The 72,089-nt window shown below is 41.5% G+C and overlaps 3 protein-coding genes across 7 annotated transcripts in view; all 3 read right to left on the reverse strand.

Annotated features, from left to right (window-relative positions):
- Positions 1-14,678: 14,678 nt before the first annotated feature.
- On the reverse strand, positions 14,679-25,715 carry LOC140135289 (uncharacterized). Its single transcript, XM_072156579.1, has 8 exons — positions 25,095-25,715; positions 24,201-24,235; positions 23,093-23,219; positions 21,402-21,553; positions 19,753-19,915; positions 18,265-18,348; positions 17,576-17,680; positions 14,679-15,532 (listed from the first exon to the last, which is right to left on the reverse strand). Exons 1-8 carry the CDS (start codon positions 25,458-25,460, stop codon positions 15,398-15,400), a joined length of 1,167 nt encoding a protein of 388 aa, XP_072012680.1. The 5' UTR covers positions 25,461-25,715; the 3' UTR covers positions 14,679-15,397.
- A 7,625-nt stretch (positions 25,716-33,340) lies between these two features.
- Positions 33,341-47,943, reverse strand: CHEK1 (checkpoint kinase 1). Of its 4 annotated transcripts, none has more exons than XM_072156577.1 (13): positions 47,743-47,943; positions 47,185-47,259; positions 46,045-46,268; positions 43,702-43,766; positions 42,813-42,882; positions 41,839-42,027; positions 39,546-39,650; positions 39,357-39,452; positions 39,142-39,238; positions 36,290-36,473; positions 36,084-36,215; positions 35,891-35,992; positions 33,341-34,105 (listed from the first exon to the last, which is right to left on the reverse strand). In XM_072156577.1, the coding sequence occupies exons 2-13, from the start codon at positions 47,247-47,249 to the stop codon at positions 34,010-34,012; spliced, it is 1,425 nt and encodes a 474-aa protein (XP_072012678.1). In that variant the 5' UTR covers positions 47,250-47,259; positions 47,743-47,943; the 3' UTR covers positions 33,341-34,009. The 4 variants fall into 4 exon arrangements, with proteins under 4 accessions (XP_072012678.1, XP_072012677.1, XP_072012676.1 ...); XM_072156576.1 differs by having other exon boundaries at positions 47,723-47,943; XM_072156575.1 differs by having other exon boundaries at positions 47,719-47,943.
- A 5,792-nt stretch (positions 47,944-53,735) lies between these two features.
- Positions 53,736-72,089, reverse strand: part of STT3A (STT3 oligosaccharyltransferase complex catalytic subunit A) — a 21,750-nt gene continuing 3,396 nt past the window's right edge. For both annotated transcript variants that reach the window (XM_072156581.1, XM_072156580.1), the window contains exons 4-18: positions 70,218-70,339; positions 69,804-69,949; positions 69,136-69,226; positions 68,947-69,053; positions 63,732-63,896; positions 63,456-63,636; positions 62,109-62,264; positions 60,655-60,746; positions 60,083-60,238; positions 59,794-59,982; positions 59,161-59,277; positions 58,458-58,560; positions 58,193-58,381; positions 56,258-56,373; positions 53,736-54,002 (exon numbers count right to left, since the gene is read on the reverse strand). In XM_072156581.1, the coding sequence (XP_072012682.1) occupies positions 53,964-54,002; positions 56,258-56,373; positions 58,193-58,381; positions 58,458-58,560; positions 59,161-59,277; positions 59,794-59,982; positions 60,083-60,238; positions 60,655-60,746; positions 62,109-62,264; positions 63,456-63,636; positions 63,732-63,896; positions 68,947-69,053; positions 69,136-69,226; positions 69,804-69,949; positions 70,218-70,339 (1,969 nt within the window). In that variant the 3' untranslated portion in view covers positions 53,736-53,963. The remainder of the gene's footprint in view (positions 54,003-56,257; positions 56,374-58,192; positions 58,382-58,457; positions 58,561-59,160; positions 59,278-59,793; positions 59,983-60,082; positions 60,239-60,654; positions 60,747-62,108; positions 62,265-63,455; positions 63,637-63,731; positions 63,897-68,946; positions 69,054-69,135; positions 69,227-69,803; positions 69,950-70,217; positions 70,340-72,089) is intronic.

Genomic DNA, 72,089 nt, shown 5'->3' on the forward strand with positions numbered 1-72,089 from the left:
AGATGGTACTAGCCGACACCTGGAACTTGGTCTTCACCAGAGCCCGCCACAAAGCGGGATGGACTTGCTGCGGCGGGGTCCTACCAGGTTGTTCCACAGGTGCGACTAGCCCGCGGTGGCAGCCAAGGTAGCAATACAGGAGACAGTGGGGTGACAGCGGGAGAACAGCACAGGATTGCACACTAATTGCGCGTACACACGTTGCGTTTTGACCTGTGTTTTCATTGCGTTTGAAATGCATTTACAACAGCTGAGGAGGGGTGATTTGCCTAATTACATCCCTGTTAACATTTCCGTTTACAAAACACATTGTAAACATGGCGTTAACGCATGCGTTTTGTTAACACATGTGTTAACATTGAGTTTACAAACGTAAACGGTAATGTAATTAGGCAAATCACCTCTCATCAGCTGTTGTATATGCGTTTCAAACGCAATGAAAACGCGACCAAAACGCAACGTGTGAACGCGCCCTAAGACTCACGTCAGGAACACAGGAGCTGGCACACGGATCAGGAACACAGGAACAGACTGCCACACAAATCAGGAACGCAGGAGCAGGACCACGGGAACACAGGAGGAGGAACTGGAACACACAGGAACGCTGGGACACTTGGATACACAGGAGGGCTTTCTCTTCAGAGAAATGGCTTGAAGATCCAGCTGGGAATGATGGAGGCCACCAGAATAAATACAGACCTGGACGTGGCCAGCGCCAGTCACCTGTGCGCCGGCCCTTTAAATCTCTGAGCACCGCTGCGTGCACAACCTAGGGAGCGGGGAAACGTGCAGGGCCTAGTCGGGACAGGAGCATGGAGAGGTAAGTCCATTGCCGGGGAGGCAGGGCTAGAACTGGTGCACCCGCGATCCGTGACATGGATCACGGGTGTGCCCGTGACAGCAGGAGCAGTGCGGGAGGCACGGGTGCACCTGCGATCCGTGCCATGGATCGCGGGGGTGCCCGTGACACTATTCATAGGTTGAGGCAATACATCACAGATGGCTTAATAAAGGAATAGGACTATTGCTATTTTGGTTTAGGGGGTTGTTCAATTTCAGCAAATTCCAGCAAAAAAATTTATATCATTTGTGTAATGAAACAATATAAAATTTCTGCAATACACTTTGTTTCAATTCTTTATAGTTTTCAAGACCTTTGCTTGCAGTCTGTTTGCTGTAATTCAACAGGAAGCTTTACTGTTTACTTCCTGTGGGTCAATACTGGGCCCTGGTCATGTGATCTCACAAAGATGCATGGCTTGTTAGTTTCAGACTTTGTTCATATGTTACATTGAATTTTGAAACACAATTTAACAACTGTTGAGAGGAGGCTTGCCTATTTGCTTTATGTTGACATTGCATTTATGCAAACATTGCGTTTATGTACTGTGTTTATGCAAATGCCATGTTAAAGTGTCATTATCGCATAGCTTTTAGGCATTGTTTATATACTATCAACGCAATGTTAATGCAGTACAATTTGATCCACCCTTGTCGGATTAAAACACAATCAGAGCTGTATGTTGACTGTACAGCAATCAGAGGACAAGGAATTGATACAAAAGTATATTGGAAAATTGTATACCTTTTCTGTACAAAAACAGTATCAATTATTTGGATAACCCCTTCAAGTTTTTCTTTGAGAATCTGTGAGTAAACCTTTTGCTGCAATGTAAAAAGATGCCTACAATGCTTTAAAAGGTTCCCCATCACAGATGAATTAACAATGGGATTATGTATGAAGAGCTGCAGCACAAGAAAGCTCCAAGATATAACAGTGCCACAGGTTACATGTGATATTCATTCTCTGCAAAGGTATTTTCTCCTATATAATTCAATTACTATAGAACAGTCGGCACTGAAATTGTTTCAAGCAGACACTGAGTACATTTGGTTCTGATTAGCGTCTGACGCCGTGGAGAAATGTTGGGAAGACTGGCAAGAAGGAGAACAGTGACCACGTCAAGAGCACAAGCTAGAAGTATGAGCACATAAGAATACTGCATTGTCTACATTGTGTCATTCCAGTTCATACATTCTCATGAATATGATCTATTACTGTAGCATTCAAAGTCTGGCATTTCACAAGCCTCAAATCTATATTTGAAAAGCTCAAAAGTACAACAAAAGAATAACCAGAAAAAAGTACATAGAAATGTCTATTTACTGAATTTTATTCATTTTTTGGGCGGCTTAACCTGGTGTGGTGCTGAGGTCCAAAACGTAGACAATAGCCCTATTATTGCTTCTCTGGGTCCTGTAAAAAAACATTTTTTGTTCCATTATGGTAAATGGACCATGCTGGTATGTCCACACACAACATATAAGCAACTGGTTTAGCGGCTAGAAGGATGCTGGCAGCTAAACAGCTTCATTGTAAAGAACCAACAAAGTGGATTATGTTTTATTAGATCTCATCCAAATGCTGCAACTAAAACCTGCAGCATAAACTGTGACAAATAAAGCCCTGACAGATACTGTGGTGTGAGTATAAGAGACCTGCTGTTAGCTGCAGCTCATTGTGGAAAACTTAAATTACTGTTATGAAATCATTTATTCATCAAAAGCAGTGTCAGACTGGGGGTCCTAGTGCCCACCAGTGGAAATATTACCTGTACATTCTTTGGTCACACTGCGTTTTGAAATGCACTTCAAATGTATCAGGCAAAACACATCATAAAACACATCAGTATTAATAATAGTAAAAATGCATCTCATCTTCCCGTCATATTGTAGCCCCCCTCATTTCCTATCATATTGTTGCCACTCTCATCTCCCCCTAATATTGTAGCCTACCTCATCTCTCTCTCCTATTGTGGCCCCGTCTCATCTACAAATTATTTTGTAGGCCAACTCATCTTCTCATGTTGTGGCCCGCTATAATTTCCCCCTCATGTTGTGGCCCGTTATAATTTCCCCCTCATATTATGCCACCCTCACCCTCTTCCCCCCATACTGTGGCACCCTTATCATGTGGGCAACCATTAGCTCCACTTTATATTGTGCCCCCCTCCTCTTAATCTTTGCCCACCCCATCTTGTGGACCCGCTCTCATCTCCCGCTCATCCTGTGGGCCCCTCTCATCTCTCCCTCCCCCACATTGTGGTCCCTGTCATCTACCACTCATCTTGTAGGTCCCTCTCATCTCCCCCTTATCCTGTGGGCCCCCATCATCTCTCCTTCACATTGTGGGCCCCCTCCTCCTTTCCTCATTTCGTCTTAATTAAACACTCACTTCTTCCCGTTCCCAACCAGCTCTCATCTTCTCTTCTTCCTCTGCTGCTGCTGTGTGCAGTGATGCTGGCAGACATGTTGACATCATCACATTGTACCTGCCGTCCTCCACACACACCAACAGCAGGGACCAGTGATAATGCAGAGAGCTCTCTGCACCATCATCTAATTCAACTCCATGTCTGGAGGTGTCCCGCCACAAAGTGCAGTGGGGCAGAGTCAGCTGCAGTGGTTGGAGTCATCGGCGGCGAGGAGAGGAGACAAAAGACCTTCACTGGTACACTGTTGGGCCACTCCAACACTGATCAAAGAATTGAAATTGAACTGGAAATTCTATACATTGTGTAAGAATTGGTAGAAATAAAGCGTTTAAAAAAATTGGTAATAAAATAATCAACAAACCTGACATAAAACATAGCATAAATCAATATTACAATTGAACAAATTATTCTTTAAAATTCATCTTATCAGAGAAGGTTGCTTTTTTCTCCTCTTACTGTGGCCCTTTTCATTCTCCCTCTTTTCTTGCTTATCTGCTTCTCTGAAATCTCTGCAAAATTCTGCCCTATTAGCAAGAGGGACAGAATCTCACTTAGCAGATTACATAAAGATGGAAGAGGTTCAGCGAGTCACAGTAGTTAGGTCACCCAGACATCTATGAAAAGAAATATACATAGTATATATAATGGCCAGGAACTGTGTTATTCCTGTTGATTTCTGGAGTGTTTGTTAAAGGTTAGGTAAGCGTTAAAGACCCATCATGGTTTGAAAAAGGAATGGTACAATGTGTTATAAAGTATGATACATGTTTTGGCTTACAATGATTGATACATGAAGCCCCATGGGCCCTCAATAGTTTATTCTCCTGCATTTAGACTGTGCTGTTCTTTGTCACAATATGAGCATCCATCCAAACATCATGAAATATTATCTTTCCAGTATTTTCATCAGAATAAGATGTTTCTATTGGGAACAACAATGTAAATTTTGGATGAATGTAGAAGAATTAACTTTATCCAGACGCCTCTGCGCCGTGAAATGGGCGGAGCTTTATATGAAGGCTCATTTAAAACATGAAGTAGACAGGAAGTCTGGCCAAGAGCAGATATACCAAATATCCATCACCTGTATGATGTCACCACCCTGGCAGTAACCAGATGCTTCCCACCCTTTGGTGACAGTAAGAGACTTACTGACATGGGACCCAAAATTGCAAAAACATTGCTGCATAATGAGCGCATTCTCATGTATACACTGCACACTGACATTTATGTTATTCATGTCATTGCTGGGGAACTCTGCCAGAAACATCTAACATTAATGCAAAGTAATAAGAAATTCATTAGAATTAGCCAAAAACAACCCTTTCATAGACTTTTACTAAAATAATTACAAATATGTTAAAATATGCCTGCAGTTATTTATGATCCCACAACTTTTTCATAGAATTCAGAGACACTGGTGATGGGCGTGAGACACTGTGACGCTGTGAAAAGGGCAGAGTTCACAGCACAACTCTTCTGCTTCAGCCAAGGACCTGCCGACTGCTAGCAGCACTCAGATAGCAGTATGTGCCTCTGCAGTTAAAAACATTTGGTTGGGGGCCTACTCACATGTGTTGGCCCCCCCTTTGCTGAAACCCTAGCTACATTTGTAAGCCCTAATTGTAAACCATTCCATTATAGTTGGCTTATTTCTTTCTTATGATTTTTAATGGGGGGAGGACAGCATTTTATTTTTCTCCTCAGGATTGGTCCTGATTCTGCTTAGTTTTTGCTGTGATTTTGCAGTGTGTGTGTGTTGGGGAGGAGGATGGGTGCAATTTTGCTTGCCTCTATAGGACAAGAATAAGCCTTGTCCCAGATCTGCCGAAAAATGCCAAAACTGCATATTTTAGGTTGCTCTTTACCACAGTGTAAGGAGCCTAGACAAAAACTAACCCAGGAGATGTGATCTCTTATCTAAGGCTGCATGCACATGGATGTATATATTTTGGACGTGTGCTAGTCATTGTTTCACTTGTGGATGTTACAATGGTTACAAATAATTATCCATGGGACCTTTGTTTGCGGCCCATGAAAAGTGATATAGCACAGATCCCCCTCCACTAGAGAGATAACCCAGGACCCCCCCATCCTTAGTCATATAGCACAGCTCCCTACCCCGTAGTCAGATAGCACAGGAACCCTCTTAGTCATATAACAAAGGGCCCCACCTTAGTCAAATAGCACAGAGTACTTACCTTAGTCAGATAGCACAGCCCCTCTTAATCAGATAAAAAAAGGGCCCATCTTTAGTAAGTTAGCACAGGGCCCCTCTTTGTCAGATATCAAAGGGCCCCACCTTAGTCAGATAGCACAGAGTTCTTACCTTAGTCAATTAGCATAGGGCCCTCACCTTAGTCAGTTCAGCCCCCTTTAATCAGATAGCAAAGGGCTCCCCCTTAGTCAGATAGCACTGGCCCCGAACCTTAGTCAGAAAGCATATGGCCCTCACTTAAGTCAGATAAAACAGGGCCCGTCCTTAGTCAGATAGCACAACCCTTACCACAGCCCCCCCTAAGTAAGATAAAACAGGGGCCTTCCTTAGCACAATCCCATCCTTAATCAGATAGCACAAGGGGTCCCTTAGCACAGGGACCTCCCTAAGATAGGACAGGGTCCCCCCTGTCAGATAGCGCAGGACCCACTTAGATAGCACAAAGACTCACATAAAGATGATCACTATTGAGGACCAGGATGTTGCCCCCCCATGTTGGGAGGTGAGGGTGGTGCCCTGGGTGATCACCTACCCTCACCTATCCCTCGCCACAGCTATGCTTTAAATAAACATTAACAATATTCTGCAATCACTACCCAGTTTACAGCGGCCTGAGGGAGCCTGATTGGAATAATTTACTATAGACACAACTGATAACCAGGAAAAAAAGTTTTTAGTTATACATGAGATGAATGTGAGAAAATCTGGCAATTTTAGTGGGATGATAAGAATAGGGCCAGTTCATGTTTCCATTATCTCATCATTTCTTTGTATCAGTTATAGTGAGCCAAAACCATGAGACTAGTGTCAGCAGGTTTAGGAATGCTGGATTTCCGCATATACAATGCTAATTTCTTTGACGAGGTATATCAAGCCTTTAAAGTTGGAGAAAAGAAGCAGCTATTTGTCAGGTTTATTTCAGTAGCTTAAAAATCAACTAAGGTCTGAAAAACTATTCTATCACTGTTTTATGTTAACACCATTCAGTTTTTATAGCATGGTGCTACCTGCAATACTTCACATGTGATCTGCTTTGGCTCTCCTTAGACATATACGGTCATGGCCAAAAGTTTTGAGAATGATACAAATGTTAAAGGGGTATTCCGGGAATATGAACGTCTGACACAAAAACCCTTGATGATATAAATAAATGAATACAACAATACTCAATGTCATTAGTCACAAAACAGAGCTAAAATAATATGATTTTATGATTTACAAAATTTATGGCCTCTCTAAAGTAGGTGGAGTTATCACTAAGATGGCTGCCACCGGAAACTACAAGTCCCATGATCCTTTAGTTCTCAGTAACTCCTCCTCCCTCTTATGCTCTGCTAACAGTGATGATGTAACAGGTTTTCTTGCTCTGTTACCATAGTAATGATGTGTAACTGCCATTACCACAACACTGACCATACTGGATGCACTGCAACCAACCGACTACAGACAAACAAACATAGTGGTGATCACATGACCTGCCCAGGCAGGTGCAGGACATGTGATGTGGACATGTGACCAGCAGCCATCTTCTGCTGGTCACCGGACCACGCGGAGGAAATTAACGGACTGATTAAAGGGCCGGTAGCATTTTAATTCTTCATTACAGGGTATGTCATCCGCATTTTCTGCTAAGGGGAGCAAAATTTTAAATAACAACTAATTACACATTAGCTTATATTTTGAGTGCCCACTTGTATATGAATTATGCTGATTCCTGGAATACCCCTTTAATTTTTACAAAGTCTACTGCATCAGGTTTTATAATGGTATCACAGCTAGAAAGATTGCATCTCAGTCAACAATCTATCACATCATCAATGAATTCAAGGAGAGAGCTTCCATTGTTGCCAAAAAGGCTCCAGGGCGCCCAAGAAGGACCAGCAAGCACCAGGACCGTCTCATAAAAGTGTTTCAGCTTCGGGATTGGGCTACCAGCAGTGCAGAGCTTGCTCAGGAATGGCAGCAGGCAGGTGTGAGTGCATCTGCACGCACTGTGAGGCGGAGACTCTTGTTGCAAGGACTACTGTCAAGGAAGGCAGAAAAGAAGCCACTTCTCTCCAGAAAAAACATCAGGGACAGACTGATATTCTGCAAAAGGTACAGGGAGTGGACTGCTGAGGACTGGGGTAAAGTCATTTTCTCTGATGAATCCCCTTTCCAATTGTTTGGAACATCTGGAAAACAGCTTGTTCGGAGAAGACAAGGTGAGCGATACCACCAGTCTTGTCTCATGCCAACTGTAAAGCATCCTGCAACCATTCATGTGTGGGGTTGCTTCTCAGCCAAGGGAATCGGCTCTCTCACAGTCTTGCCTAAAAACACATCCATGAATAAAGAATGTCACCAGAATGTCCTCCAAGAGCAACTTCTCCCAACCGTCCAAGAGCAGTTTGGTGATCAACAATGCCTTTTCCAGCATGATGGAGCACCTTGCCATAAGACAAAGGTGATAACTAAATGGCTCAGGGAACAGAGATTTTGGTCCATGGCCTGGAAAATCCCCAGATCTTAATCCCATTGAGAACTTGTGGTAAATCATCAAGAGATGGGTGCACAAATAATGCAAGCATTGATTGTGCAAGAATGGACAGTCAGGATTTGGTCCAGAAGTTGATTGAGAGCTGCCAGGGAGAATTGCAGAGGTCCTGAAGAAGAAGGGCCAACACAGCAAATATTGACTTGCTGCATTAACTCATTCTAACTGTCAATAAAAGCTTTTCTTACCCATAATATGATTGCACTTGTATTTCTGTATGTGATAAAAACATCTGACAAACACACATAAAAACCAGAGGGCAACAGATCATGTAAAAATATAATATTTGTGTCTTTCACAAAACCTATGGCCATGACTGTAAGCATACACCTCTACGGAATCATACACCATTCTGCTTATGTATCTAAAGAAAGTTGTGCAAAAATCTTTTTTTACTCCCAAACAGGTACAGCTCTTGTGCTCCTACGTTTCAGTAATCATAAGGACTACACAGATCAAATGAAACGTTAGTTGCTATTTAAATTGTATGCAGGAGATTTATTACTGCTTCTTTGTGAGTTTTGATTAAAATAGCGAATACGCTACCTTCACGTCATGTGGGCGTCTTGGAGGGAGCATAGAGGAGCGGTGGAGGAGGCTGTGCCTGTGTTCACCACGGATAGTACAATGAGAATTCTAGATAATACAGTAAACAATACCTACAGTCTAATGTAAAACCATATATAAATTTGTTCAAACATTTTAGTAGGTGGAAACAGCTGATACTGGGGCAGTTTCATTAATCTACAGTGCCAGATTTATGGTGGATTATGAAGGCTTTTAGACCACTTTTGGCACTTTTCTGACAAGAAAGGGGACGTTTCCAGAACTGAAATAGTTTGAGCGCCAAAAAAACAAGGAGGGTTTGGCACATTGTACTGCACAATTTAGACTAAAAGCAGGTCTAAAAGTAGATCTCAAAAGAATTAAAGGGAACCTGTCACCAGGGACCGTATTTTCACTAAAGACAGGTTGCAGAAGCCCATCACACCTGCAGTGCAACCCTGCCTTTCTATTTTCTCTAAGCATTTGCATTACAATATAATTGTGTGTTATAACTTGCCTTGTACCCTGACAGAATTCTCTGTGTAGTCACATGGGTTGGGCTTTGGTTTGGATGCATTTCATAAATAAACATGTGACTTGTCTGTACTGCAGACTGCTCATCTCTCAGCCCCCACCTTTATGCTCCAGTATAGCTCCTCCCTTCTGCTCCTTCCCAGAGGTTACAGCCTGGTGAGCTGATATCAGTGGAGTAGGGAGTAGTGAAGGGAATTGCGGCCCTTCTTAGTGAGCTGGCTCATTAGGCTCAGCTCACTAAGAAGAGTTGGCTCTTCTGTTTCCTGAAAGGCTCCCTATTAAACATATAATAGGGAGCCGTAAGCCAATCAGTCACGAACAACACATCACTAGTAGGGAGGAGTTATACAGGAGCACAAAAGTGGGGGCTGAGAGCTGAGGAGTGAGTAGCACAGACAAGTCACATGTCTGTTCTTCTGATCACCAGTTCTCTCTCTTGATCATCAGCTCCATCCGTTTTCCTCACGATATTTACTCCTCTTCACCAGCTCCCTTAGTTCTCCTGTTCACCAGATCCCTCCATTCTCCTGCTCACCAGCCATGAGTGATCCGTGAAGAACTGCTCTGACTAGAACATGATCTAATTTTTCAGTCACACAGTCTGTTAGAGTAACTGTAGTAGGCATGTATCCATTAAGAATATATTATTTTGTACAGCTTTTAATAAATGAATGGCATAGAGGTGATTTTTACTGATGATTGCGGTTGCAGAACTGGTTTCTACTAGCCCAGATCTATGATAATGACCCCCAGAAAGTGAAGCTGCCAGGGAATTTGAATGTCATCTGAATGAGAGGAAGAGCAGTGGATTAGCTGTAATTCTGTATTTTGCTGATGATGGATTAATGGCTTAAATTTTTTCTTTTTGTTGGTTTTAAAAAATTCCGACCAGAGTTTCATCAGGACTGAGATGTCTCCGGGTAATAATTAAAGACAGAACAGGACCTGGACACCAGCAAAGTCACCAATTTCTGATAACCCAGGTTGTCTAAATGGGAAAGCTGAATGAAAATCTGTATATAAACCAGTTAAGCAGTTAGGATCAGTGGATCCTCTGGACCACCGCGGGAGATGGAACTAGCCAACACCTGGGACCGGAGCCCAGCGGCACCTGTATTCACCAGAGCCCGCCGCAAAGCGGGTTGGGCTTGCTGCGGCAGGATACCACTAGGTCGTTCCCAGGTGTGACTAGCCCGTGGTGGCATCCGAGGTCGAGGTACCTTAGCGGATGACAATCTAGTAGTCAGGTCCAGGCACAGGGTCAGGGCAGGCGGCAGAGATGCAACGTCAAGTCCAAGTCCGGGGTCAGCAACAGGAGGTCCAGGCAGGTGGGAACGGGAACACAGGCACACGGAACACAGCAACACGGAGGAACTTAGGTAACACAGGAACACAGGACTCAGGAGCGGGGACACACAGGAACGCAGGAATACACAGGAACGCAGGAATACACAGGAACGCAGGAATACACAGGAACGCAGGAATAAACAGGAATGCAGGAATACTCGCTTGGAAGCTTTCTCTAAGGCAATGAGGCACAAAGATCTGGCAGGGGACACAGGAAGAGGCAGGATTCTTAATGGTGAGGTGTTCAGCCAGTGCACCAATTAGCAGTACGCTGGCCCTTTAAATTTTCCGGTAGGAGGCGAGGACGCGCGCGGTTCCTGGGAAGTCCGGGGAAGAGCAGGAGCCGGGAGAGGTGAGTGAGGAGACCGGGCTGCAGCGGGGGCAGACGTGGGAACACCGGAGCACCCATGACATGAGCTACGTGTTGGAGTGAGTGGTAGTTGTTGTTTTGCAACTGCTTAAGACAATTATTTATGATACATAAAAATGTTTTAAGATAAGTAAAATTATGAAGAATCAGACATAAAAGGGGTTTACCCATAAAAGAAAATTCTGCAATGAAGTTTACACAATAAAAATAATTTTTAACACTTCCTAAGAAGACACATTGGGGCACATTTACTTACCCGGTCCTGCGGAGTTCACGAATGTGCATTGTCCGACAATCATGCACTGTGCCGCGATTCACTACGATCTTGCACGTGTCCTGCATGTGTCGCTTACCTGCTCAGGTCCGTTGGAGTTCACCTTCTTCTTCCTGGTGCATGAAAGTGCTTGATCTTGCGACACAATTTGAAAGTTAAAATCCCACACTCAGTCCGAATCAGTCGGATCGTCCGACAACACGCACCCCGATGTCTGTTGCATGGAAGCCAGCGCAGCCACGCCACAATCCAATCACGTGCGACACAATCCCCAGTTAAATACCTGTCCCAGCCGCGTGAGAGAAACCGACAAAAGTGCCGCCAAGGATCCATAGTAAATAAGCCCCGTTATGATCCCTCTAGTGCTGTGAGATGCTTTGTTCTGACAATATGGTTGTATTACTAGGGTACAGTTTTATATACATTTTAATTTAGCTTCTGAACATTCACTAGTATCTAATGAGATGATGAGATCCATATAACATACAATGACATTCTCATCTCTTCTATATCTCACCTACAACACACACTGTCAGCTCTTCTGTGCCTCCCTCCCCTGGATAAAGACCTTATCCATTTGTAGCTTGTAGAGTTACTCTCCTCACACTGTTTGCTGGCAGGATGTCTCTATATGAGTGTGTGAGGTTGTCTTGGAATGCAGAATAGAGGGGCTGGAGGCTGAGAGGAGCTCACTACAGCAACAGACAGGAGATGAAATCTGTCCTGCCCGACCCTAGGCTTCTGATTTACGGTTGGATCCCGGGGCAACCGAAATTGGATACATCGGGGATGATAAGGACAGGTGGAATTTATATCTGTGAAATGCTGTATGTTTGTTAGTAACAGTGAATTCGAGAATGTGTTATTTTGTTATGCTGAGTATATTTAAGAATCTTGTCTTTGAGGGATGTCCTGGATGGCGGATCATCAGAATGCTTCCGTGTTTGCTCTTTATCCTATCAAAGCAAATTCTCTCTGAGAGTTCTGAGCCTGGGAAGCTCTGTACTCCCCGGGGATTTACGTGAAGAAAATTATTTCAAAACTGGAAGTGATCTGTGCCAGATGTAATCATTGCCATGTGACATGTTTCCTTTGTCTCAGAGATAATGTAAGCAATGCGGGGCTAATAGATGGATGAGAATGGGAACTTTTTTCCTTTTTGGACTGAAAGCAGAAATATTTAAATCAAATGACTTATCAGTGTAATATTTTCTAATAAAAGTCCATCTCCCTACGTTTACAATCAAAGTGTAGGCATGTTGGTTATCTGACGCAGATAAACCACTTCACCTTCTGAGATGAGAAATCGAAATCTATATTGCTGAAAATGACACAAATTTGGAAATGCTGGTGTTAATGTTCATACCTATTCACATTAGTAAAAGTGGCTATGCATACCATTATCCGGTCCGAAAAGGTGTGGACTGGCCTTTTAATTGGAGAAAAACTACAGTGATATGTAGTGTGGTTATTATTCATGATGTTGATGTTTTTCTGTTTAATACAAAGCTTGTACCAATCTGATCCGGACTGTTATTCATTCGCCAACTATACAGTGCCAAGTCCCTAATGACAGGAGGACTTTACAGACGTTCTGGAGAATGGAGCCGAAGCTCAGACATGTAATTGTTCCATGCAGAATTAAGGGGAAAGTGCTTGCGGGGCAGTTCTCATTATTAAGTTGTTTCTGCTTGTTTGCTTAATCACAAACACAGCTCAGAAATGAGGCCAAATACAATGTGCATCCAAGCAGCCGGTTATTAATGGTCACAGGCACATCCCAGGAAGCCGGGCTGAAAAAACAATGTTGTAGGATTCTAATGCAAATCACTGGAATCATTAATAACTTATCCCACATTGAATCCACTAATTTACAATACAATAAATTATCAATAGTCCTCCTAAAATTCTCCAGCATATACTTCTATCAAGTTGTTGAAATTGTACTTTACTCTTTCTTAGTTAAATATATTTCAGGGAAATTTGGGCTTCTTACAACCAATACTTACAGTGTGTCATTATAGGTAGGCCACTGAACTTCTCAAAACGATTATAACAAAAAGCAAACAACACTTTTTCTGTAGCTATAAGAGGTCAGGGGGTATATTACTGCATAGCTAATAGCTTTATCATTTCAGATTCAATAACAGATGGGCCGGGGGAGGGCAATAGTAATAAGCATCCCACTTATAACAACTGCTCAAAAAGCATTGGCTGCATCCCCCTACTGTGTGCGCCTTGATCCCTTCTGGCCTAAGAAATAACTTAGTCCGCCTGGGTAAATACATCCCTGCAGATAGGTAACAAATGCAGAAATTCTATAATTTTTTATTAGACTGTAGCTTGTAAATCAGAAAGGTCCACTCAAAAGTATAGGATATAGAGTGGGAAAGAACTCTACCCAATCACCTCTTGGTACAGCGGCATCACGGTAAGCAAGATGCTCAGCCAATATAGCAGCTGTATGTGTGAAGGCATCAGTGACCATAACTAATCCACCTACACAAGCTTCAGCCTGCATTCACACACTGCGATTGAATCAGTTTAGAAACACAATGCAAGTGCAGCCTGTGAGCACAGTCAGGCTATGGGATCACTTCACCTGTGATGAATGCAGAATTGAGGCTTATGAGTTTCTGGACCCTTAGGCACAGCCCAGATTCCAACCACAGTTATAGTCCTTAGCATCTATGGTTATATAATAATATATTATTATAATAATATAATATATATTTACCTTTTTAAGAAAGAAAAAGATCGAAGATTAACGGAAACCCACCATCAGAAAACTACCTATTAAGCTAAATATGATGGTAGGTCGCTAGTAACATGCTAAGTCTTAATCTATTTTTACCTAATACTGAAAAGCTTACTTAACGTAACTACAATTTATCTAGCTAATTATCGGCAGAGGCTACTGGGGATTTGCCACTGCTCCTGCTACCTGAAGAGGGTACTCCATGCCCCAATAGTCTCTGCTGATAATTTGCATAAAAAGCTAGATAAGGGTTAGGGCACATGTGGAGTTTTAAACCCATTTTTAGGCAGTTTTTAAGCAGTCCGTTAAAAACGCATGCATTTTTTTGAAAATGCATCTGTTTTTTAATGTTTTCCCAATTATCTTAATTAAGATAATTAGAAAACGTTCAAAAACGGCCAAAAAAACGGGTGCGTTTTAAAAAAGTAACGGACTGCTTAAAAACGACCTAAAAACGGATTCAAAACGCCATGTGTGCCACCACCCTGAAGTGTAGTTTAGTTTAGGAAGTATTTTAGGTTTAGGTAAAAATAGATTGGGTTTAGCATGTTACTAGCCACCTACCATCAGATCTAGCTTAATTTCTAGCTTAGATTTCTGATGGTAGGGTATCAGAAGGTTATGAATGCAATAGGTTGGTATGTTTCCACAGCCTTGTACTACCGCCAGCCTTAGGCACAGGTCTGCTGAACTGAACACTGAACAATCTCTCAATTAGAATCACAGAGCAATCATCCTGAAGAGAGGTGGAGGTGCATTATTCCTGTCCAGCCAACCTCACTGAATCTCCGGCCAACATTTCACCCACTAAATATAGTCTGCTGAAAGCCTCATACAAAATAACACACTGTATAGAGAAGAAAGAGGTCATTTTAATGGTGAAAGAGAGGATAGAGTGTAATTATCCATCATTAGTTCCAGGTAATTACAGAGAGGAGTCTTCAGACTGAGCTCTGTGTCCAGCACACTGTAATGTAATACATTTCAGCTATTTTATATCCTGGATTTAAGTCTGCAATGGATTTATTAATACATCAATGTGTTCAGTGTAGTTATTGGATGTCAAAATTTTGGTTAATTCAAGTGCAATGTGTGAAGTAGAGAGGCTAGTTTTAGAGGATTCTGCTTCCACCTAGTGTCCATAGTGAAAAATGCATCATATAAGAACATGGGGTGATTAGGTTGGCATTGACAGGTGTCCTGTATGAACATGGCATGAGAGAGTTCTTATAAAACAATGGTAGCACAATACAACATCCTCCTTTTTTTGTTTTGACAGTAATGTCAGTTACTTCCGTTGTGGAAATAATGCAAAACCTCTGATGATAAAAGTGGTGGGAGGGAGTTCAATAAATATTAATTGACATTCCATTCCATTTTATGGGAGTCCATTTTCACAGGTCTTCTAGTAGGAATCACTACCTATGATCATGATCCACATTACTATTAAAAATCTTTACAAAACACATGTAAAAAGTTCCAGTAGAATTCAAAACTTGGAATACAATTTTAGAAAAGGTATAGAAAATTATTTGGACGTCAATTCTCCAAGACACCAGACAGGGGTACACACGCGAATTGCTGAAGCGCCGTGCTGTGGAGCCCATCAAGGTGCGCCTGATAGCACTCATTTAACTTCATAATTGTAGAGAATCGTTGGGCCACTTGTTGTACCTACCAGGTAAAAAATAGGTGACTGTTATTTCCTTTGAAAATAATAATTTATTGATAAACCGTTTAATGATTAAGTTTGGCACTTCTTATCGACTTATGTTGGTTTAATAACACTTAAAAAGGATATATTAACATTTTTTTAAAACAATTTTTTCATTGTCATCCATAGGAACCCTAATTACAGATTAAATTAGTGCCCTGCAGTGATAACCATCACTGGGAGAGTTCTGCCAAGACCCTGTCATATGAGGGCCAGGTCCAACAAGGGCAGCAGTTGCACAATCATTACATTCCCAAGCATTCAGTGAGCAGAAAGGCAAAGCAATAAATAGAAATCTGCTTCTGTCTTGTATTCTTGATTCTCAGCTGACAGACATGCACCCAACCCTTTCCTGCTAGACTGCAGTAGTTTAAAAAAGTTTTCTTGTGTAAGGTATATATAACATATTTTACAGGGTTCATACTAATTCCGAGAATAGAGGTCTCCTTTCCTCCATCTCAAATGGACACACATGGCTTTCCTCTAAAGTCAATGGGAATGAAGACATAAAAGACATGTATAGCTGTGATCAGCAATGGCTATCTCTCCCTTTGGGACAGCAGCCATTTAAGTCTGCAATGTAAATATGCAATGGTCTAAAGACCCAGACCAAGCTGTAAGGTTATGGCCTTGGTCCTTATCCATGGCCGGATTAAGGTAGGTGATGGCTCCTGGGTGCAAAATATTGTCAAGCCAGTAGTACACATTGCGTTTCTAAATTATCATTTACATTATAAACTTTATCCTACTTACATGTTAGCCTTGCTGCTGGTCCAGGTAGCACAGTGGCAGTGGTTTTAGCTAGCTGATGGTCTAGCTGGCACAGTGGTAATGGTGTTAGCTAGCTGATGCTCCAGCTGGCACAGTTGCATTAGCAGTAGTACTAACTACTGGTCCTAGTCACCATTCCAGTTCAGCCAACCAGTGTTAGGTACTTAAGGGGGGATCAGGTGTCATTTTGCATGCAGCACAGCTGCTAAAAAGCATGCTGCATGCCCCTGGTGCCCTCCCTGTAATCCGGCACTGTCCTTTTCTGGGATAGGATTATTGGCTTTGCCAAGACTGAGGCAAGAGTTTTGGCACTACTCTACTACAGCACTGTACATTGTATAGTGGCTCTGCTTGTCAGTACAACTCCACCATGAATGGAATAATTGTAAGCTCTTGTGAGCAGAGCCTTCACTATTGTTTCTTCTGTCAATGTTATTACTCTGTAGTTTTATATGTATATGTACCCCATGATTCTTATTATATCTACAAACATGCCATGTAACTGATAGACATGGCCGACATCACTGATCACCGACCAGTGACACTGAAGCAGCAAATGATCTTCTGCTATTTCTGTCATTGCTCACAATAATAATCAAAAAAAAAAAAAAAAACCTTATATGGACCTTGGTCCAGAGGTCTTGGTGCCTGCATTCAGTATAGTACATAGCTATTAGTAAGGTCCAAAAACACCTATGCTTATCTGCTTCATATAACCTACTACTATGTACTATTTTTAATGGAGATACAATAAAGAGGATGATTTTAATCATCATTTCCCTCATGTAATGGACTTTGTTTCTTGCTTATGCTGGTCAGTAGCTGCAAGTGCACTCCTAATTTTCTGCACTTGTGGATTCACAATTCAAGTTCTGCTAGCCAGTATAGTGCTGTATACCTACCTTATTCCAGGGAAAGATAGGACATGTCTTATCTTTTCCCGGAGTACGGAACGGTATGGTGCTGCATTTTTGCTGCACTGTACCGCTCCCGTACAGCGCCATTCGCCCATTGCCGTCTATGGGGGACGTATATCCGAAGTATATACACTGGCCGTATATACGTCCACCATAGGGCTGTGTGAATGCAGCCTTATATAGAGCTATTTGGTATATTAAACCACAGGACATGTATTTGGCTTAGTGTCTCAAATAACACTGACATATTCCCTGTAAGTGACAAAGCTCTTTTAGAAGATTAGCAACAGAAGACTCTGGATGTAGTACACTCACCTCCTCATTTATGGAAACAGTCAGTACGTCGTGCCATTTTCTTGCCTTATTCTGACTTCTTTCATCTAAGGCTTTGTGAAAGATACTAGAATATGTGCTCATCTCCTAGAAAAATAAGATGAATAATAAACTTGTGCTTCAAAATCAGCACATTGTAATTGAAGTTTCAATGTTGATTTTTAGGGTAAATAATGAATTCCTCCACCTCCACCCAATTTGTCACAAAGTCAATGTAAAAGGTTTGAGAAAGTGCAGGTAAATCACAGTTATGACGAAAGCATTTTAAAATGGACTCTGTCACCAGATTTTACCTACCCCATTAAACTAACAGCCCCCTCAGGCAGGGTATGAAATCTCCTTTTTTAGAATTCCCTCTTATATGTGAAATCTCGCCTGCTTACCCATTAAAAATCTCCTCCGAACTTATTTGAAAATGAGCAGAGAACAGTAATATTTTGCTAGTGATGAGTCGTTTTTAGAGGTTGGAAGGGGAGTGTCTTTGGTTCTACAGGACCTAGAAACATGTTTATGTTGTCTCACAGTTTTTATATCAGCGAATCTGCAAAATTTAAAGTTCACTTCACTGTAAGTTTCCAATTTAATGCTATGGAGTTGAGACAGCATGCAGAATTTGTGTAAATTGATCTGGTTGGGATCTCAAAACTGAAATTCCAGACTAAAAATGATACCTGCAGTGTTGCTGTCAGACTTTGTGCCGAGTGCTCATATTTTGCAAGCTTCTCTTGAATCACTTCCCCATCATTCCTGATGCCCTGAAAAAAACAACACTACTGCATGCAGAGCAATCGCAATTGTATACATTTTTATGATAATTTTCTGCAGACATTACATTTGCAATTATAAGAGTCTGAAAAATCTGCTTCAGGGAGAGCTCTCACTTTGCTTTGCCTGAAGCAGATATCACAGAATATGGTTTAACCTGATGCTTGACGTAATAGTACTGCATGGGCGGCAGTGACTAGCTGATCAGTGCCGTACTGTTATGTCATGCTTCTGCCACCGGCTCACAAGCAGAGCCAGTACCAGAAGCAGTGGGTGTCAGCTTTATATTACAGCAGACACCCGGCTATAATACCCACGATGCACGGCGTGGCCAATGCACAGCTCGGTCAAGCATGATTGCGGCATATAAGGGGCTTCCCATCGGGAACAGAACCTCCTGCACTGTTTACCGGGGGATGTGATCCAGTCCGTGTGCTGCATGCTCAATAAGTTACATTATAATGCACTTCAATACATTAGTATTGCAGTGCAGTGATTTGGATTTAAAGATGCAATCAGAGCATCACTTGTGCAAGTCAGATTAGAAAATCGGTTGTGTCAGGAAGGTGCAAAATAGCCAAGTCATTAAGAGGTTAACAGACTTTTCTAAAAAATGATCCATTGGTTGAACACAATGAAAAATAGAGGATATGCACATTGTACAGCATTAGGCCCCATTCACATGAATGTCGTGGGGACGTATATTGAGCCACATATTTGCACCATACATGGGGAAAAGTTAAAGCATTCTCTATCTATTCCCGTCAATACGGCCATGTGGCACTGCTTTCTATGGAGAGGTGCTGCTCACCCCTCCTCCACACCAATGTTAGAGTGAAAGCAGCCTAATACACTCTTGAAGCAGAATGTTATGAGCAGCTACTGGAACCCTACTGGTCAGTGAGTATATACATATGTGTGTATGAGTGTATAAATGTATGGATATGTATTTGTGATGAGTATATGCTCCGTATGTGTGTATAAATGCTGCATGTGTGTATATGGTGTATATACTGTATGTGTGTTGTGTATATAAGCTATATGCCTGTATATGGTATGGTATATATAATTGGTACATACTGTATATAAATGTATATGTTGTGTTTATACATAATATGATGCAGATATGCTATTTGTAATGAGTATGTGTAAATAAGATGTGTATATACTGTATTTGTGTATAATATGTGTATATATTGTATGTATAAATGTATTAACTGCATGTGTGTAAGTATATAAATTTGTGTTTGAGTGTATATTATACACACTATAATATATGTATATTTCTTTTAGGGGAAGTGAGCCACATACAGACGTCCGCTATGGGACCCTGTCTCTCTTAGTTACGCCCCTGGATGGACACATTGATGACTAAACTAGTCTTACAACATTACCAGTAGCAAGAATGAAAGCGCTTGGATATCACTTGGGCTGTTACAGGTTGTACTGTGGAGTTTTTCCTGAAATTCTAGTGCTTCAGACAACCAGATCTTCAGTGCCATCCCCTTTACTGTGAATGTTGAGAATTTCTTTTGCGCTATGTTCAGCATGTGCCTCCTGGAGACAGAAACAGGACTTTTAACAAACCATTGAAACTTAAAAAATGTATCTTCCGGGGGGGCTCCCCACTAACCAATTTGCTACTTGTTGTTTTATTGATCCCTTTTAGGGATAAGTTTATGTTGAGGCGAAACTGCTCGCCCATATGTGTTTGTATTGTACCGTGTTTCTTATTACTTGTACTTTCATCTGTTAGAACCAAAAGCAAACTCGAATATGAAAAGAAGAAACATTGAAAATGTGAACATTGAATTGTGTTTGCATAAATATCTTAAAAAGGAAAACATACTATTGGAATAAGTACAGGCAGTCCCTGGGTTACGTACAAAATAGGTTCCATAGGTTTGTTCTTAAGTTGAATTTGTATGTAACTTGAAACTGTATATTTTATAATCCAGACACAATTTTTTTTTCCTGTAATGGGACCAAGGATTATTAATAAAGCTTCCTTACAGACAACTTACAGCTGCTCATTGCAGCCTGGGACTAAAGTAAAGCATCCAGAGAGCTTCACCAGATGTCACAGTGGGCAGAGGGGTCTGTTTGTAACTAGGAGTCGTCTGTAAGTCGGGTGTCCTTAAGTAGAGGACTGCCTGTAATGGAAGCTGCACAGGGATTGTGGTGACGGCAGAGTGCAACAAAGGTCTGTATCAGCTTTAGCACTTAACATCATTGGACACTAATAAGAAAATTTAGTATGGTAATTATATGACCCTAATTGGGGCTGCCACGTGATCCACTGGCAGAAAAACTCATGACTTCCTGTGAGGTCCTGTGTTCTGTTGGCTTCTGGTGGATGAAGGGGGCCATACAGTCACACAACCTCCATGATAAGCACTCCCATTTAAGTAGATGGAGGGGTGTACCAACGACATCCACAGTAATGACACACTACCGCAGCTCCCATGGCTTGCCTTGTTTCTTATTAGTGGCCAATCTCTTTTTATACACCCCTGAAGAAGCCACAGGGCTAGGTGGTGCAACGCGTGAGGAGCCAGCCCCCCCTCCTGTCATCCCGGTGATATCTTTTCATGTATTTAGCCATTTCACAGCATATAGAGCTTTGATTGTATTTATTTATGCTTTATATTATACTAGGAAATTGATTGCCTCGTGCGGGCATAACAGGGGAGAGGGTTTTACAGCAACCACTTCTTTTATCTTTGCACATATCTACGTGGCTGCTATTGTAATTCTTGCATCATTTTGCACATATTTGACTGATTACATAGGACATGAATTTGCACATGTTGGTGCTTTTAAATGTTTTTAACTTGTCTGTGGTATGAATTTAAATAAAGATATTTCATATTTTTCCAAAAACTATATATTGAGTCGGTACCTTTAACATGTCACTCTGTTTGCACTGAAAAACTTGTTTTTGACATGTGGTACCAACATTGGCCATTAACTGGTTTCATGACAATCTCTTTTTAAGGTGACACAATGAAATAAACATTTATCAGTCTGCAACTGCACTCACCGTAGCTCCATGTAGACCTTTGTGTGCTCATACTTGTTTATCAGATCCTGGATTCTCTTGGACTCATTCGCAGGAGACTTAAATTGGTAGAAAATCTGGAACTTCAGAGAGTCTATGATAATCTGAACCTTTCTCAGTTGCTTAAAAGCAAACTGCAAAAAAAGATTAATGATGCGATTAACTCTATTTAGGAAGTAATAGACTGGCCTTTATAATAATAAAAGTAGTATCTGGAAGTTGATCAAGAATCATTTTATCTTTGCATGTACAAGTCTGCAGTGTAATTCTGTTGTGTGCAGTTCACAGGATTGAAAAAAACAGTCTTCTGCAGTAGGCCCTGGTGGGGGGCAGCTGGGAAACCCGTCAGGGTGGTAAAGCCCTCCGTCTACCTCTCCTTAGAACTTTCTTGCTTGTAAGTAGTGTCGGACTGGGTTTTCTTAGGCCCACCAGAGAAAATCAATTTGGGGGCCCACAAATTGTGGTGTTTTCTGACGGACCTCTGGGGTTTAGTATTGGGTTGAGCCAGGGCCCACAGGAGATCCTCTGGTACTCTGGTGGGCCAGTCCGACACTGCTTGTAAGGGATCTGTCAATGTGGAAAATGTGGAATCTGTCAGCAGTTTTGACCATACTGAGCTGCAGCCATAGCTAGGTAGCAGTCCTGGACGTGTGCAGTCAACCTGTGTGTATGATTAGTAGCAGCAGGACTGTGAAAAATTAATTTATATTCTGGGATTGTATCTGTATTTGAGGCAGTCTGGTGCACTGGTGTGTGAGATCGCTCCAATGTACTACTGTACAGCAACCCCTACCACCACCCAGCCACCTTCTCCAAATATCTGCTGTGCAATTCCAACAAAAACCTGCTACAGTAGTTAATGATAGCAGAGGGCATCTCGCACATTAGAGCACCGGAATTCTCCAAATAATGCTACAATCTGCTACAAACCTGGACTATAAATACATTTTTTTACAACACACACAAAGGCAGGGTTGTCACGGGTGATTCCTGTTACCCTTGCCGGATCTTTGTGCCTTGCGCCTTTGAGAAAGCTGTTTCTGATGACTAGTGCTGTTCTTGAGATTTCCAGTTGTGACCCTGGTTCCGTTTCTGACTACGCTCCTTTGCCGCCTGTCCTGACCTGTTGCTACAACTCTGACTCCAATCCTGTGCTGCCTGTCCTGACCTTCTGCCTGTCCCCAACTACGAGTTTGCCTGCCGATTCTGTACCCCAACCTTGGCTGCCACTGCGGACAAGTCACGCCTGTGGAACGACTTGGTGGTACCACGCCGCAGCAAGTCCAACCCGCTTTGCGGCGGGCTCTGGTGAAAACCGGGTGCCACTTAGACTCCGGTCCCAGGTAGTGGCTTGTGCCATCATCCGCAGTGGTTCAGAGGATCCACAACCTCTAAGCCTGACAAGGGTTACACACATCTCATCTGCCAAACACTGTCTGCAGCTTCATATGGTCAGAACTGGAAAAATTCCATTTAAAATAGCATCCCTAAGTACATTAAAAAAGTAGTGAATCATCAACACATTATTTCCTGTCATATTGCAGTCCTGATCAATATAAACCACTGTATTATAAGGTATTTTCTTTGGTTGTATATGGAGGGCCCAATGTAAACTTTAGGAAGCTACAAGTCAACAATAGGATTTATAATATTTGCATTTCACAGGGAGTTACCGTGAGTTTGTACATTTTCACTTCTATTGATTCAGATTCGGTTCCCAATATTTCCTCTTCATACAGCAAGGACTGAAATAATTTAATAAACTTCTCTCCATTCAGAAGGCTGGTCATGGTGGATGTGCTAAAAAATATTTTTTTTTAGAAAGAAGACAGCATAACATACTAGCATAAAGTGGTATAACCATCTATTTAGCTTTACTAAATGTGAGAGATTTGTAGGGTGGAGATGTAGCATGTGCACAAGAATAAACTCCCTTCCATAGTGCATGACATATAAGTCATTACAGTCATTAACCACAACCACGTCTCATGTATTTAAAGACTTTATTGAGATGATTTCTATCTCATTTCCGTGCATGATCCTAATTGATCTTGTATATAAACACTGCATGTTATAAGAGATTACAGAGATAATCCTAAAATATTTTCGGTAGGAAATGCGCATTTAACATGAAGAATGAGGATACAGGAAGTCTTGGCTGGGAAATAATCCCATTAAATTACATTAAATGTTCTAGTTAATCTTCAGTAACATTAAAAATCTTGAAAATATAATAGTGGACCTACCAGGATCCACTAAGAAAAATATAATAATGTATTGAGTACATTAATTTATGCTATATCAAAGAAAAATGTGGATAACTTGATAAATACTTGATAATCGGGCTCAGTGATGCTGGATTGTGAAATACTCTGGATATTGGAACAGACAGAAAACTATATTTGAAAAATGTATAGGCTTTGGGAAGGCAAGCCAAAATCAAAACATTATCCATTATTTGTTGTTATAAATTTTAATCAAAAGATTTCTAGCTGGTACTTTATGCTCATGGTCCATTACATCCCTAATAAATGGCTGTTTATTTACTGTATAACATAAAGGACATTTCCACCTTAACATGTTGTTGACTTATTAAGTATATTCAATTGGGGGATTTATCATGGGTGGTACTTCTTCCTTCCCCCAACTCCAAGCCAAGTGGGCAGGGAGGAGACTTCTTGTTACATTTTCCCCATTATCTATAGGATATGTATGAATGTATGGTGGAGATTTGGCACTCCAATACACAGAGAAAGCACAAAATATATATCACACACTTACGATCTTTTGACTGCAAGCCCTGAATGTTCTTCCACCTGCAATACAGGGATACAATGAATAAATCTTAATATCACATTTTACATTTCATAAAAAATTCTGCAGATATCATCCACTGCATGTAAACATAGAAGTTGCATTCACAGGCGTTATAGTTCCCAACATTCTCTACTTGTTCAGTGTCTGGACTGGACTTGTTCTGCATTCCAGGAATATCTGAAATTTCTTTCCAGAAGGTTGCTGTTTCCAAAAATAAAGTACCAGAATTGCACATTGTAAAGGGAACCTAGTTGTGGTGGGGTCCATTGAAGTAAGTTTGTATGAGGCAAAGCATGCACCTCACTACCCTGTGAATGCGTTGGTTATTTTGTGTCTATGCAATGAAATGGTTTATAGACCTCAGATGGCCTCAAATGGACCCCCAACATCTGTCCACTTGATTTTCTCCAAAATGGGCAATGGGTAAATAAATATGATTTGAAACCTAAACCCCAAAACATATAAAGCCATGCTGGCGGTTTAGTGGTCCAAAAAAGACCCCCATAGATTGGAAGGAATGTTCACTAAAAGTATGATGCTGCCATGATTGTGATTATGTGTATCAATATGTTTATACTTATAAAGCTTCAACAGAAGAAAGAAGATTGCTGGAAATTCCCTTCATCACAGTGACTGAATTTTTACATTATTATCATTGACTGTATATAAAAGGGTACCCTCAACATTTTTGAGATATGTGGACACAATGACATTTCTCAGATTTTGCTTATCCCATATTGTGGACAATTAGAAACATGTTCCTTGAACTTCTGAAGTTACCAACACCAAATACATTCTCACTTAGATGACACATTTACAGTGTGTTCTTGCCCCATCACACACAATCTACTAACTTACTTTTACACTCTTCTCTTCAGTTTCCTCAGGTCTGGTAACACAAAATATACTGAGTACCCACAGCAGCAGGAGGGAGGAATAACTACAGAAGAAACTGTTGATGAACATGCAGATTATGACTGTATAACCGATGGAAGCAACAATAAAGGAAACACATTCTCTATAATTGATCAGTCCCTTCACGTGAGTCCAGCACATGAATATAAGAGCGCACAGAATGCCAAATCGAACCCTGGAATCTCCCGGCCAACTTTTGGTAATGGCTGGCATTCTGCCATGGAGCTTTAGGTTGAACGCTGGTCTAACAAATGTTGTACAGACGCTCATGTCTAAAAGCAGGTCTCTATGGACAACTCCTGCAGACATGTAGATTGGTTACATAAACGTTCTATAATTTTTATGTAATTCCATAAGAGTTAGTAGAATATCCTGCTGCAAGTAAATTCACTGTAGATTCAAGTCCACCATAGAGGAGAGCTCAACTCTGGATGGTGCAGAGGTTCCATTGATCTGTGTGGTTTCCAATCAGTTTACATCAGAAATCCATCTTCCAGTATTTTCTAGATTCTTTTGGATATTCAATATATGTGTGCACAGGTAAGCTCTGCATGCACTTTCTTCATCTACGCACATACTAAACCTTATGGACTGAAATCTACACAGATGCTTCCCCAGCACATCTATTCCACCAATGTGGTTGGTCCAGAAAATCAAGATTTTTGGCAAAAGGTCACACAGTGCTATGATGGCGTGAAAGTACAAAACTGGGTGGGTTCTGCTGAAAGGCATCTTGCTCATGGACAAGAAAAGGAAGTACCTGAGTTCATGACAGCGTATTCCACCTTTTAGAGACTTTTATTAAATCAATAATTGAGGAGTTACCCTGATTATTATTTGTCTTGTTTTCTTAATTAAGAAGAAGCTTTCCCCTCAGCTAGTCTCCTCCTTCCCTTAGAAGGCAGCTTCTATATCATCAAACAACTCAGACAGCTTCTTTCTTGCTAGAACTAAGCAGAAATCTAGGAGAAAAACTGTTCATTAGAAAGGACCATGGAGAAGGATTTCACTCTGATAAAGATATATAGCAAAGTCTTGTAATAGCTAATCTACTATCCCAGAGTAGTTGATAATAGAAGAGACCCCAGAGCAGACCACTATTTGTAATGATGACACCAGAAGAGACAAATAATAATAATTGGGAGCCCTGGGAAGACTCCTTGCGTCACGCTTTCTTCTCTGATTTGTGCAATGCTCCGGCTCCTACTGCTGGTTGTATGCCCCAGTGTCTGGAGCCACAGTAGAATAGTGCCAGTGCCAGATGTACTCATTGCTACTTAGGCTCCTGTCCCACTGAGCACTCATTGGTTTCCCATGCTGTCTGGAAGGAGGGTGCAGTTCACAACATTGTGCACAGGTTGTACCAGGCATTGATAAAACCAATAAAATCAATAAACAAAAATAGTTGGTAGTCAACAGAGAAGAAAAAAAGGACACAGAGAAAAAGTGCTACCATGATGGTAGAAGAGTATTTCCAAATTGTAGGTAATTCTACTGACCTCTTATGGTTGTGCTGCTCATCAGGCACAACTTTGATCTGGGCATATGGAATCCAATGTTTCCATTGTAGCAATGCTGCCTTGTCCTATTCCTGGGGTGTCAACTTTACATCCTGGGCAGTAGAAATTTTAATCGGGCAGTCACACGAAACACCCCTACCTTAAAACTGATATAAAAAAAAATGAATCATATAGTTCTGGTAACCCTACATCAGAAAATGGAGTTGCGCATTTGGATCAAAAAATGCAGTAAAAAGGCTGTCACATCAACCTTCAGGTAGCACAATACTGTGAACACACATGCATGCATACCCATTTAGTGGCCATCATATATAGATGGTACATACCAGCATACAGCTACAGGGATGTGGCTACACAACATTCATTGGTGCACAAATGGATACATGTACAGGCAGTCCCCGGGTTACATACAAGATAGGGTCTGTAGGTTTGTTCTTAAGTTGAGTTTGTATGTAAGTCGGAACTGTATATTTTATCATTGTAATCCCAGCCAGAACTTTTTTGGTCTCTGTGACAATTGGATTTTAAAAATGTTGGGTTGTCATAAGAACCAATATTAACACTAAAGCTTCATTACAGACACATTTGATAACTGTTTCAGCTGTTTATTGTAGCCTAGGACTAAAGTACAATAAATTACCAATATTCAGAGGTCCGTTTGTAACTAGGGGTCGTATGTAAGTCGAGTGTTCTTAAGTAGGGGACCGCCTGTATAGGGCATTTATTCTTTTGTGTTTAAAATGACATTGATCGTGATTTAGATAATGATGCAGTCTAATCCATCACACACTGGGCACATGATTACCTATTTTGTTGACTGAAAGTATTGCAGGGTATGCACATGCATAGGCTGACACTGTGCCTTTAAAGGGGTATTCCAGGAATAAGCATAATTCATATACAAATGGGTCCTTAAAATAGAAGCTAATATGTAATTAGTTGTTATTTAAAATTTTACTCCCCTTAGCAGATAATGCTGTTGACATACACTATGGATGAGAATTAAAATGCTACTGGCCCTTTAATCAGATTTCCTCCACGTGGAGCAGACACAGGACAGAAGATGGCAGCTGTCACATGTCCACATCACATGTCCTGCATCTGCCTGGGCAGGTCATGTGTTTATCTCTGCGTTTGGCTGTAGTGTGTTGGTTGCAGTGCATCCAGTATGGCCAGTGTTGTGGCGAGACGTCATCTCAGTGAGGTAATGTGCAGTGATAGACATAGAATTAGGTAACTTGATATAAAAAAAACTGAACCATGCTGAACCATGATATATAGAATAAAATACTTAATAAGTAAGAACAGGATGTACAATATGAAACAAAGTATATAAAATAATATATAGTATAAATAATGTAAAATAATATGGCATGAAACACAGTACAGATATTGGAAAACATATGCCACGTTGCCTTAGACAGAAATAAAACAAATGGGTATGTGATTTGACTAAATAAATAAATACAGTTGCATCGATACAGTATAGGTCATTTAGTGACTGCTTATGTTGGAGAGGAGGTTCGGTTCTTACCTGCAGCTAAGGTGGTTTTGGTGCCGTCCCAGAGCTGTCAGGAGTTATTAGGCTCTGTAGCTTTAAAGTGAGCGGAGATGAAACTGGCACAAATCGTTCCAGGGGTCCGCGCATGCGCACTGCATAATTCAAACCACAGCGATGTCTGCCGAGAGTATGGCAACAGGAGAGAGTCGAGCAAGCAGTGTGGTGCATGGCTCGGATGTTGGTTTGGGAAATTACATGGGGAAAGGTTGTTGGTTGATCTATATCAGTGGTGGCGAACCTATGGCACTGGTGCCAGAGGCGGCACTCGGAGCCCTCTCTGTGGGCACCCTGGCCTTCACCCCAGAATGAAGTTCATCAGACAGGACTCAAAGAATCTTCCTACAATGATAGGCGGATTTGCCCTCCTCCTTTCAACTGCGTTGGTGTCTTTAGAAGGCTGAACAATTTAAAGTTGTCAAAGAAAAAGGAGAAATAAATTACTGCTTGAATTGCTGCGCTGGCACTTTGCAATAAATAAGTGGCTTTTGGTTGAAGTTTGGGCACTCAGGCTCTAAAAGGTTCGCCATCACTGATCTATATGATTGAATTAGTCTCAAACAGGGGAACAGTTTTGAAAGTGTTTTTTTGTAATGAAAATATTTATGTATTTTGTTTCATACTGATGAAACTTAATGGATTTACATAAAAAAGGAATAAATAATATTTTTTTTTAATAAAAATGTATTTACTGATGAAGGTATAAGAGGACATGGATTTGTGACTGGACCGTATATATGCGTTTTTTAAATGCAAAATGGAAGAGTGATATAATGATGAAATAAAGGATATTTATGCGATGGGACAGGGATGTGTGAGATCATGTGTATGGGGTGTGAGGGATCAGCGAGAATGGGGGTGTGCATAATGTTTAAGTGTATGGTGTGTATTCCATAATACAAGGGCAGCTGAATACATGACAGAATTTAAAAGAGGGGAAGAATTAAAAATTGCTTTCCAGGGACTTGTAAAGATCAAAACATCTCCCCTTTGTCAGAGTTTATTGTAGTGTTCATTACCCTCAGGAATTTCTACTATAGAGGCTATGGAGAAGGCCAAGAAGTCTTTCTGATGGTGGGTGAGGGCATGTCTTGAGACAGTATTTAGTGTATCAGTTGGAGGTATTACACGCAGAGGTCGCACTAACATTTTTCCAGAAGGGTAATAATACTCCTCTCACAATTTTTGAGGAGTATTTTTAACCCAGAAGGAGTACGAAATTTTCACTACTAAATATATAACTCCCAGGCGTATATATATAGTGTTAAGAGACATCTATTAATACAAGGAAAAAGTTACCGCTCCTGTTTTCTGTGCTTAAAAGGGTTTTCCCACAAATTCAAGTTAGGCCTTATCCACGGGATAGGGTCTAATTTGAATTCTCAGGAAAACCCCTTTAGGGAGCATGCACACGTTTTTTATGCGTTTTTGACGCATCCAAAGGCTTCGCTTGTTGAAGTAACACTGCGTTTTAGCAAATGCAATGGAAACGCAATGTTACTTCAACATGTGATCAAGGCTGAAGCCTTTGGAATGCTTCACAACATTTTTATGGTGTGTTCACACATGAGCTGAGAAGAGATTTGCCTAATTACATTGCTGTCAACATTATGTTAACAAAACACAGGAATCAACGCAACGTGGACAGCAATATAATTAGGCAAATCTCTTCTCAGCTGTTGTAATGCGTTTGAAAACGTATGTACCTCACCCTTAGGGCTCTGTCCCACGTTGCGTTTGCAAACGCAGACAAAACCGCGCCCACCGGGGCGGTCCGATCGCATCGGCATTTCTATGGAAACGCCTGCGATCGGGTACGAGCCGCCTGTGTTTTGCGTTAAATTAATGCAATACACCGGCGGCTCGTTCCCGATCGCAGGCGTTTCCATAAAAATGCCGATGCGGACTGCGGACCGCCCTGGTGGGCGCGGTTTTGTCTGTGTTTGCAAACGCAACGTGGGACAGCGCCCTCAGGCTACATTCACACTACCATATGGGGGCGTATGTAAAACCACAAGCTTGTGGCTGTACATATTTCCCCAATAGATGGCCACACAGAGTGATACCGCTCTGTACACGGGAAAATGACATGTCTTTCCCCGTGTTACGGCCAGTACCCAATGCATTTCAATTGAGAGGGTCGGGGTCACCTCCTCATCCTCTCCATGGTGCAGAACGTACGCCTTGTGTGAATGCAGCCTTATTGTCTACCCAGCGGACTATGGCGGCCGGCGGCCCCCAGACCAGTCCGGGGCTGATGCTGCTGAAATTTTATTTAATTAGGTTTCTGCGGTTTTGGGACATAACCGTTTTTTTTTTTTTTTAATACAGGGGCACATTTAGGGAGGAACACATAATATATGTGTTCCCTGCTTTTCTTTTATATAGATCACAGATAACAGTGAACTAATGGTAAGAGCCCATTGGATCAGTGTCATCAGTGATCTGTATACAGAGACATGCAGAGAGGATGCACAGCACCTTCCCTGCAGCCTCTCACTGTATACAGGGGCTGCTGTGTCAGGGACCGATTATTATCAGTCCCATGTCACAGTACACGATCGGGCTGTCACATAGACAGCACGATCCTGTTACTGGCTGTGTGCACGATCGCACACCGATCAGGAGCACAGCCCCGGCAACAGATATCCCTCCCCCACCCCTCGCTTGGCTCCTCCATCTCTCACCTATCGTTCGGCTCCGCCCCCACCACCCGCTCGGCTCCGCCCCCACCACCCGCTCGGCTCCGCCCCCACCACCCGCTCGGCTCCGCCCCCACCACCCGCTCGGCTCCTCCATCTCTCGCCTATCTCTCAGCGCGGACTGTGAGCTGGAAGTCCCTCCCTGTCCTGCCTCCAGCGCTGCGATCCTGCAGAGAATATCTTGCAGGATCGCAGCCGGCAGCGTCACCGCTTGGAAGCGGCAGCTCACAGGAAAATCACCAAGCGTATTAATACGCTTGGTGATTTTTTGGGGGAGTAAATCAGCCTCTAAACGCGTCTATGACGCGTGTAGAGGCGTTATCGCGACCTCTGATTACACCAATGATAGTTCATACAGGTTTTAAGATGTTGGGTTGTGCGGCCTATGTATTGGAGGCCACACATGCATTCCATAAGGTGGATCATATATTCGCAACAACAATTCATAAGAGACTTGATTTTTAAAACTACTAAGGTGACAGAGCAAGAAAGTCTGTTAGATCATCACTGGGAATAGAGCATGAGGAAAAGTTACTAAACTAAAGGATCATGGGATTTGTAGTTTCTATTGGCGCCCATCTTGGTAATAACTCCACATACTTTAGAAAGCCCATAACATTTTGTGAATCATAAAATTAAACTATTTAAGCTCCATTTGTGACTAATGACATTGTGTTTAGTTCTATCCATTTATCTATAGCGTCATGGGTTTTTGTATCAGACGCTCATATTCCTGGAATACCCCTTTAAAATCCTGTCACAGATGGCATCGCATAGATCGGACCTCAGGACTGCCATTACAGCGATCAGGGCCTACAAAGCCAGTGAGGTGGGTGGTGGAGCATCATGGGGGAAGAGACCCCTAAAAGGCTTTTAAAATGCCACAGTTGCGCCAACTGCTGCATTTAACAGGTTAAATTCTCTCCGACCGCGGCTGTTAGACTGGGGTGTGAGCTGTTAGTTACAGCTAACACCCTGTGTATACCAATGCCGGCCCGGCTCCGATCTCAAGTTGAGCCGGCATCAGCTCTGCATCCAATCAGATATAGCTTGACTGTGGCAAGTTACAGTGCTCAGTGTCCGATATATTGGACGCAGAGTGTTAAGGGTAAATGTTCGATAACGATAAATCAGATGTAAACTATTTTATGGAGGAAGAAATAAAAGTTTGAGTTGTGAGCACTTTAAAATCTAAGTAAACTAATAAAATATGAAGTGAATACAAATACACAAAGGCCATTGAAATTACAATGGGGTGTGAAAAGAAAACAAGCATAGCAGTTTTAATTTGTCAATAAACATATTTCAGATATGGTACATTGATATGTACTCTCTTCATCCAAATATTGGTCTTCCCAGACACAGAACATCACTTTCATTTTCCATGAGATTTCATCTCCTGTGTTGTTTCTTGGTTCAAGGAGGTCGTTCATTGAATAAAGTGAGCTGCCAAGAGTTTTAGCCAAACCGAAAAGACTGTAGCCGGGCAAGTTGTTTTTTCCCCATCTTTCGCCAAACCCGTGGAATTTTTTCCCATATACATGGAACACTCTTTTATGCAAGGCCTTGCTCAGCATCTAATTAAATTAGAAGCTCCATAAAAAAAAAAAAAATGTTATGTAGTTTTCTAATGGGCCACTGCATGATGATAAAGTAAGTTACTTTATCATTGTGAGTTACTTGCGCTCTCATGGTCTGCATCTGTGTCATGTGACCATCTATCCTTACGGAGCATCTTATGTGTATCTTATGGACAGGAGGTCAGCATCTCTATGAAACCTAATGGGAATGACTTCAAGGCTGTAATTGACATGAATGAAAAAGTTAACTTCCTTTTCACACACAGGGTCCTATGTTATTTTTTACCCCAAGTAAAAAGAAGAAGCATATGGAAGGAAGCCGTGTATCCCTCTGTTTGAGTACATCCATGTTCTCTGGTTCTGACACCGTTCTGAAAGCGGTAGGATGATCCATCATCACAATCAGGGATTTACTGCTGCTGCTGCTGCGGGCGTCTCAGGAGATACACAACTGTATATATTTATATATTTATTCAGTTACATCATTGGGGAAATGACCATTACGTACACTCAGCAGAGGCTGGGGAAGTATTCAATGAAGTGATATCCATCCCCCGTAGCCTTCGCTAAGCATATAGTGCTCTCGCCAGCAAAAAGCAGGTTGAAAAAGCATTGCAATTTGTGCGTTTTCATTCAGCGTTTCCTGTGACACAACATACACTGTGCAGATGCCTCCGCCTGTCAGTATAGCCTCATGACATGTTTGGCGTGTGCACTGGGAGCCTTCCTGGCATACACGCCAAACGTGTGCTAAAATATAAAATAAAGGTAGGCATTCCTATGAGAATATGCAATGTTTGTGTGGGTTAAATAATAAATAAACAAAATGTGCAATAAGTAATAAACTTTATGAACAGGGATACATTTTCACAAAAAGTAAAACATTTATTTATTATCAGTTACAATTTAATATTCACCTCACATTTTTATACAATTATTTACATCACAGCATTAGGTCTATGGTCAAAGTTGTTTTAAGGCAACCTATAACAAAATGTCCTGTGAGAGCAAGTATACGGTCAGCAATACAGAAATGAATGCTCCTTGAAAAGGTAACAAAATAAATGTCACCCTAGGGTAACCCTTTGATAACTGCAACATAAACCAAGGTATTCTTTCAAATCAATTTTACAAAAAAAAAAAGCACCAAACTTTAATCAATAGATGTATATTCACCCAAGTGAACAGTATAGATCTGGTGCAGGAATGTGCTCAGGAACAGATTGACAAAACCAGGAAAACATCAAACAAAAAAAAACAACAAACTAGGAATGTTCTTTGCTTCCCTAGAGTCTATGATGGAAAATCCTGCACATCACATGCTCAAGAATAACTAGGACTCTACCCTCTCTGGAACACCTGGGAGCAGTACAACTTCCTCTGACCACACCAGCAACTACTTGCCTAAAAGTGCCAGATTAATAAAATTGAATTAGGAACTACTAAACAGCAACAGGAGTCTGGGGTCCAAACAAAGAAACGTAGCAACTCGATGTGATCATGTGATAGACATAATTACTTTTTGGTTAGCAACTATGTCATCAAGCTTCTTTTTTATCTTAAGGAAATGTCGCTTGAACTCCAGACCATCACCCTAGAAGATAAAAAGAAAATAAAGATGACTTTCTTTACATATTTATTTAAGTCATCTGAGTGCAAAGAAAGAACAACGACTTCTATGAATCCTCGGCACAGTCCTGTTAAATGTAAACTGAGGCAGGTCTTTAAAGGCTCAGACTTTTGGCAATGCCATACATCCACATCAGGAGCATTCTCAAGGCTTATGCATGACCGGAGAAATCTATGCCAAATGTATTATTATACAAATGCCTGACAAGGGATTGTTTTCTTTTTTACTATTGGGTTGCATTCACACAATGTATTTGAATTGAGTTTAGAAAGGCAATTTAAATGCAGCAGGTAGGGGTTTCTCCCAATCACTTATGCATTTAGACCTTAACACTTTTATTTTGTATTGTTTACACATGGCACAAGCGTTTAGGGTTTTATATGTGAACGGGAGAAAGTACACGCTGCTGCCCTTGAAATGCTTTTTCTATAAACAATTCAAAAGGCACTGTGTGTAGACTAGTCTTTCCTATCCAGTGGACACAAGGTATGCAGACTCATGCTGGAACAGTGGATGCCACTACTGGATAAGGATGGTGGATGCATAGTTTGGAGAATTCCCACTGTACCGCTTCAAAAGAGCTAAAAAGAAGATGTGCAGAAAACACTAGTAACAGGTTTGCCCTAAAACCAAGCCCAAAGTGCATGTGAAACATTCAGCGTGATTACCAAGAAATTTCAAACTGTACATCTACCCATATAAAAGTGGCAGCCGTAGTTTTAATGTTTCACTGGAACCTTCAGTTAAAGTGTAACCGTCATTCTGAGCATAAAAAAATAAAAAACAATTCTGTTCCAGGTGTCCCTGGGAATTATTCCTTAAAGTATTTTGCCTCTCAGTCCTCATTTAGTACCTTTTTTGCCCATAGCAACCAGGGTTTCCAACTAAAAAAAAATCTGCAATCAGCAAGAAGGACCTGCCTCCTGTCACCTCATCACAAGTACATGGTGCGGACCAATGACACCATATCAACATACCTCTATCTATGTATATCTTATCTATATCATATCTATCTATTTTTCCCATATCTATATATCTGTCTGTCTATGTATATTCTATTATCTAGTCATCTCCATCTATTATCTATCTAATAACGTTCTATCATATCTATCTACCTGTCTACGTATATTCTGTGTATATCCAATCTCATTTTTATCTACCCATCCAAGTAAAACTCCAGCACAGCACATGACAGGACCGCTTGCAGACTTGGAGTCTCTCCTGCCATTTCCTTGTGTGAGATGATGAGGGGAGGGCTGCAGTTTCTGTCTGTGTGGATTATTTGTTTATATACAAGTGTAGGGAAAGCTGAGGGAGAGATAAGAGTGTAGGTGTTTGGTTATCACATTAGTGAGGGCTTCTCTCTGCACATGAGTGCTGGAGCAGTGAGACATGAGGTAACAGCTGTGTGCAGGGAGAGGACTGGTGGGTGTCTCTCCCTCCTAGTCTGCTCCTCAGTGAAGATGCAATGTGCCTAGCAACAGCCATATCTGGAGTCACTAACAACAGGGGGTAAGTCTGCAGAATACACGAGGAATGAGCAAGATTTGGGTAACTAATCCAATTGCAAAAGGGCTTAAAATTACCAGCCCATCAACATATCCAAAGTTTTTTGAAATAACGGTCACACTTTAAAGAACGAAACCTCCAAAAATGACCAACCAAAAATGTTCTAAAAATGCTCTTCTGGATAAGAAAATAGCCAGCATGCATAAAAGAATATAACCATTTTACGCCAAGTTACTATACCTTGGAAAGACGAAAGTCTAATAAAATTCGTTCATCCATTTCCACCAAATTAACTTTGAATATCAGCTTGTTGTTTCTTCGGTCAGTGGTTGAAACGGTCACCTGAGAAAAGGAACCAAATCCAGTGGTTTGTATTGAGACCATTTTATAAGGCTACTTAGAGCAAACTATTAATATTAGTAAGAATATCCACCTGGTTGACACAGGATTTCTTCCAGACGTAGCCCATTTTTTCACAAGTTTCCTTCAGACTGCAATACGAACTTGCTGCATCAACTTTAGTAAAGAAGCGTGTCATCCTTTTTACCAAACGTTGCCAAGGGTTCTAGGAATGTGTATAGATTGCCAGATGAATTACACAGCACAGAGATAGTAAGGCGAGAAAGAAATGTAATTTACCTGTGAGGAGCCTGGGGTCCCCAGTAACTGGCTGCTCAGTAGCATGTTCTCTGGACAGGCAGGCTGGGAGAAGCTGATTCCTTTACCCTGCACTAGTTTGTCTATATGGGATGAACTGCTATCCCAAGTAGGGAGAGCAGTGCGGGGTTCTGGCTGTGTGCTGGAAAAAGTCACCTTCTCTTCACTGTAAATCAATTAGAGCGTTTTATTACACGTGGAAGAGAAAAAAGTCGCACTAGATGCTGTGTTCACAATAGGCTTTTGTCTTTCATTTTTAACATATTGCTTTACTCCTCCATTTTTGATGTATTATTCAGTGGGAGAGATCTATCATTAGGCAGGATAGGTGAGCAAATTTTTAGATTGGGTTAAACAGCTACTACCCTCTCAGCATTCACATTTATTTTAATTTATCTGAAATAGATATACATGCACTTCAATTGCACATGTTACTAAAAAGATAAATATATGTGTGCCTGTATTATTCTAGCCATGTCGCTTAACCCCTTAAGGATGCAGGGTTTTTCGGCTGATTTCTCGCTCTACAACTTCAAAAATCCATAACTTTTTCATTTTTACGTGTACAGACCTGTGTGAGGGCTTATTTTGTGCGTAACAAATTTTACTTTCCCGTAATGTTATTTATTTTAACATGCCGTGTACTGCGAAGCTGAAAAAAAATTCCAAATGTGGAAAAATTGAAAAAAAAAACGCACGTTCTTGTGGGCTCAGTTTTTACGACTTTCACTCTTCGCTCCAAATAACACGCCTACTTTATTCTTTGGTTCGGTGCGATCGCGGTGATACCAAATTTATATAGGTTTTATTGTGTTTTAATACATTTTCAAAAATTAAACGAATGTGTACAAAAAAGAAAAAAATAATTTTGCCATCTTCTGACGCTAATAACTTTTTCATACTTTGGCGCACGGAGATGTGTGAGGGGTCATTTTTTGCAAAATGAGGCGACGATTTCATTGCTACCATTTTGAGGTCTGTGCGACATTTTGATAATTTTCTATTTCATTTTTTATGTTATGTAAAAAGGTGTAAAAGTCGCATTTCGGACATTTGGGCGCCATTTCCCGCCTCGGAGGTCACCGCCGGCCGTAACCGTTTTTATATTTTGATAGATCTGGCATTTTGGGACGCGGCGATACCTAATATGTCTGTGATTTTTACTGTTTGTTATGTTTTATATCCGTTCTAGGGAAATGGGGGTGATTTGAACTTTTAATATTTTATTAATTTTTTTAAAACTTTTTTTTTCACTATTTTTTAGACCATCTAGGGTACATTAACCCTAGATGGTCAGATCGCTCCTACCATATACTGCAATACTACAGTATTGCAATATATGGCATTTTTGCAGGTCATACATTACAATGAGCCACTGGCTCATTGTAACGAACCTGCATAAGCCATGTAGCCTCGTGTCAAAAGAAGACCCGAGGCTACCATGGTAACCGATGACGTTTGGGGGCGTGGCGAGCGGAAAAAAAGATGGCGGCGCCCGCACGCCGCCGTCTTTTAAACGCCGCCAGCGTTTAGAGGGTTAATAGCCACGATCGGTGCAAGCACCGACCGCGGTTATTAGCGGTATGGGTTTTGTGCAAAATGCAGAAACCCCCACCTCTGTATGAAGAGGACTCAGCCCGTGAGCCCTCTTCATACATCCCTTATACCTCTGCGCCGTAGAGCTACGGCGCAGAGCGTTAAGGGGTTAAAAACGATTGTTGTTGACCATCTCCACACCTTGGCAGCAGTGGCCATACATGCACTCTTGATTCTTGCCTGACCACCTGGATTCAGTGTTCATTACCACAGGACAACTGTGGGACATGCAGTAACTCCTAATAATTTCATATGCAATCTCGTCCAGCAACGGTGGCTGTATCCAGGGAAAACTCTTGTTTCTCAGGGATGATATGGCTGCCTTTATGGGAAATTATCTTCACAGGTACATATTTTTAAATAACATCCAATTTAAGAATTGTATGTATATAGCATATGAATTAAACTACTTGTGAATGCCCAGATGAGAATACCCCTTTAAAGCTCTTCGGCACATCAGGTTTATCATAGATGCTAAGACTGCTTGATAAATGAGGGGACTGGAGCGGATCTGTGCCCAGACCCGAGACTTTTTGAAAAGTCGCATGTCATGAATCTGTGATAAGGGTGCGACAGTTGTCTTCAAGTGACTTAGAAGTTTGTCAGCCAAAAAACCAACCAAGCAATTGTGCAATTAGCCAAATGTGACTTCTTAAACAGTCGGAAGAAGAAGGATAAATCTCCATCAAAGGATCTACAAATTGCAGCAAATTTTAATTGTAGTAATGAAACACTTGTAGTATATTTAAGTGTAACCTAATAACCAGTAAATTGGCTTTCAGTCTGTATTCACTCACAGTATTTGAATAGTGTTTTGAAATGCAATTTAAAAGTAGCAAGGAAAAGCTTCTCCTGAGCACATATTTACACTGAATTGTTTGGGATTGGGAGACTGAGCACCATGTGTTTTTCATAATTTACATAGAAACCACATGGTGCTCATTCTTCATTACAAGCGATTCAAAGTAAAAGGTATGTATGATTGGGCCAAGCTCCTCCTCAAAGTCTTTGAACGGTGTTTCAAAACCAAATTCAAATGCTGCGTGAATGCAGCCTCAATGTAATGGTCACTGGCATACAGCTAATATGTATTATACAGGCTTAAAATTCTTTGAATCAAAAACATCAAATGCCAATATTCATTTTTAAATCAAATTTTTTTTTTTTCAGATAAGGTTTCTATGAGGCAGAGTATTATGAAATGTTAATGTGTGCCGTTTGGTAAAGGAAGCCCATACCTGTGAAGAAACGACAAATCCATATCAGACCTTATGTGTTTGCTGAGAAGTCCATGTGTTTCAGATCCCCCTGAAGGCACAAGGCTTCTTTTTACACCTAAATCCATAATGTAAAAAACAAGGAAGAATGATAGAAAAATGCAATGAAACTTTACAGTACTCTCGCAGCCTGCTGATCATTAGTGTTAATAAACAGTTACCATTCTGCCACATACCTTTCTTGAGCGACTTTGTAACCCAACGGTCCTTTTTGATGTCTTGAATTGTAATTCTAGAGCTAGGGTTTTCAGCTAGTATCTTGCAAAGCAAGGCTAAAAACAGAAATGGGTAAAGAAGGACATTATCTCAGAAGGACAGAGAATTGTTAGTAAACTTACTTGTAAATGAGAAAAATCCCTGCTTACCTAGAGGTGCAGCATCAATCTTTTTCCATGGAGTGAGGTAGTGTTTAGATTCCTTCCAGTCACAATATTCTTGACACATATCATTTGGCTGATCCCAGGGTAACTCTACAAATAAAATGTAAAAAATGTAGGTTATCAAAAGACAAAGTCAGACTGGTTTCAAGTCAAATCCAACAAATCTGGTCAGAACCATTAGTATAATGACATATGCCGTTATGCCATAATTAAAGGCATTAAAAAGATATGCCAGAACTTTAGTACAACTTGACCAAAGAGTTGGCATGCTATTGTTGTACAATATGTCAGCTTTCTGTAAGCGAAGATCATCATACTATAATATTCTGAAATCTTTGTGCTTTTTTTGGTGGAAGACAAAAAACTGCTAAAAATAACCCCCCTAAACTAAATATATTTTCATAAACTGCCATTAGAAAGCATTGCCTCTATCCCTTCATTGTCCCTCTACATGCCTGTAAACCTAAGCAATGAGGTCCTAAAGCTGCATGCAAGGCTGGGATGGATTCTTGTGAGCTGCTCCAAAAGGTAGTAGTGACAGGACTAGTGACAGAGACCTGATGACAGGTGTCCTTTAAGCTTTTAAAGGGAACCTCTCAGCAGAGAGCTATATCACTGGGAAAAGGGTTCTTAATGCACACTGGCATTTTTCACTCCCCACCTTCAAAAATCTATAACTTTTTTATTTTTCCATGTAAAGAGCTGTGTATGGGCTTGTTTTCTGCGTAACAAATTGCACTTCATAGTGACGGTATTTAATATTCTATGCCGTGTACTGGGAAGCGGGAAAAAAATTATGAATGCAGTGAATTATGAAAAAACACATTTGCATAATTTCTTGTGGGGTTGGATTTTACGTCTTTCACTGCGAGCCACAAATGACATGTCTACTTCATTCATTGGGACAGTACAATCACGGGGATACCAAATTTGTATAGGTTTTATAAAGTTTTCATACATTTACAAAAGTTAAAACCTCCTGTACATTAAAAAAAAAAAAATCTTCAATTTGCCGTCATCTGGAGCTAATAACTTTTTCATACTTTGGTGTACAGAGCTGTGGGTGGTGTCAATTTTTGCGACTTTCGATAACGTTTTCAATGCTTCCATTTCTAGGACTGTACGACCTTTTGATCACTTTTTATTGAATTTTTTTATATTTTTCAAAATATTAGGCACTATTTTCCGTTATGGGGTTAAATGCACCCATTATTATGTTTTCATAGATCAGGCATTTTTGGACACAGCCATACCTAATGTGTTTATTATTTTTACTGTTTATATTTATATGACTTCTAGGGAAAGGGGGGTGATTAGAACTTTTAGTTATTTTTAATATAATTTAAAATTTTTTTTTCTTTTTTACTATTTTTCAGACTCCCTAGGGTACTTTAACCCTAGGTTGTCTGATTGATCCTACCATATACTGCCACACTACAGAATGGCAGTATATGGGGATTTTGCACACCATCTATTATAATGTGCAAATTGCACATTGTAATAGACAGCCTTAGATCTTTGTGTGACCCGAGGCTGTCATGGTAACGGATCGCAGCTCCCCGATGACGTCACGGAGAGCGACGACCGGAGCCAAGATGGCGGTGACCAGCTTTGCCGGAGGCAATCAAAGGGTTAACACCTTTAGCGCTGTTAACGAAGGGCGTTTGCTTCATTGTGAAGCAAGCACCCAGTGAGTATGAAGAGGGCTCAGCCCATGAGCCCTCTTCATACTCCCCCATGCGCAGCAATACGTACAGGTACGTCTTATTGCGCTATAGAGTTAAATGTGTAATCGAAATATTCAAAACATAAATAGTTAAATGACTATATATATATTCAACTAATGCAAAGCTTTACTGAATCTATCATTATGGCCAAGAAAAAGTTAATTAATTGTTTGGAGATTGTTGATGATTTCTGTTCTGCTCCACTTAAGTACAGGACTTCATGCCACATATTTCAATTGCTGGTTATAGAGAAAATCCTGGGCTCTTCAGATTATCTTATCTGAAGAACGCTGCATACATATACACTAAAAGAAAGGTTTATATCTCCATCTACAGTTGTGAACACAAAATCTACTCTACTTAAAGTTGTGTACATTCCTGCACAGGGTCCTTTCTCAGATTGATCTCAAAGTCTCATCCCCTGCACTGCGAATCACCTGATCCGAGCATTGTGATCAGTCCATGAAATCTGTTCAGTGCAGGACAGTGATTCACGGACCAACCACAGTCGTCTGAAACAAGCCTAACACTCAGAATTTATGCCTACTTACCTCCAGCCAACATTGCAATCAGGACTATTCCACAGGACCAGACATCCACAGGCTCAGCATGAAACCCTCGCATCTTGATGAGCTCAGGGGCCACATATGGCAACGTCCCACACATCTTGTTCAACAGGCGCTCACGTCCATTATGTCTAAAGACAGTCGCTAGACCGAAATCTGAGATTTTCAGCTGATCTGAGGAGTTAACAAAAGAAATAAAAAATTAGGGAAAATGTAAACAATGTAAGCTCTGAGCATCCAAAGATAATAGATGTGGTCATTCTGCAAAATATACTTATTACTACAATATTGGGAGTCTATGGGCAGTATTGCATCAGTGACTGAACCAGAGTGAAGGAAGACTAAAGAACATTCACAACGTAACAGGATTTTCCAGAAGTTAAAAAACATGGCTGCTTTCTTCCAAAACAGCTCCTCTTCTGACCACAGGTAGTGTGTGGTATTCCAACTAAGCGACACATTTCTATACAGCCGAGCTGCAACACAAGAACAGACCATGGTCAGGTGTGGCACTGTTTATGAAAGAAAGCAGCCATTGTTTTCAATCTCTGCACAACCCCTTTAAAGAAAAAATTGTTTAAGGGACGGGCCCCACGGGTCATTTCTGCAGCAGAATGTGGACCAGGAGTGGATATTTCACAGCAGAAACTCATGCCACAACTGATTAAGTGGCCATGCTATTGCAACAGAAAGCTAGTATGTAAAGATTGTATTGTAAAGCTCTAGACTAGTCAAATATAATAAGTTGGCTGTACATAGTCATAAGACTCCTAGCACCAACGTACATTCGGTTGAACCTAACAGCAAATGACACTTAAGTGGAAAATGAAATGGAAGGGCAACACGGAGGGGAAAGAGGGGAAAAGGACACAACTTCTCCTAATCGAAGCAAAACCATAGCCATCTTTATAGGATGGGAAGGAAAATATTAGAAGGGAAAGGCAAAATGTGTTTCTCACCCCGGTCATCAAGAAGCAGATTCTCTGGTTTTATATCTCTGTGAGTAATCCCAAGACCGTGCAGGTATTCCTAATAATTTTAAATAGGAAATACTTTTGTTTATTGCATTTATTATATTTAAATACATTTAAAAAAAAAAATTTCAAAAAGGAAATTCTAACTACATAACCTTGGTGTACATACAATTCTAAGGATTCATCAGTGATGTCCTGGGATGAATTTCAGAGCCATCAGAAATTACATTAATTCCTGAATAATGCATTTTCTACAATTCTCTATGGCGTTAAACATATTTATTTGTACATTTATGCTTATAAATAAGACGTGTCATATTTAAACGGTGTCTCATTTCAGGATTCAGCCTTTAACCTGTTGACGTCCAGTTAAGGTGTTTGCCAGACAAAAATAATAATTGGGCATAACATGAAAGACTAGATCTGTTTCTAAAAAGATTGATATAGGCCCTGTGATGTACTGACATTATTAGCTGCTGTCTATCATCAGCATGCAAAGAAGTAGAACAATCAACTGACTTCGCTTGTTACAGGAATGCTTAACCCATTCACGACCCGTGACGTAATAGCACGTCACGGGTCGGCTGCGGATGCATGGAGAGGGCTCACGGGTCCATGCACGAAGACCCGAGGCTGTCATGGCACCCGTGAATAGCAGTCTCAGCATTTAGGCAAGCACTGCAGAGAATAGTGTATGAATGGGAACAGGTAAATGCCAATTTAAATCAGAATGAGAATATGATTATATTAATAACTTAGAAAAACCTATTATTGTCTATGGGGAGATACAAAAAAATAGCTCCGCTTCTAATTCCTATGTCTAGCAATAAAAGACAAATAAACAGTAATACAGTGAGGCAGCGCATTTCCTCACCACGCCAGCGATGAGCTGCTGAAAGAACTTCTGTGCATCCTGCTCAGGCATCCCCACATCGGGCTCTAGAATATACAACATTATTCCGATAAACCATCTCATATTATCATTGTATACATCATATATTTATATTATATGCATGTTATTTTTTAAACAATATTTCAACAAAAATGAAAAAACCCTATTTCTCAAAGCAATGTTGGGGTTCACTAAAACTCCTACTAGATATTTTAGAAAGATGGGCAGAGCAAAGCACAAGGTAATGGACAGAGTCAGAAATGGATAAAAGGAATGTATTCAAAATCTTGAGACCATGACGACATATAGATAAATTGATAGTAGAGATGGAACAAACTGTGTAAAAGGGTTGTGTGAGCATTAAAATGTTGAATACTTCAGTGGAGCTTTGAATTTTGTACTGGTATATACACATTTTCAATTCTAAGAGGCATTTCGCTTACAGTTCCACTTACTACAAAATGGTGGAAGAAATAGATGCCATATATTTGAAGTTTACCACTCTTCAAAAGTCATACACATCAACACAGTGGGGTACATTTACTAAAGAGCTGTGCACCAGTTTTCTGTCAGACTTTGCACATCCTTTTTAGTGCAAACTAAACGGCTGTCGCCTTATCAAACCCCCTGCTCCTACCTCTACCCCACTTTGGCCATTTTGTTGGATTAAATAAACCCTGTGATAAAATAAAGAAGAAGATACTTTCATTGGTGAGTGCCACGATCTTTCCTTACTTTTGTATGTTTTCGGTACCTGCCTATATGAATGCTGAGCACCACCTGAATGTTCTTATATATAATTTTTGTGCCATCTCCAACATATATCTGCACACGCGAGATACAAGGAGACTGGATAGTGCCCCTTTTGAGAATTTTGTCATGTTAGAGGTGCACCAAAATTAAGTGGTGAACTCTGTCGGAGACATTCAGGGGGCACCAGATCCATGAAGGACATGCGTTAGAAATCCTATAATAACTTAAAAAAAAAACTATTGCACCTTGCTAGTCTTTCGTAAATGACAATTTCCTTGGAAGGCAGTGTTATCTGGGCTGCTTTGGTAGGTTGTACACAAGAAGCAGCTACCATACTGGGGTACCTTGAAGCAGAGCAATGTGGAACCATCAGCACAGTGCCTCTATGGAGGGCAGTAATACGAGCCAAGAGGCAAAATCATCAGCTCCTGCTCTGCTTCACATGCTGAACAAAAGCACAAAACGGACAACTTAATTACAGTTTGGAAATATTCGGAGGTCCTGCAGAAGCTTTTTACATCATATATCACCATGATGTTTAAAGTCCAGCCAAAGTGTTCGGTCCATGAAATCTGGCCATCACACCAAGCCAGTTTGAGTGTTTTAAGACTGCATTTGATTTAAAGGGGTTTACACACTTAGATCATTCTCGTCTCCGTAGTGCCTTCGCAATTTTTTTTTTTTTGCTCCCAGAGATGGAGAGTAGCAGCACATGTGTGGCATACTTTCCGTTCAGCCTGGCTGCGGGATGGAGGCTAGCGGACCTGCGTTCCAGAGATAGATGCAGATCCCACATTTTGGAAATGCACCCATCATCCACATCCTGTGGATAATGTAGCTAGTCAAACCCCTTTAATTAAAAAGCTACCATCAAAATCCATCATGATAAAGCGGGGACACTTACTCATAGATCTAGGTACGGTGACTTTTTGTAATCTTCATATATTTGTTATTTGTCTCCTTCGTTCTTAAATAACTTTTAAAATTATGGTTAAGAGCCAGAGCTGATCTGGCTTTATGGACTGTTACACGGTCTGATCCTCCCCTTGAACTTGTGCAGTTGGCAGGAAATGCACAGAGACGGTGAGAGTGTAATAGTCTATAAAGCCTGATCAGAGAGGATATAATATCCTCCAGGGCTCATTAGCATAATTTTAGAATGAAGGAGGACATGTATAACAAATATAAGATTACCACAGTCAGAGGGCCTGGATCTGTGAATAAGTGCCCCTGGTTTATCATGCTTTATTTTGATGGTAGTTTTCTTTTAATGGTCAGTAATAGTTCTACAGTTCAATTACACACTGCCATTTATGATAGGAAATCACTTTGAAAGGCTAGATATGGCAATAAGATAAAGTTTTAAAACCAGCAAGTTAATTAACATAATTTAGTATCTATTTAATCACAGTGAACCAAGGGAGAAATTAGACACGTAAAAAATATTTATAACTTGGGAGCAAAAATTGCCACTACCTGTAGAAACTGGGTTTTCCCATAACCATGGTCAGTGGATCAATATAATGATATGTGAATACATTATGGCAAAACAGAAGATATGCAAGCACAAACCTATCCGATCAAAGAGCTCGCCTCCACGGCAATATTCTAGGAACAGATAATGAATATTTCCTTCTTTACGGTGTCCATAGAATTTAACAATATTTGTATGGTTCAACATCTTATTGATGCATATTTCTTTCTTTATGTTTTCTGGGCAGTCAGCCGCCCGTTTCATATCCACAATCTTCACAGCTACTGCCTCCTCAGTCTTTCGGTTCACCGCCAGTTGCACTCTGTCATGGAAAGAATCGAAGAATAGAAATTATTTATCCCCAAAGGGGAATTTAAATTGTCACAACAGTTACATACAATACAACATAATTCAATACTAAGCCAATAAAAACATTCAATGAGTAAGGAAATAAATACATACATAGGTCTCCACTTGTCTCTAGTCATGAATCAAGATTGCAACAGAATAAGTAATGTAATATTTGAGCAAATGGACTTCACCAGTAGAATACTGTATGTAGCTCTGAATATACTAAAAGGATGTAACACAGAAACTGTACACGATAAAGTAAAATACTTGTTGAACTGTGTGGAATACATCTAGGTGTACTGTCAAATAGTGTAGAAGAATATGAGTATGGAAACTTTTTCCATGTACGCTATAAAGCCATGCTCAAGCATCATGAAAAACTGCAGACTGGCAATGCAGATCGTACTGCACTGTTACAAGTTTACACTATGAAAACTCTGCTTTGTATTTTACAGCAATGGTATTTTTAGGTTACATTACTTGTAAACTCACTCTTCTGGGTGGTCACAAGTTGTTTGTGGTTTAGGTGTGGGAGAAGCATGGCTAGCCTCGAGATGCATACAGCTTAGAGAAGAATTCTGATAATTTTTGTGGCTATGTTTTTGCTTGTAGGAACCCCATAAAGCGAGCCGTATCTTTAACAGGTAAAGTATTTAAATCATATGTTATAATTTGCCGGTGGAAGGGGAGTGGCAACACGAAAAAAAACATCACAATTGGTGAAAATCATGTAGTCATAAGGTGGCCCAATGAAAGAGAAGATATAAATAATTCACACATTCTAAATAATTGGTCATTGGATTTAAATGCCCTAGTGGCAATCCTAACCGCTGTCATAATAAGGTTGCCCCTTCCATGAAGGATTCCACAATAAAGTAAGAACTTACTCTCCATATGCTCCTTCTCCAAGGGTCTGCACCAAATCCCAGTCTTCTACAAAAGGCACAGCCATGATTATGGCGCTATTACAAAGGAATAAAATTAATAGTTATTAAAAAAAGCTACACAGGCAGTTCCGACTTACAGAGACCCCTAGTTACATGCTTTACTTTAGTCCCAGCATCGTCAATAAAGCTTTATTATAGGCACCTTTAATGATCATCTGTAAGATGTCTGCTTTATTGACAATCTTTGTTACCATGACAGCACATAATTTTGAAAATCCAATTGACACAGGGACCCCGGGCCCCCGCGCCGGGCAGCGCCGACAGCCCCGTGGATAAATCACCACCTAAATGTAGCTACCACTAGCCACCACTGACAGCTGTCACATACAAATAACACTCACAGAACTCTTGGTGCCAGTAACTTATAGTAGCACACCACTGCACCCTGTGTTACCACACGTCTCCACTAAATATTCTATCAGATCACAATCCACCAAATAAGTCTCACTGCAATTCGTATATAAGCTCACATACTGACCGGTGACAGCCGCCGCTCACCCGCTGCGCTGTTATCACAGATCGTTTGCTGTGAGTGAACTCCGGTTGCGCTCAGCTTTTCCCGCCCATTAGGCTTCAAACAACCCGGCAACAAACAAGTCACGACGCCAGCGTGACAAGAACGTCATGACGCCAAAGAGGCGGGGCTGAGACGGAGGAAGTGTTTGCTCTCGGTTGTAAGGGGGTAGAATGGAGTTGTTCGTGGTAGCCATGGTGATACGACGCGTGACGTAGTTTCCGAAACCGTTCATTCTAAATGTCCCTCAGCAACATCATTACGGGAGATTCGTTCCGCCTGACGTTTCTGTGATTTGTGTGTGACTCCCATTATATGTGTACCGCTACTATATTCCACGTATTACATCAGTAAAGATGGGTGTATGCCCGCTCTGGTTTGTAAGATTGTACCGAACACAGTTTTGCTTTGTGTGTTATTAAAAGGGCAGTTTCTAGGTCATTTATGTTGACAGCTGCCGCAAGAGATAATAATACATCTGCAGAACCCTGTAATAACACGCTGCACAACTTCTCAATACAATAATCTTAGCTGCTACATGATACAAACTTCAGCTGCTGCATAACCACATAACACACATATCAGATACTGCAGAACCTTATAATCCAAACCTTATCTGCCTCAGATCATCATCTCAGTTATTGCAGTACCTCAAACCGTAATACACAATTCAGCTTCTGCAGAACCTTATAATTTAACCTCATCTGCTGCAGAACCTCATAATACAAATTTCAACTGATGCAGGTGATTATAATACACAGGTCCGCTGTTGAAGCACCTCGTCGTGTGCAACATGGCTACTGCAAAACCTTGTACTATAACGTGAGCTGCCACAAAATCTGATAATACACAGCTAAGCTAATGCCTTCTTGACACATTGCACTTTGCTTTTTTATATGCAATTCAAGCTCATTGGGGCTGGTGGTGGTTATCACTGAATCCAGATGCATTTAGACCTAAATAGTTGTTTTCCAGAATTTGTTTCCTTAACCTGCAAAACACATAATGATAGTTCATTAATGTAAGTGTTTATTTCTACATGCATCTGCATTTGGGAATAACTTCTTGCCCTCAATGAGCTTGAATTGCATTTCAAAACACAGCCTCTAAGTATTCCGAAATTCTATGCACATTTTGGGTTAGGCTTCTTGATTCATCATGCAGTGTGGCCATTGTGCGAAATTATGCCAGGTCCGATCTGGAATTGTTCTGCGTAAAAACTTTCAACCTTCTAACAAAAGTTTGCAGGAAAGAGGCAGGAACACCCCATGCCACGACCCTACACGCCAATATGGAGTGGCAGGGGTGAAGTTGCTATTAAAATCTCAAATCCTTGCAGTGTGCAAGCATTTGCAATTATATCAATGCTTCTACGACAAAAACTGGCCTAAAAGCATTGCTAAATTCCACCCTATGGCTGACTTCAGTGGGTTTCCGATGCTCAAGATTTCCTTCTCCACAACTAGGGTTTATCTGATGGCAACTCTAAAGTTGGGTTCCCTCAATGTCATGTGCTTTAACACCCAACAGAAGAGGGCAAAATTACCTATGGGATGCATAGACTGAGGGCGCTTTCACATGTTGCGTTTTGACCTGCGTTTTCATTGCGTTTGAAACGCATATACAACAGCTGAGGAGAGGTGATTTGCCTAATTACATCACTGTTAACATTTCCGTTTACAAAACGCATTGTAAACGCATTGTTAACACATGCGTTAACATTGCGTTTACAAACGTAAACGGTAATGTAATTTGGCAAATCACCTCTCATCAGCTGTTGTATATGCGTTTCAAACGCAATGAAAACACGACTAAAACGCAACGTGTGAACACGCCCTGAGGGTGTAGATCCTTCAGAAGTGAGTAGATCTATTCACTTCAGGACATGTGCCCCAGATCAGGGAACATCACCACTACCCCTCATATGGAAACCCTTAAGGGGGAATTTAGGGGGGTGTTCATCCGACATGATACTAGATTAAAGGGAGAAATCTGCCAAGATGCCCCTGAGATTCTCACAGAACTAACATCAAAGAGGGAAGCCCTCCGCACCTTACTTGGTCAGACCCATCTTCAATACAGGTCCCAGTTCTCCCGATATCTCTACAAGCAAGCGGTAAATGCCTGGCCCCTCTTTTACATACACGTAGTTTGGTGACCTACATTGCTATGATTTGAAACCCGGGAGGTGTCATGACACACAACCCAGTCACGATTCTGGATACATTCCGCTCCTACTACACAGACCTCTACAATATCTGCCACCAGTATGAGGACATGGAGAAGTCTCAGCATGTGAGGCGTATTGACTCCTACATGGTTGAGACAGCCCTACCAACCTTATTAAGTGAAACAGTGAAAACTCTGGAACTGCTGCTAGACGAGGGAGAGCTTCCCCATGTGATCCGGCATACCCCAGCCGTGAAAAGCCCAGGACCTGACGGGTTCACACCAGCTTTTTATAAATTCTCCAGAGTTTTTGACACCATTGCTCACTAAGGTCTTTAAAGGGAACCTACCACCACAAATCTACCTATAAAGGTAGATTGGGTGGTAGGTGGATCAATGGGACGTGAGGATAGCCCTTTTAAGAGCTAATCCTCACGTCCCCACACTTTTTTGATAACTTTTATTAGACATATATTCAAATTTACTTATGCGGCTACTAGTGCGTGGAGTAGCCGCATCTGAGGTTACACGAGGCGGCTACTCCACGCCCCGGTAGCCTCTTTTCCCCTCCTACTCACCCATCTTCGGCGCACAGCTGCGCGCCCTCGTCCGGCAATCCTGCCGCCTGCGCATGCGCAGAAGAGCAGGCCCGCGCCTGTTTCGGAGCAGTGACCGCGCAGGTGCGGGCCTGCTCTTCTGCGCATGCGCAGACGGCAGGATCGCCGGACGAGGGCGCGCAGCTACGCGGAGCTGCGCGCCGAAGATGGGTGAGTAGGAGGGGAAAAGAGGCTACCGGGGCGTGGAGTAGCCGCCTCGTGTAACCTCAGATGCGGCTACTCCACGCCCCAGTAGCCGCATAAGTAAATTTGAATATATGTCTAATAAAAGTTATCAAAAAAGTGTGGGGACGTGATGATTAGCCCTTAAAAGGGCTATCCTCACGTCCCATTGATCCACCTACCACCCAATCTACCTTTATAGGTAGATTTGTGGTGGTAGGTGCCCTTTAACTCGGGCAACAATCCATTTCCCCCACAGTTCCTCGAGGTGAACATTACTGTGATGTACATTACTATTGTATGTAGTGTTTGTCTTGTGTGCCCGTAAGGCAATAAAATATAAAATGTAACCTGTGTTGCTTTTTTTTTTTATGTCAATCTATGAATCCCCACGCCTGTGTCGCGATTTAATACATTCTACCTCTTAGAGATTTTTATATGGGGCTCAAACCCCTAACATTGTAAAGGTGACTTTCAAATTATAGAGTCTTTATTCCAGCTTGGAATGGAGTAAACCAGGAAAGACACACTGTCCTTTCTGAAGATTAGCTCAAGACTGCTTTATTCTCTTTGGCACTGAAACTCTTATCTGGAAAGTCATAACACACTCTGAAAGGGGCGGGCAAATACACAAGAGGGCAATACTATTGGGTGGTTTGACCCTGGAAATGCAACACTATTGGATGTAAGCACACAAAGGAATGTAGAACCTTTGGCTGTCTTCACATAAACAAAATGCCCAAATGTTCACCTGGATACCTTCCTCTAGGTCAGTGATGGCGAACCTTTTAGCGGCCTAGTGCCCAAACTGCAACCCAAAATCCCCCTTATTTATTGCGAGGTGCCAACCAAAAATTAAAGCAGTAACTTATTGCTCCCTGTTCTTCAACAACGTTCGATCATATTGGCCTCCTGAGGACAAGATGGAAAATTTGCACCATTTTAGCTTCCTCCCAGTGTCCCTCTGAGAATTGTGGGACCAGCAGAAGGTCTTCCAAAGATAATTCGGCCCCGTCTACTCATTCTCCCTCTTCCTACAGTCCCAAGTAGCGAAGAAAGTATCGCTTAAATATATGACTGAAAGTGGAATCTTTTAACTTGCTTTGAACTGCAGGAAGATTCTGCGGGTGCCCACAGAAAGGGCTTTGAGTGCTGCCTCTGGTACCCGTGCCATAGGTTCGCCACCACTGCTCTAGGTGGTGCTAGCGAACACTAAGTCTTTGTGTGCTGAGGGACAAACATCACCCAAACTTTAGTTTTCACTACACAAAGTTATGTGAAATGAATGCTGAATCTTTAAAATGTCTGACAGTATGTAAGATGGCGTCCAAGACCAGTGTGATATCTTTAACAGGTACAGGGCTCATTTTAAAGGAGAGTTGGTGGCGGTTTATTTGGGTTGATAAGGTTCTGTTTCACTGAGGCTAGCGAAAGGGGTCTTTTAGCCATTCAGGGTTGCAATTTATTGTTGTGCCATATCTGGCGGTTGTGTGGACAATTCTAAATCACTTCCTGCGCCCTCCAGAACCCATGCGTCCTGTGAGTGTCTATTAAAGGATAATTGACCTTGCGTATCCTTAATCGATTACGTTGTTGTCACAGGATGCATAGATAATATAATAAATGTGGGGTGCTGCACATACCATAGTTTATTTTTGTGGGCTATATATGTATTCATTTAGTGGAGCTATTATATGATAACTTATTTAGGGGGAGTATGTAGTATATATTCTAATACATAAGGAGGGTCACACTTTGGACACTTTTAAAATGCCAGGAGGGGCCGGGAGTGGTAAATTGCATTGTGGTAGTGTATTATTTAGTTGACTTTGTTCTTTAAGTGAATGTGTTATATTATGGGCGAAGTGCGATGTGGTGGCGGGGCTATTGACATCTGGTAAAAAATTCAACAGTCATTTACTGGAGAAGTAACAATGAAGTCCTCTTCCAGATGGAGCATATAGTAACCTGTGAGGTACTACATGCCACTAAAGTCTGTGTCACTGACTGACTACTTGCTCTAAGTATGTGTAGTGTCTGTCACAGAGGGCCAGTAAGCCTGTGCCCTCTACAAGTGATGTTTTGTCAGCATTTTTTGATAAAAAGAAAATTATTTGTTAATACAATGGGCCAAAAATATAGCCAGTGATCATGGGTTGTCTGGGGGTGGGGGCAGCATTTTCATTTCCACCTCGGGCAGCAAAAAGGCTAGAATCAGCCTTGGCTCCACATCTGTGGTTGACCAGCAAGCCGGGTGCTTGTTAATGACTACCTGTATAACAATTTTTATACACAGTTGTTTTCTCTGCATGCAGCTTGAAAATCCAATAAGCAGCTGAAGTACACACTATTTCATAACTTTACCACCACTATCTAGGTAGGGGTGACCTCAACACAACTTACAACAACCAAGTAGCAATAGAAAAATTCTGTATGTGACCACTGAATATCTCCTAAAAGCAATATTGATAAGACTTTGAGTAACAGGAATGCCGGAGTCTCTAGTTGTTTCAAACCAGTGAACACCGTGATCTGCTTAATGCTTTGTGGTCTCAAATATTTATCAGCAAAATAACAGACCTTATTATGGATCGGCCTCCAAGGGTTCTTATTCAATAGATCACTATTTAAATGTGATAATTTAGTTATAAGGGTAAGTGTGTCTATTGAGGTAGATTTATCCCACACAATGTATCTGGATGCATTACTATGCCCAGGCCGCCCTACAGTAGTTTTGCCTAAAAACCAGCAAATTAAAGTTTGCTGGTTTTTCAAAAGAACTCAGGCCCACCCTCTTTATCACCTGCCGTGCCCCTCTACGCACCCGCCATATGGCGTGGAGGTGATGTAGTCGCCATTGTAGTTTTCTTTTAGAAAACTGACATAGAAGCAGTGATAAATCTCCTTTATAATGTTCCTACTGCAGACATAAGATTTTGGACTTCATGGAATTCCAGTTTCTTCCTGCAAAATATGTAAAGATGGGAAAACCAAAATTATTGGCTTAAAATAAATACAGAACAACAGGCTTTATATCCCCATCTTTAATTGACCACACTGTAAAGTCAAAACCACAATTTTAATCATTTGGTAACACATTCGCATTGATAAAAAGCATTTCAACTCCAATAAGGGAGAACAGTGCAAGTTCTACGGCCAATAAAGTTCCATTCTTCCCGTCAATAGAAACAGTATAAAAATCTGGTTCACAGGCGAGGGTTCTTTCAGTGCTGTTTATTTTAAAGCTGAAGGCATTGTTATGTCCGTGACAATCCCCGGTTATCAAGATCTTTTACCTGTTGGAAAGCAAAACCCAAAAAATTTTTTAGTAGTCCCTTGCAGTGGTGGTACTTGCTAAGCAGATGGAAAATGTTGTGCAAACTTTCAATTTTGCTGCATATAAAAATACATAATTTCCATACTGGAACATACCAGCTCCCATTAAAGGAAATCTACCATCATAGCAAAGGCTATAGACTTCATGTAACTGGTTAAAGGAAACCTACCACTTGTAGTGGCAGGTTTCCGATGGCAATACCGGGCACCAGCTCAGGGTGAGCTGGTGCCGGAGATTATTTTAGTTAGTGTTTTAAACCGCGGTATAAAACACTTTTTAAACTTTATAGCCGGCGCAGGCAGGTACGCGCTCGGCGCTTACCGTGCGCACGGCTACATAGGAAGTGAATGAGAGCCGCATGCACAGTAAGCGCCGAGCGCGTACCTGCCTGCGCCGGCTATAAAGTTTAAAAAGTGTTTTAAACCGCAATACCGCGGTTTAAAACACTAACTAAAATAAGCTCCGGCACCAGCTCACCCTGAGCTGGTGCCCGGTATTTCCATCGGAAACCTGCCACTACAAGTGGTAGGTTTCCTTTAACTTATGATTTATACCACTTACACATTCCCTGCTCCTCCATGTGATGTGAGCTGCCAACCTGTCACCATATACATCCTGTATGTAAAGTGTTCAGCGGATTTACTTGTGGGAATTCATGCTAAATTACTTTGAGAGAACACAAAGCATCATGGGATCTGTAGGCAAGCTAACTGGCCTCAGCTTGAGGGCATAGACAGAAAGACACTAGTCTCCGCCCACTTCACCTCTAGTGAGAAAGATTTTTGTCAAACACTTTCAGAACAGAAAAGGTCATAACTTTGGAAACAAAAGCGAAAGTAGCACAAAGTAGGCAACATTCTGTTTGTTTTTGATAAATGGGACATTGTGGGACGTGGCGATACCCAACATGTTTATGATTTTTACAGTTACATTTATATCACTTCTAGTGAAAGGGGGGTGTAATCTTAATTTTTTTTAAAAATTATTTTTTAACATTTTTCAGACCCCCTAGGGTACTTTAACCCTATATTGTCTGATTGAGCGTAAGCGTGAATTGTGCAAATCAAACACTGTAATAGATTGCCTAAAACAAGACAGACGCAGGTCTTTGTATGACCCAAGGCGGTCATGGTAACAGATCTTCACGGAGAGCAGCAAACCATACACCAGTAGCCAACATGTGACATATTATTACATCACGTCAGTAAGGTTTTAAATTAAGGAGCCAAAAAATTAGAGACCTCTAGCCATTAGAAACATTAAATGGGTATTCCAGGAATCAGCATAATTCATATACAAATGGGCACTCAAAATATAAGCTAATATGTAATTAGTTATTTAAAATTTTGCTCCCCTTAGCAGAAAACGCTGGTGACATAGACTAATGAAGAATTAAAATGCTACTGGCCCTTTAATCATTCCGTTTATTTCCACCGAGCGGTCCATTGCGGAGCAGACACAGGACAGAAGATGGCCGCTGGTCACATGTCCACATCACATGTCCTGCACCTGCCTGGGCAGGTCATGTGATCACCACTACGTTTGGCTGTAGTCAGTTGGTTGCAGTGCATCCAGTGTGATTAGTGTTGTGGGGATGGCAGTTACACATCATTACTATGGTAACAGAGGAAGAAAGTCTGTTAGATCATCACTGAGATTAGAGTATAAGATGGAGGAGGAGTTACTGAGAACTAAAGAATCATGGAACTTGTAGTTTCCAGTGGCAGCCATCTTAGTGATAACTCCACCTACTTTAGAGAGGCTATAAATTTTGTAAATCGTAAAATCAAACTACATAAGCTCTTTTTTGTGACTAATGACATTGAGTATTGTTGTACTCATTTATATCATCATGGGTTTTTGTGTCAGACGTTCATATTCCCGGAATACCCCTTTAATTCCAAAAGATTTAGAAAATCTCAAATCCATGTAAAAGTTTATAGATATATTTTGAGGATATTAAAAGCTGTAGCATTTTTTTATGCTTTGTTTTGGTTAAGAGAAATGCAAATGTGAAATTTGTTCAATGAACTATTCCACACAGTATTCATGCCTTGTACGCCAAAAACTGGTGCACAAGGCAGGATACATTGGTCCCACTGTATTTTCCATTGATGGAACTGCTTTTGCAGAAGGTTTTGAAGCTTACATTGTCAAAATGAATAATAGTTTCAAGAAGATTGTGTATATGAGAGGATTATTTGTAATACTTACTTTGTATATCCTAACCAGCCAGTGCTCGGTGGTGTAGGCTTCCTCCAAAACATCAAGCTCAAAGTCTTTGTTTCCAATTTCAGCGTTTCTCACTCGGTCATAACCAGGAGGACGCTCTGAAAAAGAGGAAAAACAGTTATTAAGTTCTCTTTCTTAAAGGCAGTCAATCCCCAAGTTGCTTCTGTATCTTGTAGGAAAATTGCAGTCACTAATACAACTTTGTAAAAGAAAAGAAAAGAAAAAGAAACGAACATTGACTGTATTAGCAGTGATGCATTTGTACATTAAGTGACAACATTGTTCTTGATGAACTGCCTTCACTTAAAGGGGTTTTCCCATGAAAGAAAATTCTCAAGTTACAATCCCCTAGTGATGTTAATACAATAAATTACTAAAGTAAGCAGCTCCCAGTGCTACAACAGACTCCGCAGTGTTACACTGCTTAGCGAAACCTCCGATAACACTAGCAAACACTGCTGCACTGTAACTACAAAAGGGGGGCGGGTTTAGGGGGCCACCCTCCTCATGAATACGCCGTTTGTAGTGCACAGTGCAGCAGTGTTTGTTAGCTTATCGGAGGTTTTGCACTAGAGCTAGCAGTTGTTGTAGCACTAGGAGCGGTCACACAAAGGAGAGTCACACCAATTGCGCCATATTTTATCAAATTTCTGCTTGCATAGTTTTTCATAGGGTATGACCAAGTTAACAAGTTTCTTCCATTTGGACACCCTTAGCAGATAGGGATCCATTCAATGAATGGCTATATTTTTGCGTGATAAAAAAAAAAAAGAGCTTCTCGAGTGGTGTGTCCAAAATGGTATATTTTGGGATCAAGGGCAATTGGATGACCTGTAATATCTGTTAGGGTGGCCAGGAGTGCTGTCCAGAAAGACTGTACAGTCAGACATTCCCAGACCATATGGAAGAATGAGGTTTGTTGACATATGAGGCGTGAAGGGGAGTGTATGTGCCAAATCTTAAATAATCTGATCGGTGTAAGATAGCTCTGCTGTACAATATATAGTTGAATCATTCTATTATTTATAGCTGGTGAAAGAAACATATGTGACGCCAAAAATACCATATACTCCTCCTCACTTAAGGAAGGGATGAGAGTCCTCCACTCCTCCAACGAACGACATGGTGTATTTTGGGTTTTAGCTTGGATAAGGAGGGAATATATATTAAATATAAGGCCACCTAATCACTCCCATTGGTGGGTACAAGGACAGGTTGTCAGATAGGTTAGGGAACTGGACCTGTATTGCATGCCTCAGTTGTAGAAACCTATAAAAGCCATGCTTGGGTATTTGGATTTTAGCTGTTCAAAGGATAGAAGAGAGGTCTCATCCCAAATATCGGAGATAGTGTGTAAACTGTGAGATTTCCAGAAGGTAAGTCACAACTCATCAGCGATATGTGATAGCCTACATCTCTGCTATTCCACAACACACTAGACCTGATGTGCCCATCTTCCCCCTCACCCGAGAAGGTTGTAGCTCTCCTCATGCTGGCGGCAGAAACTCAATGTATGTGTTTGTGAGCTCTGTCCTGAAATGCAGGGGGGCGGGACTAGAGTGCAGGGAGCAGAGAGAAACTCAACTCCACGGCCATCACACAGAAATCTAAGATGGCGGCCCAACCCCAAGTCAGAAGTTAAAGGTCATGTCTAGAGGAAACTGAAATTGTGTACACCAGGACCGATAGAGACAGGTTGGACTTATATCTGTGAAATGCTGTATTTTTGTTACTAACAGTGAATTAGAGAAAGTGTTATTTTGTTATCCTGAGTATATTAAGAATCTTGTTTTCATGGGAATACCCCTTTAATGCAGATAAGACTCTACAAATCCAATAACTGGTCAGTAAAGCCAGTTATAGATTATCTTTCTAGAACAATCAAGACATGACATTTCTTCTCATGATAATACTTACTGGCTTCTGTGTAAACCTGTCCAAACCGGTAGTAGCACATCTTATACATAAGGCAATTGAGAAGAACAGGGGAGCCTTCCCTGTCCACACGGAACTCTCCTGTGGGGGTGTAGTAATCGTGTTCTTTTATGTGTTTACCGGTGTCTGTGCTGCCACCTATTCTCACCATCCACAGGAACTTGTTAATATCTGAAACCCAGAAGACAAAAAGGTCAAAATAAAGAAGAGCCGTGTCAATCACAAATCCAAAAAGTACTGCTCTCACCATCTGATGAATATCCGGTCAGGCCTCCAAATATAACAAGAACATAACTGACATCCAACTCTCTCATAATCTCATAGGCTTTTTCCTCGGTGGATGCCATTGCCTGGAAAAAGAAGGTTTGCCTCATTAGCCACAAGGGGGAGTCAGAAACTTGTAAATGTCAGAGAGTTAAAGAGAAAACAAAAAGGTCCTACAGAGCCATTACTCCTGAACCACTCATACACATGCATAGTTAGTTCAGCTGAAGATACAGGATCTTTATATGGCAGGAAAGCAATAAGACGCTGCCACTAAACTGTAAGGGTTTGAAGCCAAAGAGAATGATGATGTATCAGGCATGCATTTCAAAAGTTTACTCACCTTTCCCAATTTTCAGTGGTGGCCATACATTCCCTTCAGCCCAATGGTCCCACCCGACGTCAGCTCTGGTGCCTCGCTTGTACAACTGTAGTCCATTACAGCGAAGTTGGTTAACCCCTATATCACCCATCTACTGGTCCTTCATTCCCTCAATATTTAAGGTCATGGGAGGGCCAGAAAACCACTATACCCAAGGATAATTAGCTGGCCCGGATAAAGCCAGCAGGATCAGCTGAATATGTTCCCCTTTATAATCAAATCTGTCTCCACGTATGGGATTGCAGATCATTTTTCAAACAATATTAAGTGTACTTGGAAAAAATAACCTGTCAAGGGGTCTTACCTGGCCCACTCTGGAAATGTGCGTGTTATTCCAAGTGTTATTGTCCACAAGAATCGTTCTATTGGCCATGGCTGTTATCTGGTATCCATAATCCCACCAAGACATCACCTTGGCATCCTTGATAAAACAAAGGAGGAGAGATTTTACAAAATTATCTGTACTGTTGTCCAATAGCCACAACTATGTTATTCTTAGTTATTAGGTGGGTCGTCATCCAAATAAAACCAAAATGGCATGGGCAGGGTGCCCACCAACAACAATCTACAATGAGCCACATCTCTATCCATCAAATGTCACATATTCTCAGCTTCTGAAATCAATACAGAATTACAACAATGGCAGACAAGACAAGGCAGGACTTTGAGCAGGAGAAATTTCTGAATATCAGTATAAAAACTAATATTTAGTAGAAAAGGGGTGTGCAAGAATGATTGCCTAATTCACTTCATATTGGTAGAGATAGAGATTTATGCTTTTTTTATGTTTTACGTTTTTTGTTTTTTTTGCACCTAGCACTAAAAAGAAAGAATATTATCAGTCACTTCTATTCTAGAGCCCAGAAGAAGCTCTCTGTGATCAATATACACTATAAAATCTAACATAGAAAGCTAGGGATAAGAACAAGATGTTTACCTCAGGGGTGTTGTGTCTCAGCCAGTAATAAGCCTCTCTGAAATCATCGAAAATAATACGGCTTCCATCACCACCCCGAGCAGAAAGTACAATGGAGGGAGAGGAATAAGCTTCACTGGTGACCCATGTGGAATGGAATGTGTAAGTTACCAAGAAGAAAGCCATGACCATAATCATTCCACTGGCAACCTGGTGGCAGAACACAAAAAAGATCAATAAAATTTATCACTTAGAAAATAAAAATCTGTGGTTTTCAATATTAAAAAAAAAAAAACAACAAATCTCTCACCTCATTTTTGATAGGGTAGGTGGAATCCTGCTGTTTCTTTGCCTTCTTATCAGGACGGCTTATATCAAGGTTCTTCATGTATGTGGATAATACCTGAGATACCCCAATACCAGACAGAATGCACATGACCGGAGCCAAGACCAGCATCAGACGCACCTATAAAAACAATACAGCTGTAATACATGGTAGATCAAAGGACATTTTACTATGTCTATCAATGGGCTTTGAAATTCCATCAAATTGGCTTTTCAGCAATGTTTTTTAGCAAAAGCTTTGAATTGTGAAAAAAAAAAAACTGACTTCAATTTTGCTGGTTCTCAATTTTCTCAAATTGACTTATCTAGTGAATGCAGTGATGAAAATAAAAGTGCATGTGAGATTGGCTGCAGAAATAACAGGCACAGTGACTAGTCATGAATGGAGGACAGAAATCAACAACTTTTGCAAAAAAAAATACAAAAATTTAAAGGGTAGACAAGCCCTTTTATTTTGTATAAAAGTATAAGTCACATCAATAAACTACTGTCTATGAATCGGTTACACAAATTGACAGATTAGGAAATGAACACTACCATGACTGCGGAGAAGTACATGCTGGTGACTCCATACATGATGATGAATATTCTGGCATCAGACAGGTTGCTGAAGCAGTAATAGAGACCCACTGTACAAGGAGAGGAATAACAGATTTGAGAATTAGTTGTGGTAATTTTTTTCATACAGTTCTAAGAGAATGCACTTATTGATATTACCAACTTACAATCCCAGTGATCAATATGCACATTGTCGCCACATAAAAAGAATACCTCTTAAGACTTAATGCCCCCCAATATATTGTCTCACCTAGAAAGGTAATCCATATGCCCTACTGGTATGTACTGCCATCTTATAAAGTTAGAGCAGAAAGGTGGTCCCATATAGCGCTACATCTTCACCTCACTTCTTTACGAATGCCATACGGCTATTATTTGTCCTGTTTGCACATGACCCTTGCAGAAAGGATGTTTATAAATGTCATGACAGAAACCAAATTCAATTCTCCACCCTCTACACTCCGATTGTAATTTTAAGAGGGGATATCTCCAGTTCTGCTAAGCATCCATGCACAATCCATATATCTTTTAAAGGGGAGACTCTCCTGCTTAATATGTTGTGTTTCTAGGTGCAAGGGTTCAGGAGATATAGGCATTTGAATAGGCCGGTCAGCTAAAGGCAGAATATAGAAGAAACTGCAGGAAACATTCACTTTGCATAAGTACATGCACCCTCTGCTGAACCTGGGAAAGGGTGATGGAAGAATGCTGTACATATTTATAACATATTTTGGTAAAAGTTACTACAGGCAGTCCCCGGGTTATGTACAGGATAGGTTCTGTAGGTTTGTTCTTAAGTTGAATTTGTATGCAAGTCAAAACTGTATATTTTATAATTTTAACCCCAGCCAAATTTTTTTTGGTCTCTGTGACAATTGGATTTTAAAAATGTTGGTTTGTCATAAGAACCAGGATTAACAATAAAGCTCAGTTGCAGACACCTTGATAACTGCTATAGCTGTTTATTGTAGTCTAAAGGCTTAATTACAGTAAAAATCCAACATCCAGAGGTCCGTTTGTAACTAGAGGTTGTCTGTAAGTCAGGTGTTCTTAAGTAGGGACTGCCTGTACTTATTACAAAAAACACATTTGTGGTCAATTATTGGCAAATTATATAAAGAAAAAAAAAATGTTAAATAAAACTATTCTATCAAGGTAAAGTCTCACATGTCATGAAAAAAAAAACAAAAACAAAGTAAAAATTGTTATGATACGTGAAGCTTTTTCTACAGATATCGTCATTTAAAGAAGCGCATAGCAGAATGTCAAAAATTGGCCTGGCACCAATGATATTCGGTCACAAAGGGGTTAAATAACCTCTGATGACCAGCCGTAACATAGCTGCCCACCATGCCACTGACTGGGATGATGGGAACCGTGTTTTTTTTTGTGTAGTTTTAGGACCATCAATTCAAAATAAAGTGTTACCAGACCTGGGAACATGAAGACAAGGAGCTGCAGATCAAAGTAGTAGGAAGACCAGGTAGTGGGCTGATGTTCAGAAACGGACGCAATTATAGGAATGTTGTTTTTGGCATAGGAAGGATCCAGGAGGGAATAGAAACGGCCAGTCCATGGGGAGATTTTACCTGAAAAGAAAAAAAATTTTTTTTAAAATAACATTTATGTATATAAACAAAAAAGTAGGCAGATATGTTATTTCCTGAGTAAACCTTGTTAAATCATACATTTATAATGGTGGTATATGCAATATATGACCTCAACATGCTGCCCATGGTAGTCACTATTTTGAACTCCCACCGCTTGGTTTGTTAACTTAGCACCAATATATTGTGCCAAAAGAACTGGCCTAACCATTAATAGAATTATCCAACTAGCCATTAAAATGCATAATAAATGTGACGCATGATAAACACCAAATTTGAAAGATTTGAGCCACAATTCTTTTTCCTGTGTTATAATGACTAGATGTCAACCTGCAGTACTAAAATAAGCAGTGTTAGAATGAAAGTGTTATCAGAAACCCTGATAACGCTATTTAATACTGCAGAGTACAATGTAAAGTCCGGACCGCTCTCAAAGCTGACCGGTGTATTCATGAGAGGGCGGTCATGAGGGACCTATTCCGCGGACCACCCCGCTCGCTCCATAGGCTGTCAGTGACTGCCGTGCGTCATGCACCAGTCACCACCCCTAAATCTGCCAACAATCCCACCCCCTCATGAATACACCGGACATGCTTTGAGAGTGATCCGGTGTTTACACTGTACTCCGCCGCAGTTTTAGATCGCGTTATCGGAGGTTTCCGATAAAGCAATCGTTCTAACACTGCTGCGTTTGTATTCGCACTGCGTTTGGATGTCTCTGCCCCCTCCCTCTGCTGCTGTAATCTCACACATTGGGAGATATGCTCCTTCCATTGATTTCAATGGAAGGGAAAATCTGTACCAATATTCACTGTGTGAATATATCCTTTGGGAGCAAATTGCTCTGAATGCTGTCTATGACAAACAAAGCAGCTAGCTTTCACCGCTTCCTCCCTCTGCTTCTGTAATCTCACACAGTGGGAGACATGCTCCTGCACAGTGTAACAGCCTGTGAACCTACAGCACGGGGGGTTCTGGTAATGTCCCCCAGAGCTCATTAGCATAATTGTATAAGTTGATGTTAGAAGGAGGTCATAAATAACATATCACTGTCAAAGTGTCTACGAGTAAGTGCCTTGTTTATCATGATGGTATTTGAAGGTAGATTACCTTTAAATGCAATATAAAAATACACCTCATTTTATGTAAGGGAACAAAAGTGCAGTCTATTACCTGTCAGCATAAGTACAGCTCCCACAGTGAGCAGGATGAAGCCCACCAAAGAGATGACGCTGCGAAAGAGGATCTCAAATTGCTGAGGATTCAACTTGCTCCGCAGGTAGTCCACAAAGGCGTGGATCTGACAGAGGCCAAATACTCCTAAGGCTGCCATGTGCTCAGAAGACAGAACAGGCTGTGTGTGACATAAATGCAGAAGTGAAGCCAAGAAGCAATGCAATTTGCAATGTAAGGAAGACTGGGGCAACACACTGCCTCTGGACTCATTACCTGGAATCCAACAAAGGAGATCTGCATGGACAGGATAGTTCCCAAACAATACACTGTGCAATACGCCACATATATGCGATGAGAGAATCGTCCAGTCAGCATCAAGACAAGGACATGAAGAGGAATAAGATTGATCAGAAACACATAACCTCCCCAGGATGACACCTGCACACAAGCAAAATAAATAGGACTCAGAAAAATAAAACTCACAAGAATGGACTGACTGAACAATAGGGTTAATTCACTTTACCACCATTAGGGATAAATGTATCACAGTATCTGGACTTAAGCTGCCCAAACCTCTGCCAAAAAAAAAAAAACAGGACTTCAGGTTGGCCATTTTGTAAGCTGCCTCATTGAAATCAATGGAGTTTGGAACCTGTTTAATCTACACTCATAGATAGATGGCTCATTAAAGAGCCGATTCTGGAAGTACTTTTTTTTTTATTGGGCAGCTTAGTTGTAGTGTGGTCTCCTGTTCTGCCCATTGACAGAGGTCCGAGCAATGATTGGATAGGTAGGACATATTGTATTTAATGATAAATTTCAGGCACACAAATTCTGAGCAGCTAATGTGTTTGACAAAGGCTTTTTTTCAAGCTAAACGTTACAATTTTGAATTTGCGCAATAAAGTTTATGATTCATAATCTCCACTCAAAATTTGTGTAATTTATACTGAATGCCTAAGGGGGTAGGATCCCTTCCAGGGCATTTAACTATCCAAGGAGTGCGCAAAAAGGACTAATCACGTATTAGTCCACGTCACCAGAGATCATGGCATAAAGTTTACTGTGCTCAAAAGGTTCTGTATAATTTCATGTGCAGTATAATTAAATTCATGCATGACAGTAGACTAGCAATGAAGAGGGTTGGGGAGGGTAGTTCTGGAAACAATCAGAATGGCTATAGATGCTTTGGGACAAAAATGGAGTCAAACACGTTTGCTACATATTGTGATGAGGCCAGGGCCGGATTAAGGTTGGTGGGGGCCCCTGGGCGCAAAATCTGGTGGAGGCCCCCACTGAGTATAGCGTACACACACGTCATCCTGCTTCCTTTCCACTATCCCAGCTGTAACACAGCTACATACAGCCGCCTCACCCCCAGTAACACAGCTACATACAGCCGCCTCACCCCCAGTAACACAGCTACATACAGCCGCCTCACCCCCAGTAACACAGCTACATACAGCCGCCTCACCCCCAGTCACACAGCTACATACAGCCGCCTCACCCCCAGTCACACAGCTACATACAGCCGCCTCACCCCCAGTCACACAGCTACATACAGCCGCCTCACCCCCAGTCACACAGCTACATACAGCCGCCTCACCCCCAGTCACACAGCTACATACAGCCGCCTCACCCCCAGTCACACAGCTACATACAGCCGCCTCACCCCCAGTCACACAGCTACATACAGCCGCCTCACCCCCAGTCACACAGCTACATACAGCCGCCTCACCCCCAGTCACACAGCTACATACAGCCGCCTCACCCCCAGTCACACAGCTACATACAGCCGCCTCACCCCCAGTAACACAGCTACATACAGCCGCCTCACCCCCAGTAACACAGCTACATACAGCCGCCTCACCCCAGTAACACAGCTACATACAGCCGCCTCACCCCAGTAACACAGCTACATACAGCCGCCTCACCCCAGTAACACAGCTACATACAGCCGCCTCACCCCAGTAACACAGCTACATACAGCCGCCTCGTCCCCAGTAACACCGCTACATACAGCCGCCTCACCCCAGTAACAAAGCTACATACAGCCGCCTCACCCCAGTAACAAAGCTACATACAGCCGCCTCACCCCCAGTAACACAGCTACATACAGCCGCCTCACCCCAGTAACACAGCTACATACAGCCGCCTCACCCCAGTAACACAGCTACATACAGCCGCCTCGTCCCCAGTAACACCGCTACATACAGCCGCCTCACCCCAGTAACAAAGCTACATACAGCCGCCTCACCCCAGTAACAAAGCTACATACAGCCGCCTCACCCCAGTAACAAAGCTACATACAGCCGCCTCACCCCAGTAACACAGCTACATACAGCCGCCTCACCCCAGTAACACAGCTACATACAGCCGCCTCACCCCAGTAACAAAGCTACATACAGCCGCCTCGCCCCCAGTAACACAGCTACATACAGCCGCCTCGCCCCCAGTAACACAGCTACATACAGCCGCCTCACCCCCAGTAACACAGCTACATACAGCCGCCTCACCCCCAGTAACACATCTACACACAGCCGCCTCATCCCCAGTAACACAGCTACATACAGCCGCCTCGCCCCCAGTAACACAGCTACATACAGCCGCCTCACCCCCAGTCACACAGCTACATACAGCCGCCTCACCCCCAGTAACACAGCTACATACAGCCGCCTCACCCCCAGTCACACAGCTACATACAGCCGACTCACCCCCAGTAACACAGCTACATACAGCCGCCTCACCCCAGTAACACAGCTACATACAGCCGCCTCACCCCAGTAATACAGCTACATACAGCCGCCTCACCCCCAGTAACACAGCTACATACAGCCGCCTCACCCCCAGTAACACATCTACACACAGCCGCCTCATCCCCAGTAACACAGCTACATACAGCCGCCTCGCCCCCAGTAACACAGCTACATACAGCCGCCTCACCCCCAGTAACACAGCTACATACAGCCGCCTCGTCCCCAGTAACACCGCTACATACAACCGCCTCGTCCCCAGTAACACAGCTACATACAGCCGCCTCATCCCCAGTAACACAGCTACACACAGCCGCCTTGGCCCCAGTAACACAGCTACATACAGCCGCCTCGCCCTCAGTAACACAGCTACATACAGCCGCCTCGCCCTCAGTAACACAGCTACATACAGCTGCCTCCCCCTCAGTAACACCGCTGACTATAGCCTGGCAGGCACACGTCGGGCATTGTGGAGAGAAGATCGCAGCTCACCCCTCCCGTCTCCATAGAGAATAGAGCTACGTGGTCGTTCTTACGGCCATAGATAGAGCACGCTCTATCTCTTTTGCGGCCGCAGCACGAAACAGTGAGTACTCGTTGTGCTCACCATACCAAAGCACTATAGATGCCTATGAGGGAAGTGTATCAGGTAGCAAATTTGCGGCCAGATATACGTCCCCCATACATGTTCCCTTATACAGACATGTTTATACAATTACACACTGATATATACACACCTTTATATACCTTTATATACACACAAATAAAGTTCTACACTCGTATACTTGCACCCATATATACACACAAGTATACACTTATACACACATTTATGCACTCATATACCGTATTTTCCGGACTATAAGACGCACTTAAAAGCCTTGGATTTCCTTGGAAATCCAAAGTGCGCCTTATAGTCCGGTGCGCCCTATATGAGGGCAGCGGACCCTACTTACATAGGTCCCCGCTACCGGAGACAGCAGATCTCCAGCGGGAACTGCAGACCACACGGCACGAACAACTTCTGCCGCGTGGTCTGCAGTTCCCGCTGAGATCTGCTGTCTCCGGTAGCGGGGACCTATGTAAGTATTCCATTCTCCACCTCCCCTTCCCTGCGTTCCGCGTCTCTTCTCGGCGTCTCGTCCCGTCTCCGCTCCGCCCCCGGACCTCCGCCACGCCCCCGACCCTGCGCCTTATAGTCCGATGCGCCTTATATATGGAATTTTTACATATATAAGGCGCATCGGACTGTTGCGCCTTATATTCCGGTGCGCCTAATGGCCCGGAAAATACGGTACATTTATACACAGAGTATATATAAACTCAAAGTATATACACACATACAGCATATAGAGCATATACATACCATATTCCCAGTAATAAATAAATAAATAAATATATATATATATATATATATATATATATATATATATATATATATATATAAATATACACACATATATGCTTATATAAATATATGCATGTATAAATACAGTATATACACCTATACACGGTAGATGCATATATACCCATATACACAGTATATATATTTATACACGGTAGATGCATATATACCCATATACACAGTATATATATTTATACACGGTAAATGCATATATACCCATATACACAGTATATATATTTATACACGGTAAATGCATATATACCCATATACACAGTATATACACATAAATAAACAGTATATACACATATACACAGTATATACACATAAATAAACAGTATATACACATATACACATACACAGTAGATACACACATACACAGTAGATGCATATATACCCATGTACACAGTATATACACATAAATAAACAGTATATACACATATACACATACACAGTAGATACATATATACACATACACAGTATATACACACATACACAGTAGATGCATATATACACAGTATATACATATATACACATATGCCCTGTATATACATATATACACTATATATATATATATATATATATACACACATATATACACACAGATAAATTGATATGTATATACTTACCTTTTAGGGTGCTTGTTCGTGCGGGTGGGTCTTTCGGTTGCTTGTTCGGCCGGGGAGGGGGTCGGTTGCTGCTTGTTCGAGCGGAGGGGGGGGTTGCTTGTCCGGCCGGGTAGGGGGGCGGCGGGTGCTTGTTCTAGCGGGGGGCGAAGGGGGGGAGCGCGGCGGGTGCTTGTTCTAGCGGGGGGCGGAGGGGGGGGGGGGAGCGCGGCGGGTGCTTGTTCTAGCGGGGGGGCGGAGGGGGGGTGCGCGGCGGGTGCTAGTTCTAGCGGGGGGCGGGGTGCGCGGCGGTTGCTTGTTCTAGCGGGGGGCGGAGGGGGCGGGTTGGTAGCTCGGCCATGCATGCCGGGGGATGGGCGGGCCGAGAGGCGGTCATCTGTTCTGGGGGGGCGGGCGGAGAGGCGAGCGCAGAGTCACCTGTGGCAGGGTTTAGGCGGTGTCACCTGTGCTGGGGCGGGCCCGGAGGCGGTGTCAACTGTGCCGGGGGGAGATGGCGGCCGTTGAGGAGGAGTTAGTAACACTCATGCCAAGGGGGGCGGGCAGCTCCTCCAGCGGGCATCTCAGGCGGGCGGCGCGGGCGCACAGGAGGTGTGATCTGGTGGGGGCCCCAAGGGGGGGCAAGATGGTGGGGGCCCCGGGGCTCGAGCCCCGGGAGCCCCGCCTATAATCCGGCCCTGGATGAGGCATAACAACAACATCAACATACTCACCATGTAAAAATAGGCAAGAGCACACATTGCTGCCCAGTAGATGGAACCCGTCTTCACTGCCTTAATCCACATGTAGTATGTCAGCAGCATGCAGAAGATGGCAATACCTGATTTTACAAGAGAAAATACATTACATTTAAAAAGAAAATACACACACAGGTCCTGACCAACTTCAAGGTCACCTCTTACCCTCATTATCATAGGATCCTGCGACAGAACGGGAGATATATCCAGGAACAACTGCAATCATTGCGGCAGCTAATAGCCCAGCACCAGCATCCTGTTAGTGTAAAGAACACAAAGAATTACATAATAAGAAATCACTTGCCATTTAAAGGTCTCTTTCATTTTAGAGGGAATGTGTCATAATAAAACAAGAATTCTATTTTGAACATATGTTTAATAAAAGGCAGCATATGCATCCGTTCTACATATTCTACCTGATAGATTGACAGTTTTTTTGTGCAGAAGACATACAGATCAGACTTAAATGAGACAGGGGCAGTGTTTGTTACAATATATCAGAGCTTTCCCCTCTAATCATCACATGTTCCTGATTGTAAACAAGAATGTTTCTATTCACTGAAAGCAAAACAAAAATAAGGAAAACAAAGAAAATAAAATATGTACAGGCAGCATGCAAGTCGGTACAATTGTAACTCCTGACAAAAAAAATTTTTATTTGTCCCTGTGACAATTGGATTTTCAACATTTTGTGCCGTCATGGGGACAAGGATTATCAATTAAACTTTATTACAGATACCTTACAGCTGATCATTGCAGCCTGGGACTAAGGTAAAGAATCCAGAGAATGAATAATGATAAATAATAATAATAAATATTTAAAAGGAACTTACCTTGAGCTCTTTGGTCAGATGGTAAGTGACAATAGTGGTAAAGGAGGAGAAGAGAGGAGCGAGGAACACGCATACATTTCTTATGTCAATGGTGATGTGAAAAAAGTGCAGAATATGGTAAAATGCTGCTGAAGTGATCATCAAACCTAGGAGAGAAGATAACATTTCTAATGAACTGAAAGTACCCTTGTGATTTCTTCCTTCATTATCACTGCTCATGTTCTGACAAGACCGATTATTTTGCAATATTACCAAGTCTTCATATAAAAGAAGTGTAAATAATAATCCATGGAATATGGAGAACCTTTGTATGATCAGAAACCCTTATTTAAATCACTAATACTCTAATAAAGACATGGTTGACGGAAAATGAATATTATTCAGTATAATGAAAGCCAGAATGTAAAAACCTACCTGGATAAATGGTCCCCCCTATAATTCTTCCTAGTGGATACCATGCTCGGTCATCAAACCAGTTATGGAATTTATAAAATCCTTCTTCTGCCAGGAATCTGGTTGTCCGATAGTTGAAATACCTAGCGTTGGAAATAGGGAGGAAAAAATTAAAATCCATCAAAATAGTTTTGTATGGATGAAACTAGTGAATAATCCCAGGTGGTACATATCGTTTGTCAGGCAGCCCTGGGGGTAAGTGCAGTAGGAGAACTGGAGTAGCACAAACTAAATATATACCAAAGTTATCACCCTGTACCAGTCAGATTCTAAAATGACATTACTAAATATTAACCCCTTAAGGACCAGGCCCTTTTTCGTTTTTGCGTTTTTATTTTTCACTCCCCACCTTCAAAAATCTATAACTTTTTTATTTTTCCATGTACAGAGCTGTGTGATGGCTTATTTTCTGCGTAACAAATTGCACTTCGTAGTGATGGTATTAAATATTCCATGCCGTGTACTGGGAAGCGGGAAAAAAATTCTAAATGCAGTGAAAATGATGAAAAAACACATTTGCGCCATTTCTTGTGGGCTTGGTTTTTACAGCTTTCACTGTGCACCCCAAATGACATGTCTATTTCATTCATTGGGTCAATACGATCACGGGGATACCAAATTTGTATAGGTTTTATAATGTTTTCATACATTTACAAAAATTAAAACCTCCTGTACAGAAAAAAAATTCTTCATTTTGCCGTGTTCTTGCGCGAATAACTTTTTCATACTTTAGTGTATGGAGCTGTGGGTGGTGTAATTTTTTGCGACTTCTGGTGACGTTTTCAATGCTTCTATTTTTAGGACTGTTCGACATTTTGATCACTTTTTATAGAATTTTTTCTATTTTTCAAAATGGCAAAAAAATGCCATTTGCGACTTCGGGCGCTATTTTCCGCTACGGGGTTTAACGCAGTGAAAAACGGTTATTATATTTTGATAGATCGGGCATTTTCGGACACGGCGATACCTATTGTGTTTATGATTTTTACTGTTTATTTATATTTATATCAGTTCTAGGGAAAGGGGGGTGATTTGAATTTTTATGTTTTTTTAATATAATTTTCTTTTTTTTTACTTTTTTTTATTTTTTTTTTTTACTATTTTACAGACTCCCTAGGGTACTTTAACCCTAGGTTGTCTGATTGATCCTACCATATACTGCCATACTACAGTATGGCAGTATATGGGGATTTTGCATACCATCTATTACAATGTGCAGATCGCACATTATAATAGATAGCCTCGATCATGACAGCCTGGGATCTTTGTGTGATCCCAGGCTGTCATGGCAACGGATCGCCGCTCCCCGGTGACGTCACGGGGAGTGACGATCGGAGCCAAGATGGCGGCGCCCATGCGCCGCCGGCTCTTTAATGCCGCCGGCAGCTTTGCCGGCGGCAATCAAAGGGTTAACACCCGCGATCGGTGCAAGCACCGATCGCGGGTGTTAGCGACGGGCGTTTGCTTCATTATGAAGCTAATGCCCGGTGAGTATGAAGAGGGCTCAGCCTGTGAGCCCTCTTCATACTCCCCCATGTGCAGTAAGACGTAAGGGTACGTCTTATTGCGCTATGGGGTTAAAGACGCTTAGAAAATGTGTCCCAGTGGGTTCAGGAATAAATTCCACATCTATTAACTGGAGAGTAGTTCTATGCTGCATTTAGTCTATACCCAAAATTTAAATTTGGGTTTCAATAAGTAAGATGTACTTTAGTTACAATTACAACATGGTAACAGCCTAAACATTAGAAGGGATTTGGGTGCGGGATAAACACTTTAGCTTCATTTTCTTCATCTTTTGCTCTTAAACACTATACCAGATCTTTAAAGAAA

The sequence above is a fragment of the Engystomops pustulosus genome, chromosome 6, assembly GCF_040894005.1.
Source record: "Engystomops pustulosus chromosome 6, aEngPut4.maternal, whole genome shotgun sequence".
NCBI lineage: Eukaryota > Metazoa > Chordata > Amphibia > Anura > Leptodactylidae > Engystomops > Engystomops pustulosus.

Coding starts and splice junctions, on each gene's coding strand:
- LOC140135289 (XM_072156579.1), bottom strand. CDS start 25,460: ATGTCTGCAGGAGTTGTCCATAGAGACCTGCTTTTAGACATGAGCGTC. Junction 24,236..25,094: donor CTGAAGAGAAGAGTGTAAAA/GTAAGTTAGTAG, acceptor CCTGTATTGCAG/GTGGAAGAACATTCAGGGCT. Junction 21,554..23,092: donor TGAAAATGTACAAACTCACG/GTAACTCCCTGT, acceptor CTTTTTTTGCAG/TTTGCTTTTAAGCAACTGAG.
- CHEK1 (XM_072156577.1), bottom strand. CDS start 47,249: ATGGCTGTGCCTTTTGTAGAAGACTGGGATTTGGTGCAGACCCTTGGA. Junction 39,453..39,545: donor GATTGATGCTGCACCTCTAG/GTAAGCAGGGAT, acceptor TTCTGTTTTTAG/CCTTGCTTTGCAAGATACTA. Junction 34,106..35,890: donor TAGACTTTCGTCTTTCCAAG/GTATAGTAACTT, acceptor TTTATCTTCTAG/GGTGATGGTCTGGAGTTCAA.